This window comes from Zingiber officinale, chromosome 9B, assembly GCF_018446385.1.
Source record: "Zingiber officinale cultivar Zhangliang chromosome 9B, Zo_v1.1, whole genome shotgun sequence".
NCBI lineage: Eukaryota > Viridiplantae > Streptophyta > Magnoliopsida > Zingiberales > Zingiberaceae > Zingiber > Zingiber officinale.
In genome coordinates, this window is record NC_056003.1 from 69,449,233 (window position 1) to 69,521,321 (window position 72,089).

A 72,089-nucleotide genomic window follows, 5' to 3' on the forward strand; every position below is an offset into this window, starting at 1 on the left:
TATAGACTTGGTTTGTTTGGATACTTGGACTTTGTATGGATTTTGAGATGTTAATGGATTTTTGGTACGATTTGGATTTTATTCTATTACATGCCTGCCTGGACGGCAGAAGAGGTGAGTTCGTCGGATTTGAGCTTTACGAGTGTAGTGGAGTTGGGTGGATTTCGAGTCAGAGTATTATTTTAACCGCGTGGTTGTGACAGCTAGAGGCTGAATAAATTATAAATACTGCGTGGTGTTTGCTTTTACTTATTGTTATTATTCCAGCCGCCTGTGGCTGATGTATATGTGATATGTAGAAATTTCAGATTGTCCGCCGTACAGGGGAGATGCTGCCGAAATTTCTTCGGACATGAACTCCTCTGGGGCGTGACAACAGAAATAAATATTTCAAATAAAATAGTTTAATGAAGATATTTACAGTGTGTGATTGTATAACAAGTTGGCTAATGTGGCGGGAAAATGGCTTCTAGATTTTTCTACAGGTACTACACGACAAAGAAGGTACATCTGGGGTATAAAAAAGATTCCTTAAAAATCATTTTTTCACAAGTACATAGCTTACGTCATCTCATAACAAACTCTAACGAACCAGGGTTCACTTCATGACTACGGATGTTATATGAAGTGGTATAAAAAGGGGAATCCTCTCCGTTGGCTAGGTAAGTTCACATTACTGCTTGCACTCACGACGCTAATTTTCAACTACTGTTCATCTTCTTCTTCTTCCTTTTTTCCACACAAAGGGAGATCACTGACTTAAGCGTCGAAGGGCCTAGCCAGGGATTCCCACCCTAGTCTTAGGTCACTGACGATAGTGTTGGTTGGTCTCTTGTGCGTAGGAAACTTTGGAAGTTCTGGATCTGTGTTTTCTCCAGTTGGATTTCTTTCTCGCCATCAGAGCTTCGCACTAGAAGGGCATCTCGGGACTTCATCTTCTTAGATCCGCTTTGGGTTTCTCGGATCGGCGTTCTATAGGTATTATTCCTCACCAGCAGTAGGTTTTTTCTCCCGGCTCTCAATTTTGTCAAGCTTCTTAGACAGGATAAGTCAACATCCACAACACTTTGTGGTTCCAGTTCAACCTCCATCAAGGCCTTAGTGCTATGGTCCATATCTTGAACTTCTTCAAGATCGAACGTACTCCCAGTAGTTTTTTTTTAGAAACAAAATCTCTTTCTAGAAATACCCCAGTCTTAGCCACAAATACATCGTGTTGACTGGCAATCTAGAAATAATATCCCTTCGTTTCCTTGGGATATCCAACAAAATAGCACTTATCAGATTTGGGTCCCAATTTATCCGAGACTTGACGTCGAACGTAAGCCTCACAACCCCAAATCCTCATAAAAAATACCTGGGCATCTCTCCTAGTCCATATCCTATATGGTGTCTTTATCACAGCCTTGGATGGAACACGGTTAAGTGTGAAGGCTGCTGTATCTAGAGCATATCCCCAAAAGGATATAGGAAGATCTGTGTGACTCATCATAGACCGTACCATATCTAATAGAGTACGATTCCTTCTTTCAGATCACCATTCCACTGTGGTGTTCCAGGAGGAGTGAGTTGGGATAGAATCCCACACTCAGCTAGATAGTCACAAAACTCATGGCTAAGGTATTCACCACCTCGATCTGATCGAAATGTTTTAATACTCTTGCCTAGCTTGTTTTGTACTTCATTGTTGAATTTTTTGAACTTTTCAAAAGATTGTGATTTATGTGTCATGAGATACACATAACCATATCTACTGAAGTCATCAGTAAATGTTATGAAGTACCTATAACCACCTCTGGCAGCGACATTGAAAGGGCCACATACATCACTATGTATAAGTCCTAACAAGTCAGTCGCTCTTTCGCTGTGTCCACTAAAGGGAGTCTTGGTCATCTTGCCCAGTAGGCATGACTCGCATGTCTCATATGATTCGAAATCAAATGAGTCCAGCAAACCATCTTTATAGAGTTGGGATAAGCGATTCTCATTTATATGACCTAAGAGACAATGCCAGAGATAGGTTTGGTTCATATCATTTGACTTGAACCTTTTGGTACTTATGTTATAGATGGGGTTCTCTAAGTCTGAAATGTAGAGTCCGTTCATCAGAGGTGCACTACAGTAGAACATATCTTTTAAATAAACAGAACAACATTTGTTCTTTATTACAAAAGAAAAGCCTTTCTTGTCCAAACAAGAGACTGAAATGATGTTCTTTGTAAGAGAAGGCACATAACAACATTCATCTAATTCATGTACAAGCCCAGAGGGTAGAGATAGAAAGTAAGTTCCTACAGCAACAGCAACAACCCGTGCTCCATTACCTACTTATAGGTCCACCTCGCCCTTCGTCAATGCCCTACTATTTCTCAGTGTTTGCACATTAGTACAAATGTGAGAAGCACATCCGGTATCCAATACCCACGATGCAGAAATAGATAGATTGACCTCTATAACATATATACATGAAGTAGAAGTCTCACTTCTCTTCTTCTTAAGATCTTCCATATATACTTTGCAGTTCCTCTTCCAGTGCCCGGTCTGACCGCAGTGGAAGCAGGTAGCATCCTTGGCAACCCCTCCTTTAGGTTTCAGTATCTTGCCTTTGCCCTTGGCTTGGGACTTTCTCTTACCTTTAGGCTTGCCCTTACCTTTATGCTTTTGCACCATCAAAATGGAGTTGGGCTTTACCTTCTTAAGGTTGAGCTCAGCAGTTCTCAACATGCTTAGCAGCTTAGGCAGTGGCTTGTTAATTTCGTTCATGTTGTAATTCATGACAAATTGACTGTAGCTCTTTGGTAAGGATTGCAAGATCAAGTCTGTGGCCAGCACATATAGACCTACGGGAGTCCCATCTTGCATCTTGCACTGAAACAGTGCCTTGGAGATCTCGAATCTCTCGTGCCTCGCTTGTCCTTGATATAGTTGACGAAGATATTCAACCATATCATAGGCAGACATCAACTAGTGTTACTTCTGAAGCTCAGAGTTCATGGTTGCGAGCATGAGGCATGACACATCTAATGCGTCATCTTGATGCTTCTTATAAGCATCTCGGTCAGCTCGCGTGGCAGTGGCAGGAGGTGCCTCGGCAATGGGCTGCTCTAGGACGTACAGTTTTCTTTCTTGAGTGAGAACGATTCTCAGATTTCTGTACTAGTCCAGGAAATTAGCTCCATTGAGCTTGTCCTTGTCAAGGACAGAACGCAGGGAGAAGGTGTTCGTGTTTGTCGACATGGCAATCTATAATAGAAATAATGCAGAAAGTAAATATCATATTCCATTTTTCATATAATTAGGCCTTTAACTAAATGATGCTCCCACTGAATTATAGTGCTTTTGTAGAATCAAGTCATGTATGTGGTCAAACCACACTACAAGATTTTTACCAATAAGCTATAATTTTTGTGGGACAAGATCCACATCATACTATGACTTGAGTTAGCTTTGGCTAAATTGCCCAAGGCCTAGTATGATCGGTAGATCACGAATTATCAATTACATCTCTATGCAACTCTTGTTTATAGGATCAAAAATCTCATTTATATTAAAACTTGAGTTAGCTTTGGCTAAATCGCCCAAGATTTAGTATAAATGTGATTTTTATCCTATCGTCCAACCGTTGGAAAATGCCTATAGTTATACCTTATCTAATTGAGTTAACTAGTTATACTCAATCTAATTGAGTTTGTACTCACCCAAGCTTTGATAGGCGGGACCAAAATTGTCCCTCCGTACCCTACCAAGATAATATGCGTTGCTCTGCTTTGGAAGATTCAACAACAACTAATGATCGAGTTAGTGATGAGTATCAAAACATGGTAGGCATATCGAGTTGACATGATTAAGATATAATCTAATCATGGATTCGTATCTTATAGGCATCAAGGCACTAATTACCCTACATTATCATGCATCAGATACACAAGCAATGATAGATAATTAATTATTTTGTGATGAGGTCATGGCCCTACTACGATCTTTTCAAGCCAATGAAAAGATCGGACGGTCAACCTAGGTCAACGACTTCTTCAAGCGCCTCCCTTTGACCGCCATGTGTTGAAGTCACCCTCCTTGTAACTCCTTCTTGGGTGGACCTTCCACCGCTTCATTTTGTACATTACAAATGTGAAACTCGAGTTACATTCGAGTCTTAAATCTATTTACAACAAGAATATAAAAGAGAGGTATGACTCGTAGGTCGGATATAACATATACAGCATGAACAACAAACAAAAATGGCGTGCAGGCCATATTATGAATTACAACACATTTTAACCAATCATATTGGGGGTTTTTTGGCCATGGCTATCACAAATCACACATAATTCTAAATTATGTATTTGACATAAATTTCTATAATTTTACTACTGATTTTATCGATTTTATGAGTCGCAACTTCCCGACGGTCCCGTTTAGCGATTTTTCGGGCGCGGTCGTGGGACAATGCCCCTTGCGGGGTTAGGGGCAGCGCCCCTTCTCGCAAAATTAATGTCGCGAGTGTCCCATCTTGATCTAACATCGCCTTAAGCCACTGTCCCAAAATAATTTGGGTGAGACCTTGCTGTTTCGGAAAATTTTTCTCGGTAGTCGAAGCCTATAAGTGTCCAAGCACTTGTTGCTTCGCTTCTACGAGAAAAATACTCACAAACTTTATAAAAATAACAAACTTACAGATCTGAAATCTTTCATAAAATTAAAATACAAACTTGTACATGCTTCGCACGTGGCTCTGATACCACTGTTGGGACTTTCGAGCCGCAAAAACCACTTTTTGCGTTGCGGAAACCTCGAAGTCTTGCCATGGATCCGTGCGAAGATATATAAAAATAAATCATGTACAAGTTTCTAACCTAGATCTACCTTAGATCTACATGAACAAGAAGCATTACCCTTGTTGCGAAGCCCTTCGCTTATCCCACTCGTCCAAAAGTTTGTCGGATCTCGAGAGTGTTAAGCGTACACTCCTCTATACGTATCCACACGGACAAGAGAATGGAGAAAACACCTTAGAGTGCACTAGCACCCCAAGGAGTCATGGCAATGGAGGAAGAGAGGGAGAGAAGAACAAGAGAGGAAGAAGATGATGCCTTGAATGAAAAATCAATTCATTCCATCACAATAGTGGCTGGCCACTTCAATGAGGTTTAATACCTCCATGGAATACCAAGAGTCATGGCTCTTGGTCTCCCTCATGAGGTGGCACACACTTGATGAAGCCTTGATGATGTGGAACACCATCATTGGTCGACCCATGCCAAGTCACTCATGAGTTGCCATTTGGTCAAGTCAAACTTGACCCTTCATCTTCCCTCTCAAGTCAAGTCAAACTTGACCCATTTATCTCCCATGGTTGATCAAATCTAACTATTGATTGAAGTCAATTTGATTTAATGAATCTCTATTCTTTAAATTAAACTGATTCAATGAGTCATAATCTAAATTAGACTCATTCAATACATGAATCAAATTGAGTCCAACTCAATTAGTCTAATTTGGATTACTCTTAATCCAATTTGGTTCATCATATGAACCTAATCCTCTTGGTTCATCATATGAACCTATTCTCCATCTAATTGCACTTTGTATGTGACCCTATAAGTTCTTGTAACGTTGGCAATGCTCATAAACCCATTTAGAAGCATAAGTAATGAGCGGTATCTAGCAACATATCATTACTACGTAAGTTACAAGAATGTTGAGATCCAACATCACCTTTGTGACTACTAATTATGACTCTCACAATATGTGACAATGCCCTTCTATCCTTGACATCTAGATTGATCAAATGAGGCATAGACCGTGTCATCCTCTAATCAATTTATATCTTGAACTCCAAGTAGAATCACTCTAATCAAATGAGCTCAATATCTCACATTGACTCATTTGGGCATGACCATGCACTTAGTGGTCTCACTCTATCAAGAATGATGAAGTCACTCCCATCATATAGGAGGGATAGATCCCATCTACATCACTTACATCCCTCCGTATAATTTGTTACATACCCAGTAATCGTATTTATAGTCCACCCAGTTACGGGTGGCGTTTAACGAAGCCAAAGTATGAAACTCCTTATGTAGGGAACCATGGTGACTTCAAGTCTAAGGACTCATAGTCATACTAATAGTCACATGAGAAAGTATATGACACTCATATAACGATCCATGATACTTTCTCATGGCGGGTCATTCAGTATACATTCTCCAATGCATACCCATGTCTCAACTTGATATCTCTATATCCATGACTTGTGAGATCAAGTCGTCGAGTTGAGCTACATGCTAATCTCATCGCATTAACATTGTCCCTGAAAGTTAAAATATGACTAGGAATGATTAAGAGTAGTGTTGTCTATATCATCTCAATATCAATTCAACCAATCGATTGATATACATAAGAACCTTCTACTCAAGCACACTATTATACTTAGTTATTAGGCACCAATACAAGTAAGTATAATAACAGTAAAGAAATGCCTTTATAAATATATAGGAATATGATACATCGAGTCCATACAACAATCATCATATGTGTTGGCTTTTTTGGGCAGCAAAAACCACTTTTTGCGTTGCGAAAACCCCGAAACCCCCATGCCACGGATCCGTGTGAAGAAATAAAATTTCGTAAAACCTTCACGTACGAGTTTTCTAAGCCTAGATCTACAACATAAGATCATTACCCTTGATGCGATGGCCTTCGCTTAATCCCGCTCGTCCAAAGTTCGCCGGATCTCGAGAGTATCAAGGTAGATACTCCTCTATGTGTATCCACACATGCAAGAGATGGAGAAAAAAACTAAAAGGTGTGCTAGCACCCTTAGAAGTTTCGGCCAAGGAGGTGGAGGAGAGGGAGAAGAAGATGAGAGCTTGAGAGGAGGAAGAAGATGAGAGTTACTTCACAAATGAAAACTCACCATGCAAATTGATGTGGCCGGCCACATTAAGAGGAGTTGTAACCTCCATGGAATGCCAAGAGTCACATCTCATGGTAACTCCCATGAGGTGGCATCTCACTTAAGCAACCATGACGATGTGGAGCATCATCATTGGCCCACTCAATGTCAACTCACCAATGAGGTGGCAAATGGTCAAGTCAAACTTGACCTTTCATTTTCCTCTCAAGTCAAGTCAAACTTGACCACTTCTCTCCCATGGTTGATCTAATCTAACCATTGGTTCAAGTCAATTTTAATTTAATGAATCTATATTCATTGAATTAAATTGATTCAATGAGTCTAAGTCCAAATTAGACTCATCTAATACATGAACCAAATTGAGTCCAACTCAATTAGCTTACTTTGGATTACTCTTAATCCAATTTGGTTAATCACAAGAATCTAATCCTTTAGGTTCATCAAATTAACCTAATCTCCATCTAATTGCCCTTTGTGTGTGACCCTATAGGTTCTTATAACGTTGGCAATGCTCCTAAACCCATTTAGAAGCATAAGAAATGAGTGGTATCTAGCAACACATCATTACAACCCAAGTTATAAGAATGTTGAGATCCAACATCACCTTGTGACTACTAATTGTGACTCCTCACAATATATTACATTGTCCTTCTATCCTAGACATCTAGATTGATCAATATGAGGCATAGACCGTGTCATCCTCTAATCAATCTAAATCTTGAACTCCAAGTAGACTCACTCAATCAAATGAGCTCAACATCTCATATTGACTCATTTGGGCATGACCATGCACTTAGTGGTCTCACTCTATCAAGAATATCGATGTCACTCCCGTCATATAGGAGGGATAGATCCGATCTATATCACTGACATCCCTCTGCATAATTTGTTACATACCCAATAATCGCCTTTATAGTCCACCCAGTTACGGGTGACGTTTAACGAAGCCAAAGTATGTAACTCCTTATGTAGGGAACCATGGTGACTTCAGGTCCAAGGACTAGTAGTCATACTAATAGCCACATGAGAAAATATATGGCACTCATATAACGATCCATGATACTTTCTCATGGCGGATCATTCAGTATACATTCTCCAATGCATACCCATGTGTCAACTTGATATCTCCATATCCATGACTTGTGAGATCAAGTCATCGAGTTGACCTACATGCTAGATTCGTCGTATTAACATTGTCCCTGAATGTTAATACTGGACTAGGAATGATTAAGAGTAGTGTTCCCTATATCATCTCACTATCGGTTCAACCAATCGATTGATATAGGTAAGAACCTTCTACTCAAGGATGCTATTATACTTTGTTATTTGACACCAATACAAGTAAGTATAATAACCATAAATAAATGCCTTTATTAATATTTAAGAATATGATACAATGAGTCCATACAACAATCATCAAATGATTGGCTCTAGGGCTCTAACTAACAATCTCCCACTAGCACTAGTGTCAATCAGTGTAAGCTCTAAGCCCTAATGACCTAGTGTGACCATCATGCTTTCTTTGTGCCAAAGCCTTGGTCAAGAGATCTGCGATGTTAGCCTCTGTGTGTGGGTACTCTACAAATCTTCACATCTCCTCTATCGATAATCTCTTGAATGAGATTGAAGCGTCGTAGTATATGTTTGGTTCGCTGGTGTGAGCGAGGTTCCTTGGCCTGTGCTATTGCTCCATTGTTTTCACAATAGAGCTCTATGGGGTCAGCGATGATAGGAACCACCCCATGTTCAGTGATAAACTTACGGATCCAAACTGCCTCCTTTGCTGCCTATGATGCAGCAATATACTCGTCCTCTGTTGTAGAATCAGCGACTGTGTTCTGCTTCGAACTCTTCCAGCTCACAACACCACCATTTATGCAAAACACGAACCCTGACTACGATCGATAATCATCCTGGTCAGTCTAGAAGCTGGCATCACTGTAACCCTTTACAGCTAGCTCGTCATCGCCTCCATATATCAAGAAATATTCTTTAGTCTTTCTCAAGTACTTAAGAATATTCTTGACCGCTATCCAGTGACTTTCACCTAGATTTGACTGGTATCTGCTCGTTATGCTTAAAGCATACGAGACATCAGGACGAGTACATAGCATGACGTACATGATAGATCCTATGGCTGAGGCATAAGGGATCTGATCCATGTGGTCTCTCTCCTCTCTAGAAGAGGGACCTTGTGTCTTCGAAAGACTCACGCCATGTGACATCGGCAGAAATCCCTTCTTGGAGTTCTGCATGGCAAACCGAAGAAGTACCTTGTCAATATATGTACTCTGACTTAGGCCAAGCAACCTCTTAGATCTATCTCTATAGATCTATATGCCTAATGCGGGTGGCATCACCTAAGTCATTCATTGAGAAAAAAGTCCCTAGCCAAGTCTTTACAGACTATAGCAAAGGGATGTCATTCCCAATGAGTAGTATGTCATCCACATACAATACAAGGAAGACAACTATGTCCCCTACAACCTTCTTGTAGACACAAGGTTCATCTTCGTTCTTGATGATGTTGGTGCGGGAAGCATCCGACGATCGAACCCAAGTTTTGATAATGGAAAAGGGTTCAAAGTTAAGTATTGTTGGTTTCTAATATGTTGAACAAGTTTGCAGGAAAGTCTTAAGTGGTACTTAGGCATAATTCCTAGCTGCGGTTAGGCAAAGGAAAACCCTAGGGGTGGTAACCCTAGGTCATAGGGGGTGGTAACCCTAGGTCATAGGGGGTGGTAACCCTATGCGAAAAGTCTTGGCAGGTCGATGGCTTCAGGCAAAAGTCCTAGGGGGTGGTAACCCTTGGTGGAAAGTCCTAGTGTCGCGAACAAGGTGAAAGACTGGACTAGCTGGGAAGCGGATGTCCAGCAGAAAGTCCGGAAGCGTCGAGTGCTGAGCAAAAGTCCAGTCGATCTGGAGGATCACTCTGGCAATAGGTAAATCTCCTAAGTGGAGTAGGTGAGGACGCGTTCCACGTAGAGGGAACAGTAGGCGTCGGGTCGACCAAGGGTTTCCGGTCGGAAACCCGAAGTCAGACCCAGACAGTCCGGAGACTGTCATAACATTCTTTACTATCCATACTGTTGTTTTGTGCTAACTTTGTGTTGCAGGATATTATTTGGGACTAATATGTCTTGCAGGTACAAAATAACGAAGCTTTTCCTCGGTTGAACAGTGTCCGAGGCGCCTCCATAGAGCTTGGAGGTGCCTCGGGTACGAAAGCTGACCTGGCCGTGAAACAGGGTTGCCTCAACTGGCTCTGGAGGCGCCTTGGAAGGCGCCTTGAAGACCCTTGAAGGCGCCCTCAAAGGTGATAAGCGCAAACTGGTCAGCGCTCATCTGCATGGTGGACTCGGAGCTATGAAGGCATCTTCGGAGGCTTCCAAGGCGCCTTGGATGCCCTTTATAAGGGGACTTCGAGCAGGATTGAAGAACATCAACTTCCAAGCTTCCATTCTGCTGTGTTCTGCTCAAGTACTGCTTCCGAAGTGCTGTTGCAACATTCCGATGACCCGGAGCTCAGATTTCTTTTCTACTACTGTTGTCGGTATTATTTTAATTGCAGTTACATTTGTAATTAGTTTGTAATATTCATACGAGCTTATAGTTGTTGCCCACGGAAAGCGATCAAGGATCGCGGGCCTTCGAGTAGGAGTCGACCTAGGCTCCGAACGAAGTAAACGACCGTGTTCTTGGGTTTGTTTCCTTTATTCCGCTGCTTTAACTACTCTACGAATGTTTTACGATTCCGATAATCGAACGAAATAGCCACGAGCGCTATTCACCCCCCCTTCCAGCGCATCTCGATCCAACAATTGGTATCAGAGCGGGGTCGCTTTGAACTGGTGCAACCACCATTCAAACATTTTTTTTGTGGTTTTGTCATTTGTATAGGTTAAAAATACGCCTTTCGTTTTTCCCTCCAAAATTATTTTCGAAAAACTCATTCTCATCATTTCACCATAAGTCAGCATTAGCGAAATATCGCAATTTCAGAAATTAGAAATAATATTTTTTAAAAATATTTTATTATTTTTTTTAAATTCGTGAACTTCTATTTCTATCCTTCCATACTGCACTACTAATCCAGGATCAAGTCCTGGTACATTTTTTTCTATTTTTTGTGTGCAAGGTTCTTTTAAAATGGCATTCCAAGAAGGATTCTGCACCGTCCGACCGCCGCTCTTTTCTGGCGAGGACTTTGGATACTGGAAGAACCAGATGGAATACCACCTCAAGACGCAAGTCGAGATGTGGATCATCATCCAGACCGGACTCGAACTTCCACATGACGACACTGGAGAACTTATCTCATGCATCAACTGGGATTCTAGCACAATGAAAAAAGTTGAAGCTGATGCCAAAGCAACCTGCATGCTACAATGTGGCCTAACCAATGAAGAACTGGACCGCATCAGTCCCTTCGCAAGTGCAAAAGAGTTGTGGCAAAAGTTGATGGAACTACACGAGGGCACTTCTGACGCTCAAGTAAGTAAGCATAATTTAATAAATGATTTATTTGAATTAGATGAGCAGAATAATATTACTTCGGCCGAGGAAGGTATTACGATGGTTGCAGGTACAAGTAAGACAGAGGAAAAGATATGGTCCGAGTCTTCAGATGAATCCGGGTCCAACGAAGAAGAACCGACGAGCTTCCTCGCTCTACCAGTACTAGCAACCGTGGCGGAAACTAAGTCCGAGTATGAGTCAGAAATCGAGAGCGAATCCGAGACTGAGTCTGATCGAAGCCACGAAACCGCATTCGTTTCCGAAGGACCAAAACCCACTGTAAGTTCACTACTCGCAGAATTTCAATTAGATAACTTGCATGAATTATTACCTTACTTAGTAAAAAAGTTGGCTAAATCCAACGTCCGGGTTAAGTCGCTCCAAAAGGAGGTAACAACCCTTAAGGAAGCGACTGACTCGAGCTCTTTAACTGAGTCAGTTCAAATTGGAAGTTCAACTCAAGTCCAACAACTTGAGGAAGAAAATTTCAATTTGAAGGCTCAAATTAAAGAACTCAAGGACACGTTGGAATGGTTAACCTTTGGCTCCAAGAATCTGGATCTGATTCTTGAAAAACAGCGAGCCGTTTACAACAAAACTGGACTTGGATTTAAAACTAAAATAAAATACAAATCATATTTATCGCTAGTTAATAGAAATAATAGAAAAATTGTCCAAGCATGGGTACCAAAATCCAACTTGGTTAATCAAGTTGGAACTGGTCACTATTGGGTCCCCAAGGATCAAGTCTATTACCTTGATAGACCATATCGAGGCTATGATCCAGGGGGAGCTAATAGAAAAACAATATTAAGAACATAATTCAAAGTAATATTCAAATTAAATTTGAAATTAAATTCAAAATTCAAAATTCAATTAAAAATTAAAAATTCAAAATTCAATTAAAAATTTGAAATTAAATTCAATTCGAAATTCAATTCGAAATTAATTCAAAAGTAAAAGTAAATTTCAACTTAAGTTAAATAAAAATAGATGGAGGATCCAAACTCGTTGGCATCCTCAACTGAACTACCCGACAGGGTAACTGAACCTAATCTACCCGAAATGGGTAAAACAAGAGTAGATTACCCGGCAAGGTAATTAAGGTTAGATCAAAACGGGCGAGGTTTAACTTGACCCACAGTACTGGTGAAGTTTTTGGATGATAGTACATTAGGGAAGCTTGGGCATCGCATGTCTAGGAAATATGACTTCGACCTGGTGCATTTAGCCAAGTGGAACTGACCAAAGCTACCCTTAAATGGATCCTAACTAGTTAGACCAAGGTTTAGTATTAAGCTCAATGGGTAGGACTATTTGGGAAACCTCGAAGGCATGATTACTTTAATGAGTTTCTTGTGACTCAACATAGCCCAAAAGTTTATCCAAAGAATGCTTACTTGTTGAACCCAAAGCTAAACCTGAATCTAACACAAAGTTAAATCAAACCCTTAAATTGAACCTCAATTCATCTCACAACAATTATAGTGTTCCCTGATTGATAATTTTAGATCGGGTGAGATGACTAGGAAATTAAATTATTAAAATTGACTTAACTTAAATCAAGTTAATTAACAATTAAATTATTTTAACTTGAATTATTTTCAAATCTAAATTATTTTAAAACTCAGTTTCTAAATCATTCTAAATTGTCTAAAATTATTTTTCAAATTTAATTAACTTTAAAATTTACTTTCAAAAATTATTTTTCAAATTTAATTAACTTTAAAATTATTTTTCAAAATTATTTTAAAACTTAATTTCAAAACCGTTCAAAATTATTTAAAAAAAATAACTTAATTATTTTAAAACTTAATTTCAAAACCGTTCAAAATTAATTTTTTTTAAAAAAAACTTAATTATTTTAAAACTTAAAAAAAACTTAATTATTTTAAAACTTAATTTCAAAACCGTTCAAAATTATTTAAAAAAAAAAACATGCTTGTTAATATAGAATGAGTGAGATGGAAAGATAGGAAAATAATTTTTTTTAACCTCTCATGCTTGGACTCCTGAACTCAAAGAATTTATTAAGACATTAATTAAGGGGGAGTGATTTTGAGTTGGTTTTAAAAATTAGTTTTTCTTTAAAATAAAATTTTGACTTAACCTCAAAATTAAAAATTATTTTTACTTATCTTCAAAAATTTAGGTTATTTTTAACTTAACCTTAAAATTAAATTATTTATGACCTGGCTTTAAATTACGACTCTTTTAGAATGTTTTCAAAGCTAAACCTTTATGTAAAACCTCATTAAGCTAAGTACTTAATCAAGTCTTCCTTAACTAAGCTTAGTTAGACTATACTCTAAACTTAGCTATTTGGCAAGAAGTTCTCTCAAGGCAATCATTTTAAAGCTGAATATTTAACTAAGTATTTTCAAATTTAGCTAAGTACTCTTTAAAATTAAAAAAAAAAAACAAAAAGGGAATTCAGCTAAGTGTCTCTCAAAGCAATTGTTTTCAAATACTAAGTTTTTTCCAAAGCATTCTCAAAATTTCATCAAAACAACTTTTTTGAAAAACTAAGTCTTTTTAAGGTTAAATACTTAACAAAACTACTATCTTCGTAAGTTTAGCTAAGTCTTTGATAAAAGTATTTTAAAAAGTAAAAATCTTGGCTAAACTGAGTCTTGATCAATTTTTTTTAAACTCCCTCTTTAAGAACTAAGAATTTAAAGTGTTGTGATATCACAAAAATTTGCTTAGTTACTTGTTAAAGACAAAAATAACCTTATCTCAGTATCTCTCAAACTAAAGGAAATATTAAGATTAAGCATGCTTGTACTTTAGGGCTCTGATACCTGATCAACACCAATTAAATAATTTGATTGCTATTTAACTTGACTCATGCTTGGACTTAATGATCTACTGAATAAATAACCTAAATTAAAATTTTAGCTACTCTCTCTCTTCAACCTAAAAATTAACAAGTTCTTTTTCAAAAATAAGTATTATTTTATTCAAAATTAAGCTAAGCCCCTTTTTCACTTAAGCTATATTTTCAAAATTTAATGTTTGCAAAAGGATCAGCTAAGTGACTCATAATGCAACTTTCAAACTTAGCCATCTTTACGAATTTTTGCTGAGTTACCTATTAGAGTCATTCTATACTTAGCTAAAAGTATTAAAAGCATATTCCTTTACTTGCAAAATTTAACTCATGGCTTTCAAAATTTTTTTTGCCAAGTAAAAAGAGTCTTCAAAATAATTTACCTCCAAAATTCTTTAAAATCTAGCTAAGTTTTTCTAAACTTAGTTACATATTTTTTTCTCTTTTCCTCTAACACCAACTAAGTTTACAAAGAGTCTAAAGCCATCCTTCAAGTCATCCATAAATTAGCCTTTTTAACTTAGGAGAAAAATAACTAACAAATTTTTTACTATCTAAGTGTTTCACAAGCATTTTTCAAAAGACAAACTATTTTTTCTAAAAACTTAAAACATGCTTTCCAACTGGCTTATTTTTTGATATATGGCAAAGGGGGAGAGTAGGAAATTCAAAATCATTCAAAATCAAAAGTAAAAAGTGTTTTATTAAGGGGGAGAGTATGTAATTCAAAAGTAAAACTTTATTTAAATTCAAAAAGGAAACCCTGTATTAAGGGGGAGCTTCACAAAAGTTTAAGTGTTAGCTTAAGTTAGGCGTTCATTTGAATTTATATACTTTAGCTTGCTCACTTAAAACTTTTTAATATTCTTATTCATTTGTTTTACTTAACTTTGAATTTGGGTTGCCATAATCAAAAAGGGGGAGATTGTTGGTGCGGGAAGCATCCGACGATCGAACCCAAGTTTTGATAATGGAAAAGGGTTCAAAGTTAAGTATTGTTGGTTTCTAATATGTTGAACAAGTTTGCAGGAAAGTCCTAAGTGGTACTTAGGCATAAGTCCTAGCTGCGGTTAGGCAAAGGAAAACCCTAGGGGGTGGTAACCCTATGTCATAGGGGGTGGTAACCCTATGCGGAAAGACTTGGCAGGTCGATGACTTCAGGCAAAAGTCCTAGGGGGTGGTAACCCTAGGTGGAAAGTCCTGGTGTCGCGAACCAGGTGAAAGACTAGACTAGCCCGGAAGCGGATGTCCAGCAGAAAGTCCAGAAGCGTCGAGTGCTGAGCAAAAGTCCAGTCGATCTGGAGGATCGCACTGGCAACAGGTAAATCTCCTGAGTGGAGTAGGTGAGGACGCGTTCCCCGTACAGGGAAAAGTAGGCGTCGGGTCGACCTAGGGTTTCCGGTCGGAAACCCGAAGTCAGACCCGGATAGTCCGGAGACTGTCATAACATTCTTTACTATCCATACTATTGTTTTGTGCTAACTTTGTGTTGCAGGATATTGTTTGGGACTAATATGTCTTGCAGGTATAAAATAACGAAGCTTTTCCTCGGATGAACAGTGTCCGAGGCGCCTCCATGGAACTTGGAGGCGCCTCGGGTACGAAAGCTGACATGGCCGCGAAACAGTGTTGAAAAGGCCTCAGCTGGCTCTGGAGGCGCCTTGGAAGGCGCCTTGAAGACCCTTGAAGGCGCCCTCAAAGGTGATAAGCGCAAACTGGTCAGCGCTCATATGCACGGTGGACTCGGAGCTATGAAGGCGCCTTCGGAGGCTTCCAAGGCGCCTTGGATGCCCTTTAAAAGGGGACTTCGAGCAGCATTGAAGAACATCAACTTCCAAGCTTCCATTCTGCTGTGTTTTGTTCAAGTACTGCTTCCGAAGTGCTGTTGCAACATTCCGACGACCCGTAGCTCAGATTTCTTTTCTACTACTGTTGTCGGTATAATTTTAATTGCAGTTACATTTGTAATTAGTTTGTAATATTCATACGAGCTTATAGTTGTTGCCCACGGAAAGCGATCAAGGATCACGGGCCTTCGAATAGGAGTCGACCTAGGCTCCGAACGTGTTGGATTTTTTGGGCCGCGAAAATCACTTTTTCGCGTGGCGGAAACCCCGAATCACCCTAGCCAACGGATCTCGTGCGAAGAATATAGAACAAAATTTATGAATACGAGTTTACAACTTAGATCTACTCCTAGATCTACATGAAGAAAGAATATACCCTTGATGCGAAGCCCTTCGCAATCCCGCTTGTCCTCGGTTCGCCGGATCTCGAAAGTGTCAAAGTAGACACTTCTCTATGTGTATCCACACAAGCAAGAGATGGAGAAAAATCTCTAAGGATGTGCTAGCAACCTTAGAGATCAGTAGGGAGGAGAGGGAGAGCAAGAAGAAAAACTCAAGAGGAAGAAGAAGATGGAGTTACAACCACTTGAATGAAAAAATCAATTTTCATTCCACCTAAAAGTGGCCGGCCACTTCAAGGCATGTAACCCCCATGGAATATCAATAAGTCAAGTGCCTTGATCTCCTCCATGAGGTGGCATTTGGTCAAGTCAAACTTGACCAAATGAAGAAGCCTTGATGATGTGGCATTGGTCAAGTCAAAGTCAAGTCAAAACTTGACTCTTCATCTTCCTACTTAAGTCAAGTCAAACTTGACCACTTCTCTCCCTTGGTTGATCTAATCTAACCATTGGTTCAACTCAATTTTAATTTAATGAATCTCTATTCATTGAATTAAATTAATTAAATGAGTCTAAGTCCAAATTAGACTCACTTAACACATGAACCAAATTGAGTCCAACTCAATTAGCCTACTTTAGATTACTCTTAATCCAATTTGGTTCATCATATGAACGTAATCATTTAGGTTCATCTAATGAACCTAATCTCCATCTAATTGCCCTTAGTGTGTGACCCTATAGGTTCTTGTAACGTTGGCAATTCCCCTAAACCCATTTAGGAGCATAAGTAATGAGTGGTATCTAGCAACACTTCATTACTACCCAAGTTACAAGAATGTTGAGATCCAACATCACCTTGTGACTACTAATTGTGACTCCTCACAAAATATGACAAGTGTCCTTCAATCCTAGACATCTAGATTGATCAATGTGAGGCATAGATCGTGTCATCCTCTAATCAATCTAAATCTTGAACTCCAAGTAGACTCACTCAATCAAATGAGTTCAATAATATTGACTCATTTGGGCATGGCCATGAACTTCGTGGTCTCACTCGATCAAGAATCTCGATGTTGCTCCCGTCATATAGGAGGGATAGATCCCATCTACATCACTCACATCCCTCTGCATAATTCGTTACATACCCAGTAATCGCCTTTATAGTCCACCCAGTTACGGGTGACGTTTGACGAAACCAAAGTACATAACTCTTTATGTAGGGATCCATGGTGACTTCAGGTCTAAGGACTAGTAGTCATACTAATAGCCACATGAGAAAGTATATGACACTCATATAACAATCCATGATACTTTCTCATGGCGGGTCATTCAGTATACATTCTCCAATGCATACCCATGTGTCAAATTGATATCTCTATATCCATGACTTGTGAGATCAAGTCATCGAGTTGACCTACATGCTAGTCTTATTGCATTAACATTGTCCCTGAGTGTTAATACTCGACTAGGAATGATTAAGAGTAGTGTTCCCTATATCATCTCACTATCGGTTCAACTAACCGATTGATATAGGTGAGAACTGTCTACTTAAGGACATTATTATACTTAGTTTATTTGGCACCAATTCGAGTAAGTATAATAACCAAAAACCAAATGTCTTTATTTATATAGAATATGATACAACAAGTCCAAAATACAATCATCAAATGATTGTCTCTAGGGCTCTAGCTAACAATCTCCCACTAGCACTAGTGCCAATCAGTGTAGGCTCTAAGCCCTAATGACCTAGTGTGACCATCATGCTTCCTCTGTGCCAAAGCCTTGGTCAAGGGATCTGCGATGTTAGCCTCTGTAGGTACTCTACAAATCTTCACATCTCCTTTCTCGATGATCTCTCGAATGAGATGGATGCGCCGTAGTATGTGTTTGGTCCGCTGGTGTGAGCGAGGTTCCTTCGCCTATGCTATAGCTCGATTGTTGTCACAATAGAGCTCAATGGGGTCAGCAATGCTAGGAACCACCCCAAGTTCAGTGATGAACTTGCGGATCCAAACTGCCTCCTTTACAGAATCTGATGCAGCATTATACTCGGCTTCTGTTGTAGAATCAGCTACTGTATCCTGATTCGAACTCTTCCAGCTGACAGCACCACCATTAATGCAAAATACGAACCCCGACTGCGATCTATAGTCATCCTGGTCGGTCTGGAAGCTAGCATCACTGTAACCCTTTACAGCTAGCTCATCATCGCCTCCATATATCAAGAAATATTCCTTAGTCCTTCTTAAGTACTTAAGAATATATTCTTGACCGCTATCTAGTGACTTTCACCTGGATCTAACTGGTATCTGCTCGTCATGCTCAAACCATACGAGACATTAGGTCGAGTACATAGCATGGCGTACATGATCGATCCTATGGCTGAGGCATAAGGGATCTGATCCATGCGGTCTCTCTCCTGTCTAGAAGAGGGACCTTGAGTCTTCGAAAGACTCACGCCATGTGACATCGGCAGAAATCCCTTTTTGGAGTTCTGCATGGCAAACCGTAGGAGTACCTTGTCAATGTATGCACTCTGACTTAGGCCAAGCAATCTCTTAAATCTCTCTCTATAGATCTATATCCCTAGAATGCGAGATGCCTCACCTAAGTCCTTCATTGAGAAGCAACTCCCTAGCCAGGTCTTGACAGACTGAAGCATAGGGATGTCCTTCCCAATGAGTAGTATGTCATCCACATACAATATGAGGAAGACAACTATATCCCCTACAACCTTCTTGTAGACACAAGGCTCATCTTCATTCTTGATGAAACCAAACTGTTTGATTGCATCATCGAATCGAAGATTCCAGCTCCGAGAAGCTTGCTTTAGTCCATAAATGGACCTATGCAGCTTGCATACTCTGCTAGTATGCTGTGGATCTACAAAACCCTCAGGTTGTGTCATGTACACATCCTCGAGCAGGTTTCCATTCAGAAACGTAGTTTTGACATCCATCTGCCATATCTCATAGTCATGATAGGCTGCAATAGCAAGCATGATCCGAATGGAGTTAAACATCGCTACTAGAGAAAAGGTTTCATCATAGTCAATACCATGAATCTGCTTGAAACCTTTAGCTACCAAGTGACCCTTATAGATAAGTCCATCCATGTCAGTCTTTCTATTAAAGACCCACTTACACCCAATGGGTTTTACCCCTTCAGGTGGATCAACCAAAGTCCATACTTGGTTGGTGTACATGGATTCCATTTCGGATCTCATGGCTTCTAGCCATTTCTCGGAATCTGGTCTCATCACAGCTTCCTGATAGGTGGTAGGCTCATCCTCTATGTGCATAACATCATCATGGTAAGACAAGAGAAATGAGTATCTCTTAGGCTGACGACTTACCTTATCAGACCTGCGAAGAGGTATGTCTACTTGAACTGGTTGTTGTTCCTCAACTCCTTGTGGAAAAACATCATCCACAACACTTTGTGGTTCCAGTTCAATTTCTATCGAGGCATCAGTGCTATTGTTCGCATCTTGAACTTCTTCAAGATCGAACGCACTCCAACTAGTCTTTCTAGAAACAAAGTCCCTTTCTAGAAAGACCCCAGTCTTTGCCGCAACTACCTTGTGCAGACTGGGAATGTAGAAGTAATATCCTTTAGTTTCCTTGGGATATCCAATGAAAAAGCACTTGTCAGATTTGGGTCCTAATTTTTCTGAGACTTGACGTCGAACGTAAGCCTCACAACCCCAAATCCTCATAAACGACACCTGGGCATCTCTCCCAGTCCATATCCTATATGGTGTCTTTATCACGGCCTTGGATGGAACTCGGTTGAGTGTAAAAGCTGCCGTGTCTAAAGCATAGCTCCAAAGATATGTCGGAAGATCTGTGTGACTCATCATAGATCGTACCATATATAATAGGGTACGATTTCTCCTTTCGGATACACCATTCTGTTAGTTAGAGCCCTAGAGCCAATCATTTGATGATTGTATGGACTCATGTATATCATATTCATGTATATATATTAAGGCATTTGGTTTTTGGTTATTATTCTTATTTGTATTAGTGCCAGATAAAATAAGTATAGTAACATCCTAGAGTAGAAGGTTCATACCTATATCAATCGATTAGTTGAATCGATAGTGAGATGATATAGGGAACACAACTCGAAATCATTCATAGTCGAGTATTAACATTCAGGGATAATGTTAATGCAATAAGAGTAGCATGTAGGTCAGCTCGATGACTTGATTGTTGGGTTCATCGGGCCGTGAAAACCGCTTTTTTGCGTCGCGGAAACCCCGAGTCACCCAAAGCCATGGATCTCGTGCAAAGATTCGTAAACAAAACTTTTCGAAAAACCTTTTTCTTGTACGAGTTTGTAAAAACTTTAGATCTACACTAAAGTTAAGATCATTACCCTTGTAGCGAAGCCCTTCGCGTTCCCGCTCGTCCAAGGTGCCGGATCTCTAGACCGTCAAGTGTACGGTCCTCTAGAAGTATCCACATGAACAATCCTTGATGGAGAAGACCAAACAAAGGTGTGCTAGCACCTTGTGTTGTTCGGCCAAGAGAGGAGGAGAGGGAGAAGAGAGAGCTCTAGAGGAAGAAGATGACTTAATCACACTTGAATGAAAAATGAATATTTTCATTCCCCACTAGAGTGGCCGGCAACATCTTGGAGGTGTAACTCCCCACATTAATTCCAATTAATGTGGAGACCATTAAGAGTTGTAACCCCCATGAGGTGGCACTCTAGGATGATGTGGATCAACACTATTGGTCCACATCTTGCCACCTCACTAAATGACATGGCAACAAGTGTAACCTCCTCATTTAATCTGGGCCGGCCACATTAAATGCTATGGAGGCTTGTAACCTCCATGAGGTGGCACACATTGATGATGTGGAGCAATCCTATTGGTCCACATCTTACAAACTCACTAGTGATGTGGCAAAAAGTCAAGTCAAACATAACTTTTTCTCTTCCTCTCAAATCAAGTCAAACTTGATCAAATCTCTCTCATGGTTGATCTAATCCAACCATATGATTCAAGCCAACTTAATATAATGAATCTAATTCATTAAATTAAGTTGATTTAATGAGTCATAATCTAAATTAGACTCATTAAATACATGAATCAACTTGAGTCCAACTCAATTAGCCCAATTTGGATTACTCTTAATCCAATATGATTCATCAAATGAATCTAATTCTCTTGGTTCATCATATGAACCAAATCTCCATCTAATTGTCCTTAGTGTTTGACCCTATAGGTTCTTGTAACGTTGGCAATGCCCTAAACCCATTTAGGAGCATAAGTAATGAGCGGTATCTAGCAACACATCATTACTACCCAAGTTACAAGAATGTCGAGATCCGACATCACCTTGTGACTACCAATTATGACTCCTCACAAAATATATGACATTGTCCTTCTATCCTAGACATCTAGATTGATCAATGTGAGGCATAGACCGTGTCATCCTCTAATCAATCTAAATCTTGAACTCCAAGTAGACTCACTCGATCAAATGAGCTCAACATCAAATGTTGACTCACTTGGGCATGGCCATGTACTTAGTGGTCTCACTCTATCAAGAATAGCGATGTCGCTCCCGTCATATGAGAGGGATAGATCCCATCTACATCACTCACATCCCTCAGCATAATTTGTTACATACCCAGTAATCGCCTTTATAGTCCACCCAGTTACGGGTGACGTTTGACGAAACCAAAGTACATAACTCCTTATTGTTGGAACCCCGAGGTGTTTTGATGTGATCAAACCAAGTTAAGTTAGGTCCTGCGTTGTTTAACCCTTGTGTCTAAGTGTGCAGGAACTTAGGAACACAGGAAGTCGAGCGGAAGACGCGGCTAGCGAGAAGGACGGCACGGGAAAGAGCCGACGGGCTCGGTGCGTCCGAGGGACGAGGTGTCCGCGGAAGAGTACACCGGTGGACGAGAAGAACGTGCGCGGCGTTCGAGGGACGAGAAACCGGGAAGGAAGGCTGCTCGAGGAGAAGGCCGGAACATGGGTTCGGGTGAGCCCTATTCCGGATGGCCAAGATCACCCAAGCTAGTGGAGCCGGAACAGAAGATCCGGATCGAGACGAGCTGAACCGAAGCAGAGCGACCGGACGGAAAAAGTCAACCAGAGTTGACTTTTGGGGTCCGGGGCGCCCGGAATGTGGCTTTTGACCAGATCGAGTCAAACTCGATCTGAACGATGGGGGATAAAGTTTTATCCCCCCAGGGCGCCCGGAACCCTTCCAGGTGCCCCGACCAAGGCTATAAATATAGCCTTGGTCCAGAAGAAAATCAATTAATCAGAACGACGAACTTGTAATTAACTTCTGTGTGCTTTACTTTTCTTCTTGTACGTTCAACGCTGTAAGAGGCTACTCCGCCCAGAGGAGAATCAGATAGTGCGCTTTCTTTGCCTTGGATTAGCAATCCTCTGATTGCAAACCAAGTAATTCCTCTGTGTCTATTTTCTGTTTTAATTAGTCTCTGCTTTTTTAATTACAAGTTCTTTTAAGTTAGTTGAATATCCGAGAAGGGTTTTTGTTTTATTTTGTAGGGCAATTCACCCCTCCCCTCTTGCCGGCCTCCAAAGGGACCTACAAGTGGTATCAGAGCGAGGGCGCTTCAGGAGGACTAACCGCCGATCAAAGCAACAAAGATGGCCGGACCAAGCATCGTTCCACCAAAATTCGAGGGGAACTTCACAGACTGGAAGCGTCGTATGGAGGTATTTCTAAAAACCGAGATTGAAATTTATTTCATTATGAAATACGGTTTTGTAGCTCCAACAAATCAGAACGGTGAAGAAAAAGAAGAAAGCAATTGGACAAAAAAAGAGCAGAATGAGTTCGTAGCAAACAGCCGTGCGGAACATCACCTGCTAAGCGTATTACCGCCTCAGGAAGTAAACCGCATCGGAAGCTACTCATCAGCTAAAGAACTTTGGAATAAGTTTCTAGAACTCCACGAAGGCACATCCGAAGCGAAGCTCGCTAGAAGGGACATCCTCCGAAACAAACTAATGAACATCCGCTTGGAGAAAGGTGAGAAAGTAGCCGGTCTACATGCAAAGGTAAAAGAACTAGTTACTGGTCTCGAGAACCTCGGTGAAAAGGTAACAAATCGGGACGCCTTACGCTACGCACTCAACGCCTTTCCCAGAACTCCAGAGTGGACGTCAATAATCGACGCCTACTACATCTCAAAGGACCTGGAGGTAAGTACATTAGAGGAATGTTTTTCCACTCTTGAATTACACGAAACTAGATGTGCAGGAACGACAAAGGATACAACCCAGACTATAGCGCTGAACACAACTCAGAAGGATGAACTCGAGTCAGACTCCGAAGACGATCAAGAAGCGCACATGGTAAGAAATTTTAAAAAATTCTTTAGGTCTAATAAATTTAAAATGCAGAATAAAAAGAATCAAAAAGGAGGAAGAAAGGTGCGATGCTACCAGTGTCAGAAGGAGGGACACATAAGAGAAGACTGCCCAGAACTCAAAAAGGACAAAAGGAAGTCTCCCAAGAAACACAACCTAAAAGCAACTTGGGATGACACTTCTTCATCTGAATCAGAAGCTCAAGAATACGCCGGGATAGCACTGATGGCAAGCTACGATGGACAAAGTATATCAGAATCGAGCAACGATGAAGAGGGAGCGACCTCGGATGAAGGCAGCGAAGCAGGGGGAGATTCAGGCTTTAAGTCTGACATGGTAAGTGAGGTATGCCTCTTACCCCCTGATCAACTTTACTCTGGCATTAAGGCAATGACTAAATCCATGTATAAATTAGAAAAAGAAAATGCCAAATTAAAAAATGAAATTTTGGAAACAAAAGGAATTTTAGCAAAATCATGTCTTATAGAGGATTTTGATAGATTGAAAATTGAAAATGAAAAACTAAAAGAAGAAATAGAAAGATTGAAAAAATATAAAAGTTCAAATATTTCTACTTTTAGAAATTATAGAGGTTTAAATTGGTACTATAGATTTCATCAAAGTCAAATTAGAAATATATCAAAAATCTATGTACCTAGGAAATACTTGGTTAACCCTGTAGGTAGGAACCTCTACTGGGTTCCAAAAACCTGTTTAATTTAAAATTAGACTTAGCATTTTCAGCAAGGAAATTAAACGACTAATTTCATTATAAGGCTTTGTCTAAGGAAGTGGTTGTTGCTCCAATAACCAAGAAGGCCTAGTGCCTCGCCACGACCTGGAAGCCAAGTATCGAAATGAAAAGTTTAATTGACTAACTGAAAAAGTATTAATTTAACTTACCTAATGCTTTAAAAGAGTTATTCAATTTGTGTTAGAAAATATTTAAAATTAATTTTTAAAAAAAAAAAATAATTAAAATAATTTTTTTTAATTGACTTAGAAAATTTCTGAAAATTATTGACTTAGATATTTTTTTTAAATTAACTTATAAATTTTTCTATGAATATTGGCTTAGACATTTTTCCTTTGAAAATTGCCTTAGAAATCTTTTATGAAACTAAATAAAAGATATTCTGAATATTGACTTAGATTTTTAAACTAAATATTCTCTTGTGAAACATTGCCTTAGAAATTAATATTAATTGCCTTAGAAAGTTTTATGAAAATTCACTTAAATTTTTTTTACCTTACACTTGTTTAAAGAACCCCTATTTTTAATGTGATCAAAGGGGGAGAAGTATGTTAAGTCTAGGGGGAGGTAGATAAACTTTTTATGAAATATCTTAACTTGTTTTTATTACCCCTATTACAAATAAATTGTTTTTATTGCATCTGTTTTTCCCTAGCTTAACTTGGGTTGCTCACATCAAAAAGGGGGAGATTGTTGGAACCCCGAGGTGTTTTGATGTGATCAAACCAAGTTAAGTTAGGTCCTGCGTTGTTTAACCCTTGTGTCTAAGTGTGCAGGAACTTAGGAACACAGGAAGTCGAGCGGAAGACGCGGCTAGCGAGAAGGACGGCACGGGAAAGAGCCGACGGGCTCGGTGCGTCCGAGGGACGAGGTGTCCGCGGAAGAGTACACCGGTGGACGAGAAGAACGTGCGCGGCGTTCGAGGGACGAGAAACCGGGAAGGAAGGCTGCTCGAGGAGAAGGCCGGAACATGGGTTCGGGTGAGCCCTATTCCGGATGGCCAAGATCACCCAAGCTAGTGGAGCCGGAACAGAAGATCCGGACCGAGACGAGCTGAACCGAAGCAGAGCGACCGGACGGAAAAAGTCAACCAGAGTTGACTTTTGGGGTCCGGGGCGCCCGGAACCATCCGGGGCGCCCAGAACCATCCGGGGCGCCCGGAATGTGGCTTTTGACCAGATCGAGTCAAACTCGATCTGAACGTTGGGGGATAAAGTTTTATCCCCCCAGGGCGCCCGGAACCCTTCCAGGCGCCCCGACCAAGGCTATAAATATAGCCTTGGTCCAGAAGCAAATCAATTAATCAGAACGACGAACTTGTAATCAACTTCTGTGTGCTTTACTTTTCTTCTTGTACGTTCAACGCTGTAAGAGGCTACTCCGCCTAGAGGAGAATCAGATAGTGCGCTTTCTTTGTCTTGGATTAGCAATCCTCTGATTGCAAACCAAGTAATTCCTCTGTGTCTATTTTCTGTTTTAATTAGTCTCTGCTTTTTTAATTACAAGTTCTTTTAAGTTAGTTGAATATCCGAGAAGGGTTTTTGTTTTATTTTATAGGGCAATTCACCCCTCCCCTCTTGCCGGCCTCCAAAGGGACCTACACTTATGTAGGGATCCATGGTGACTTCAGGTCCAAGGACTAATAGTCATACTAATAGCCACATGAGAAAGTATATGACACTCATATAACGATCCATGATACTTTCTCATGGCGGGTCATTCAGTATACATTCTCTAATGTATACCCATGTGTCAGCTTGATATCTCTATATCCATGACTTGTGAGATCAAATCATCGAACTGACCTACATGCTAGTCTTATTGCATTAACATTGTCCCTGAATGTTAATACTCGAATAGGAATGATTTAGAGTAGTGTTTCCTATATCATCTCACTATCGATTCAACTAATCGATTGATATAGGTATGAACCTTCTACTCAAGGACGCTATTATACTTAGTCTATTTGGCACTAATACAAATAAGTATAATAACCAAACAAATGCCTTTATTAATATACAAGAATATAATATACATGAGTCCTTACAATCATCAAAAAATGATTGGCTCTAGGGCTCTAACTAACAATCTACCACTAGCACTAGTGCCAATCAGTATAGCCTCTAAGGCCTAAAGACCTAGTGTGACCATCATGCTTCCTCTGTGCCAAAGCCTTGGTCAAGGGATCTGCGATGTTAGCCTCTCTAGGTACTCTGCAAATCTTCACATCTCCTCTATCGATAATCTCTCGAATGAGATGGAAGCGCCGTAGTATGTGCTTGGTCCGCTGGTGTGAGCGAGGCTCCTTTGCCTGTGCTATAGCTCCATTGTTGTCACAATAGAGCTCAACTGGGTCAGCGATGCTAGGAACCACCCCAAGTTCAGTGATGAACTTACGGATCCAAACTACCTCCTTTACTGCCTCTGATGCAGCTATGTACTCGGCTTCTGTTGTAGAATCAACTACTGTGTCCTGCTTCGAACTCTTCCAGCTAACAGCACCACCATTAATGCAAAATATGAACCCCGACTGCGATCTATAGTCATCCTGGTCGGTCTGGAAGCTAGCATCACTGTAACCCTTTACAGCTAGCTCATCATCGCCTCCATATATCAAGAAATATTCTTTAGTCCTTCTTAAGTACTTAAGAATATTCTTGACCGCTATCCAGTGACTTTCACCTGGATCTGACTGGTATCTGCTCGTCATGCTCAAAGCATACGAGACATCAGGTCGAGTACATAGCATGGCGTACATGATCGATCCTATGGCTGAGGCATAAGGAATCTGATCCATGTGGTCTCTCTCCTCTCTAGAAGAGGGACCTTGAGTCTTCGAAAGACTCACGCCATGTGACATCGGCAGAAATCCCTTCTTGGAGTTCTGCATGGCAAACCGAAGGAGTACCTTGTCAATGTATGTACTCTGACTTAGGCCAAGCAATCTCTTAGATATATCTCTATAGATCTGAATCCCTAGAATGCGGGATGTCTCACCTAAGTCCTTCATTGAGAAGCAACTCCCTAGCCAGGTCTTGACAGACTGAAGTATAGGGATGTCCTTCCCAATGAGTAGTATGTCATCCACATACAATATGAGGAAGACAACTATATCCCCTACAACCTTCTTGTAGACACAAGGCTTATCTTCGTTCTTGATGAAACCAATCTATTTGATTGCATCATCGAATCGAAGATTCCAGCTCCGAGAAGCTTGCTTTAGTCCATAAATGGACCTATGCAGCTTACATACTCTTCTAGTATGCTGTGGATCTACAAAATCCTCAGGTTGTGTCATGTACATATCCTCAAGTAGGTTTCCATTCAGAAACACGGTTTTGACATCCATCTGCCATATCTCATAGTCATGGTAGGCTGCAATAGCAAGCATGATCCGAATAGACTTAAACATCGCTACTGGAGAAAATGTTTCATCATAGTCAATACCATGAATTTGTTTGAAACCTTTAGCTACCAAGCGACCCTTATAGATAAGTCCATCCATGTCAGTCTTTCTCTTAAAGACCCACTTACACTCAATGGGTTTTACCCCTTCAAGTGGATCAACCAAAGTCCATACTTGGTTGGTGTACATGGAATCCATTTCGGATCTCATGGCTTCTAGCCATTTCTCGGAATCTGGTCTCATCACAACATCCTGATAGGTGGTAGGCTCATCCTCTATGAGCACAACGTCATCATGGTCAGACAAGAGAAATGAGTATCTCTCAGGCTGACGACGTACCCTATCAGACCTGCGAAGAGGTATGTCTACTTGAACTGGTTGTTGTTCCTCAACTCTTTGTGGAACAACATCATCCACAACACTTTGTAGTTCCAGTTCAATTTCCATCGAGGCATCAGTGCTATTGTTCGCATCTTGAACTTCTTCAAGATCGAACGCGCTCCCACTAGTCTTTCTAGAAACAAAGTCCCTTTCTAGAAAGACCCCAGTCCTTGCCACAACTACCTTATGCTGACTGGGAATGTAGAAGTAATATCCCTTTGTTTCCTTGGGATATCCGATGAAATAGCACTTGTCAAATTTGGGTCCTAATTTGTCTGAGACTTGACGTCGTACGTAAGCCTCACAACCCCAAATCCTCATGAAAGACACCTGGGCATCTCTCCCAGTCCATATCCTATATGGTGTCTTTATCACGGCCTTGGATGGAACTCGGTTGAGAATGAAAGCTGCCGTGTCTAGAGCATATCCCCATAGATATGTCGGAAGATCTGTGTGACTCATCATAGATCGTACCATATCTAATAAGGTACGATTTCTCCTTTCGGATACACCATTCCACTGTGGTGTTCCTGAAGGAGTGAGTTGAGATAAAATCCCACACTCAGCTAATTAGTCACGAAACTCATGGCTTAAGTATTCTCCACCTCGATCTGATCGAAGTACCTTAATACTCTTGCCAAGCTGGTTCTGTACTTCATTCTTGAATTCTTTGAACTTTTCAAAGGATTCAGATTTATGTGTCATCAAATACACATAACCATATCTACTGAAGTCATCAGTAAATGTGATGAAGTACCTATAACCGCCTCTAGCTGCAACATTGAAAGGGCCACATACATCACTATGTATGAGTCCTAACAAATCAGTCGCTCTCTCGCTGTGCCCACTAAAGGGAGTCTTGGTCATCTTGCCTCGTAGGCATGACTCGCATATCTCATTTGATTCAAAATCAAATGAGTCCAGCAAACCATCCTTATAGAGCTGGGATAAGCGCTTGTCATTTATATGACCTAAGCGACAGTGCCAGAGATAGGTGTGGTTCATATCGTTCGATTTAAACCTCTTGGTACTAACGTTATAGATAGGGCTCTCTAGATCTAGAATATAGAGTCCGTTTATCAGAGGTGCACTACAATAGAACATGTCGTTTAAATAGACAAAACAACATTTGTTCTTTATTATAAACGAGAATCCTTTCTTGTCCAAACAAGAAACTGATATAATGTTCTTAGTCAAGGCAAGCACATAACAACAATCTTCTAATTCTAGTACAAGCACAGAGGGAAGAGATAGATGATAAGTTCCTACAACAATAGCAGCAACTCGTGCTCCATTTCCTACTCGTAGGTCTATCTCACCCTTCATCAATGCCCTGCTATTCCTCAGCGCTTGTACATTAGTACAAATGTGCGAAGCACATCCGGTATCTAATACCCACGATGAAGAAATAGAGAGGTTGACTTCTATAACATGTATACCTGAAGTAGAAATCTTATTTCTCTTCTTCTTAAGATCTTCCAGGTATTCTTTGGAGTTCCTCTTCCAGTGCCTTGCTTGTCCTTGATATAGGTGACAAAGATGCTCAACCATATCGTAAGCGCCCATCAACTCATGTTGCTTCTGAAGCTCTGAGTTTATGGTCGCGAGCATTAGACATGACACATCTAATGCGTCGTCTTGATGCTTCCTGTAAGCATCTTTGTCTGCTCGCGGGGCATTGGCAGGAGGAGCCTCCGGAATGGGCTGCTCCAGAACGTACAGTTTACGTTCCTGGGTGAGAACTATTCTCAAATTCCTGTACCAGTCCAGGAAATTCGCTCCGTTGAGCTTGTCCTTCTCAAGGACAGATCGCAGGGAGAAGGAATTCGTGTTTGACGTCATGGTTATCTACAACAGAAAATTTACAGAAATAAATATCATATTCTTTTAAAAATCATTTAATTAGGCCTTTAATTAAAAGATGCTTCCACTGAATACTCTAATTCAGGTGGGACAAGATCCACATCATCCTAACCCTTGAGTTAGCTTTGGCTAATACGCCAAAGGCTTAGTATGATCGGTAGGTAACGATTACCAATTACATCTCTATACAACTCTTGTTTATAGAATCAATATCTGCATTTATATTAAAACTCGAGTTAGCTTTGGCTAATACGCCCGAGAGTTAATATAGATGTGATTTTGACCTATCTTTTCCAACCGTTGGAATAATGCCTATAGTTGACTCGATCCAACCGAGTGACTAGGAATACTCAATCTAATTGAGTTTGTATTCACCCATGCGTTGATAGGCGGGACCAAGATTATCCCTCCGTACCCTACCAAGATAATATGTATTGCTCTGCTTTGGCAGATTCAACAATACATGTGATCGAGGTAGTGATAGGTATCACGGCACGGTTAGGCATTTAGAGTTGGTTCGATCTAGATCTAATCTAATCGAGAAGGATGCATCTTGTGTACGACTTAGATCTAATCTAATCGCAAGGGTGCATCATGTGCACGACTTAGATCTAATCTAATCGTTAAGGCACTAATTAATTAATTAATTATTAAACATGCATCAGATACATAACAATTAATTAATTAATCTATTTGTGATTTAGTCATGGCCCTACTACGATCTTCTCAAGCCAATGAGAAGATCGATTGGTCAACCTAGGGTCAACAGCTTCTCCAAGCTCCTCCCTTTGACCACCTTGTGTTGCCCGTGCCCGCCTCGGAACTCCGTCTCGTGTGGACCCTCCACCGCTCCAATTTGTACATTACAATTTGAAACTCGAGTTACATTCGAGTCTAAATCTAATTTACAACCAGAATAAGAGAAAGCACGACGCGCAGGCCGTGGGAAAAAAAAATTAAAATACAGCACACACAATCATATGACGGCACGCATGTCGTATTATGAATTACAACACAAATCCAATCTTATTGGGTATTTTGGGCCATGAATATCACAAATTAATATATAATTCAAAATTATATATTTTTATAATTTTTCTATAATTTTAAAAATAATTTTTACAATTTTTATAAGTAAAATTTCCCGGCGGTCCCGTTTAGCGGTTTCGGGTGCAATCGCGGAACGGATCCCCTTGCGGGGCCCAGGGGCAGCGCCCCTACCCGCGATCTAACCATCGCGAGGGTTCCTTTGCGATCCAACAGCGCCTAAACCCACTGTCCCAAAATGATTTGGGTCGAGACATTGCCGTTTCGGAAAAATCTTCCCGGCGGGTTCGTTTTTAGCGATTTCGGGTGCAATCGCGTAGCAAATTCCCTTGCGGGGTTAGGGGCAATGCCCCTACCCACGATCTAATCATCGTGAGTTTCTCCATTGCGATCTAATGGCACCCGACCCCGCTGTCCCAAACGGATTTGGGGCAAAATGAAGCCGTTTAAAATAACACTTTCCGGTAGCCGAAGCCTACAAGTGCCGAGACACTTGTGCTTCGCTTCTACGGAAAAATTATTCATAAAAACTCTAAAAATTCAATTTTTACAGAAAATCACAGAAGGTATATTTTTCATAATAATACAAACGAACTCGTACAAGTCTTTGCACGTGGCTCTGATACCACTGTTGGGTTCATCGGGCCGCGAAAACCGCTTTTTCGCGTCGCGGAAACCCCGAGTCACCCAAAGCCATGGATCTCGTGCAAAGATTCGTAAACAAAACTTTTCGAAAAACCTTTTTCTTGTACGAGTTTGTAAAAACTTTAGATCTACACTAAAGTTAAGATCATTACCCTTGTAGCGAAGCCCTTCTCGTCCAAGGTGCCGGATCTCTAGACCGTCAAGTGTACGGTCCTCTAGAAGTATCCACACAAACAATCCTTGATGGAGAAGACCAAACAAAGGTTTGCTAGCACCTTGTCTTGTTCGGCCAAGAGAGGAGGAGAGGGAGAAGAGAGAGCTCTAGAGGAAGAAGATGACTTAATCACACTTGAATGAAAAATGAATATTTTCATTCCCCACTAGAGTGGCCGGCCACATCTTGGAGGTGTATCTCCCCACATTAATTCCAATTAATGTGGAGACCATTAAGAGTTGTAACCCCCATGAGGTGGCACTCTAGGATGATGTGGATCAACACTATTGGTCCACAACTTGCCACCTCACTAAATGACATGGCAACAAGTGTAACCTCCTCATTTAATGTAGGCCGGCCACATTAAATGCTATGGAGGCTTGTAACCTCCATGAGGTGGCACACATTGATGATGTGGAGCAATCCTATTGGTCCACATCTTGCCAACTCACTAGTGATGTGGCAAAAAGTCAAGTCAAACATGACTTTTTCTCTTCCTCTCAAATCAAGTCAAACTTGATCAAATCTCTCTCATGGTTGACCTAATCCAACCATATGATTCAAGCCAACTTAATATAATGAATCTAGTTCATTAAATTAAGTTCATTTAATGAGTCATAATCTAAATTAGACTCATTAAATACATGAATCAACTTGAGTCCAACTCAATTAGCCCAATTTGGATTACTCTTAATCCAATATGATTCATCAAATGAATCTAATCCTCTTGGTTCATCATATGAACCAAATCTCCATCTAATTGTCCTTAGTGTGTGACCCTATAGGTTCTTGTAATGTTGGCAATGCCCTAAACCCATTTAGGAGCATAAGTAATGAGCGGTATCTAGCAACACATCATTACTACCCAAGTTACAAGAATGTCGAGATCCGACATCACCTTGTGACTACCAATTGTGACTCCTCACAAAATATATGACATTGTCCTTCTATCCTAGACATCTAGATTGATCAATGTGAGGCATAGACCGTGTCATCCTCTAATCAATCTAAATCTTGAACTCCAAGTAGACTCACTCGATCAAATGAGCTCAACATCTAATGTTGACTCACTTGGGCATGGCCATGCACTTAGTGGTCTCACTCTATCAAGAATAACGATGTCGCTCCCGTCATATGGGAGGGATAGATCCCATCTACATCACTCACATCCCTCTGCATAATTCGTTACATACCCAGTAATCGCCTTTATAGTCCACCCAGTTACGGGTGACGTTTGACGAAACCAAAGTACATAACTCCTTATGTAGGGATCCATGGTGACTTCAGGTCCAAGGACTAATAGTCATACTAATAGCCACATGAGAAAGTATATGACACTCATATAACTATCCATGATACTTTCTCATGGCGGGTCATTCAGTATACATTCTCCAATGTATACCCATGTGTCAGCTTGATATCTTTATATCCATGACTTGTGAGATCAAATCATCGAACTGACCTACATGCTAGTCTTATTGCATTAACATTGTCCCTGAATGTTAATACTCGACTAGGAATGATTTAGAGTAGTGTTCCCTATATCATATCACTATCGATTCAACTAATCGATTGATATAGGTATGAACCTTCTACTCAAGGACGCTATTATACTTAGTCTATTTGGCACTAATACAAATAAGTATAATAACCAAACAAATACCTTTATTAATATACAGGAATATGATATACATGAGTCCTTACATTCATCAAAAAATGATTGGCTCTAGGGCTTTAACTAACATTGATCTCATAAGTCATGGATATAGAGATATCATGCTTACACATGGGTATACATTGGAGAATGTATACTGAATGACCCGCCATGAGAAAGTATCATGGATCGTTATATGAGTGTCATATATTTTCTCATGTGGCTATTAGTATGACTATTAGTCCTTAGACATGAAGTCACCATGGATCCCTACATTAGGAGTTATGTACTTTGGTTTCGTCAAACGTCACCCGTAACAGGGTGGACTATAAAGGCGATTACTGGGTATGTAATAAATTATGCAGAGGGATGTGAGTGATGTAGATGAGATCTATCCCTCCCATATGACGAGAGCGACATCAATATTCTTGATAGAGTTAGACCACGAAGTGCATGGTCATGCCCAAATGAGTCAACATGAGATGTTGAGCTCATTTGATCGAGTGAGTCTACTTGGAGTTCAAGATTTAGATTGATTAGAGGATGACACGGTCTATGCCTCACATTGATCAATCTAGATGTCAAGGATAGAAGGACATTTGACATATTTTGTGAGGAGTCACAATTGGTAGTCACAAGGTGATGTCGGATCTCGACATTCTTGTAACTTGGGTAGTAATGATGTGTTGCTAGATACCGCTCATTACTTATTCTCCTAAATGGGTTTAGGGCATTGCCAACGTTACAAGAACCTATAGGGTCACACACTAAGGACAATTAGATGGAGATTTGGTTCATATGATGATCCAAGAGGATTAGATTCATTTGATGAATCATATTAGATTAAGAGTAATCCAAATTGGGCTAATTGTGTTGGACTCAAGTTGATTCATGTATTCAATGAGTCTAATTTAGATTATGACTCATTAAATCAACTTAATTTAATGAATTAGATTCATTATATTAAGTTGGCTTGAATCATATGGTTGGATTAGATCAACCATGAGAGAGATTTGATCAAGTTTGACTTGATTTGAGAGGAAGAGAAAAAGTCATGTTTGACTTGACTTTTTGCCACATCACTAGTGAGTTGGCAAGATGTGGACCAATAGGATTGCTCCACATCATCAATGTGTGCCACCTCATGGAGGTTACAAGCCTCCATAGCATTTAATGTGGCCGCCCACATTAAATGAGGAGGTTACAAGCCTCCATGGAGGTCTACTCAAGGACGTTATTATACTTAGTTTATTTGACACCAATACCTGTAAGTATAATAACCAAAAACCAAATGCCTTTATTTATATAGAATATGATACAACAAGTCCAAAATACAATAATCAAATAATTGGCTCTAGGGCTCTAGCCAAAAGAACGAAGTAAACGACCGTGTTCTTGTGTTTGTTTCCTTTATTTCGCTGCTTTAATTACTCTACGAATGTTTTACGATTCCGATAATCGAACGAAATAGCCACGAGCGCTATTCACCCCCCCTCTAGCGCGTCTCGATCCAACAGATGAAACCAAACTGTTTGATTGCATCATCGAATCGAAGATTCCATCTCCGAGAAGCTTGCTTTAGTCCATAAATGGACCTATGCAGCTTGCATACTCTGCCAGTATGCTGTGGATCTTCAAAACCCTTAGGTTGTGTCATGTACACATCCTCGAGCAGGTTTCCATTCATAAACGCGGTTTTGACATCCATCTGCCATATCTCATAGTCATGGTATGCTCTAATAGCAAGTATGATCCAAATGGACTTAAACATCGCTACTGGAGAAAAGGTTTCATTATGGTCAATACTATGAATTTGCTTGAAACCTTTAGCTACCAAGTGACCCTTATAAATAAGTCCATCCATGTCAGTCTTTCTTTTAAAGACCCACTTACACCCAATGGGTTTTACCCCTTAAGGTGGATCAACCAAAGTCCATACTTGGTTGGTGTACATGGACTCTATCTCGGATCTCATGGCCTCTAGCCATTTCTCAGAATCTGGGCTCATCACAGCTTCCTGATAGGAGGTGGGTGGGCTCATCCTCTATGAGCACAACGTCATCATGGTCAGACAAGAGAAATGAGTATCTCTCAGGTTGACGACGTATCCTATCAGACCTGCGAAGAAGTAGGTCTACTTGAACTGGTTGTTGTTCCTCAACTCCTTGTGGAGCAACATCATCCACAACACTTTGTGGTTCCAGTTCAACTTTCATCGAGGCTTCAGTGCTATTGTTCACATCTTGAGCTTCTTCAAGATCGAAGTACTCCCACTAGTCTTTCTAGAAACAAAGTCCCTTTCTAGAAATACCCCAGTTTTAGCCACAACTACCTTGTGTGACTAGGAATGTAGAATTAATATCCCTTCGTTTCCTTGGGATATCCAATGAAATAGAACTTGTCAGATTTTGGTCCCAGTTTTTCCAAGACTTGACGTCTAACGTAAGCCTCAAAACCCCAAATCCTCATAAAAGACACCTGGGCATCTCTCCCAGTCCATATCCTATATGGTGTCTTTATTACAGCCTTAGATGGAACTCGGTTGAGAATGAAGGCTGCTGTGTCTAGAGCATAGCCCGAAAGATACATAGGAAGATTTGTGTGACTCATCATAGACCGTACCATATCTAATAAGGTACGATTCCTCCTTTCAGATACACCATTCCACTGTGGTGTTCTAGGAGGAGTGAGTTGGGATAGGATCCCACACTCAGCTAGATAGTCATGAAGCTTATGGATAAGGTATTCACCACCTCGATCTGATCGAAGTATCTTAATACTTTTGCCAAGCTGGTTTTCTACTTCATTCTTGAATTTTTTGAACTTTTCAAAGGATTCTGACTTATGTATCATCATGTACTCATAACCATATCTACTGAAGTCATCAGTAAATGTAATGAAGTACCTATAACCACCTCTAGCAGTGACATTGAAAGGGCCACATACATCACTATGTATAAGACCTAACAAATCAGTCGCTCTCTCACTGTGTCCACTAAAGGTAGTCTTGGTCATCTTGCCTAGAAGGCATGACTCTCATGTCTCATATGATTCAAAATCAAATGAGTCCAGGAAACCATCTTTGTGGAGCTGGGATAGGCGTTTGTCATTTATATGACCTAAGCGACAGTGCCAGATATAGGTTTGGTTGAAGTCATTTGACTTGAACCTCTTGGTATTTATGTTATAGATAGGGCTCTTAAGGTCTAGAATATAGAGTTCGTTTATCAGAGGTGCACTACAATAGAACATGTCATTTAAATAAACTGAACAACATTTGTTCTTTATTATAAATGAAAAACCTTTCTTGTCAAACAAGAAAACTGAAATTATGTTCTTAGTCAAAGCAGGCACATAATAACAATCATCTAACTCTAGTACAAGCCCATAGGGCAGAGATAGAAAATAAGTCCCTACAGCAACAACAACAACCCGTGCTTCATTACCTACTCGTAGGTCCACCTTGCCCTTTGTTAATGCCCTGCTATTTCTCAGCGCCTGCACATTAGTACAAATGTGAGAAGCACATCTGGTATCTAATGCCCATGATGAAGAAATATATAGATTGACTTCTATAACATTTATTCCTAAAGTGGAAGTCTCACTTCTCTTCTTCTAAAGATCTTCCAGGTACACTTTGCAGTTCCTCTTCCATTGCCCTGTCTGACCGCGAAGCAGGTAGCATCCTTGGCAACCCCTCCTTTAGGCTTCAGTGCCTTGCCTTTGCCCTTGGCTTGGGACTTTCCCTTGCCTTTAGGCTTTCCCTTGCCCTTGTGTTTCTGAACCATCAGAATAGAGTTGGGCTTAACCTTTTTAAGATTTAGCTTAGCAGTTCGTAACATACTAAGCAGTTCGGGCAGTGTCTTGTCAATTTCGTTCATGTTGTAGTTCATGACAAATTGACTATAGCTATCTGGCAAAGACTGCAAGATCAGGTCAGTGGCCAGCTCTTGGCCAAGTGGGAATCCCAACCTCTGTAGAATCTCTATGTACCCAATCATCTTGAGTACATATGGACCTACGGGAGCCCCATCTGACATCTTGCACTGAAATAGTGCCCTTGAGATCTCAAATCTCTCGTGTCGCGCTTGTCCTTGATATAGTTGACGAAGATGTTCAACCATATCATAAGCACCCATTAACTCATGTTGCTTCTGAAGCTCAGAGTTCATAGTCGCGAGCATTAGACATGATACATCTAATGCATCATCTTGATGCTTCTTGTAAGCATCTTTGTCTACTCGCGTGGCATTGGCAGGAGGAGCCTCCGGAATGGGCTGCTCCAGAACGTACAGTTTACATTCTTGGGTGAGAACTATTCTCATATTCCTGTACCAGTCTAGGAAATTTGCTCCGTTGAGCTTGTCCTTGTCAAGGACAGAACGCAGAGAGAAGGTGTTCGTGTTTGACGACATGACAATCTATAACAAAAAATGCAGAAAATAAATATCATATTCTATTAATCATTTAATTAGGCCTTTAACTAAATGATGCTCCCACTAAATTCTATAATTAATGTGGGACAAGATGCACATCATACTATGCCCTGAGTTAGCTTTGGCTAAATCGCCCAAAGAATTAGTATGAACGGTAGGTAACTAATTACTAATTACATCTCTATGCAACTCTTGTTTATAGGATCAAGATCCGCATTTATATTAAAACTCGAGTTAGCTTTGGCTAATACGACCAAGAGTTAATATAAACGTGATTTTGACCTATCTACCAACAATTGGAAAATGCCTCTAGTTAAAATCGATCCAATTGAGTTAACTAGTTACTCAATCTAATTGAGTTGTACTCACCCATGCGTTGATAGGCGGGATCAAGATTGTCCCTCTGCACCCTACCAAGATAGTATGCGTTGCTCTGCTTTGGCAGATTCAACAACAACATGCGATCGAGGTAGTAATGGGTATCACGGCATGGTAGGCATTTTGAGTTGACGCGATTGAGATCTAATCTAATCGAGGAGGTGTATCATATACGCGATTTAGATCTAATCTAATCGTTAGGGCGCATCATGTACGCGATTTAGATCTAATCTAATCGTCAAGGCGCTAATTAATTACTATTCTTGCATGCATCACATATACACACACACAAGCAATTAAATAAATATTTTGTGATTAATCATGGCCCTACTATGATATTCTCAAGCCAATGAGAAGATCGGATGGTCAACCTAAGGTCAACAGCTTCTCAAGCTCCTTCCTTTGACCACCTTTGTGTTGCTCGCGCCCTCCTCGTAACTCCGTCTCGAGTGGACTTTACACCGCTCCATTTTTGTACATTACAATGGTGAAACTCGAGTTACATTCGAGTCTAAACTAATTTACAACAAGAATAAATAAATAGAAAGACACGACGCGTAGGTCGCGTATCAAATATACAACACGCACAATCACACGACGGCACGCAGGTCGTATTATGAATTACAACACAATTTCCAATATAATTGGGTCTTTTGAGCCATGACCATCACAAAATAATACATAATTATAAATTATGTAATTTCTATAAATTTATGTAATTTTTCTTATAATTTTTACAATTCTTATGAGTAAAAATTCCCGGCGGTCTCGTTTAACGATTTTCGGGCGCAATTACGGAACGAATTCCCTTGCGGGGTCAAGGGCAGCACCCCTACCTGCGATATAACCATCATGAGTGTTCCTTAGCGATCCTAGAGAGCCTTAGCCCGCTGTCCAAAAATGATTTGGGGTGAAACCTTCCCGTTTCGGAAAGATCTTCTCGGTAGTTGAAGCCTACAAGTGTCTAAACACTTGTGCTTCGCTTCTACGAGAAAAATATCCATAAAAACTATAAAATTCATAAATTCAAAGAAAGTTACAGATATGTAATTTTCATAAAAATACAAATTAAAACTCGTACGAGCTTCGCACGTGGCTCTGATACCACTGTTGGGTTTTTCGGGCCGCAAAAACCGCTTTTTGCATTGCGGAAATCCCGAAACCCCTATGCCACGGATCCGTGCGAAGAAATAAAATTTCGTAAAACCTTCACGTACGAGTTTTCTAAGACTAGATCTACAAGATAAGATCTTTACCCTTGATGTGAAGCCCTTCGTTTAATCCCGCTCGTCCAAAGTTCTCCAGATCTCGAGAGTATCAAGGTAGATACTCCTCTATGTGTATCCACACAAGCAAGAGATGGAGAAAACAACTAAAAGGTGTGCTAGCACCCTTAGAAGTTTCGGCCAAGGAGGTGGAGGAGAGGGAGAAGAAGATGAGAGCTTAAGAGGAGGAAGAAGATGAGAGTTACTTCACAAATGAAAACTCACCATGTAAATTGATGTGGCCGGCCACATTAAGAGGAGTTGTAACCTCCATGGAATGCCAAGAGTCACAACTCTTGGTAACTCCCATGTGGTGGCATCCCACTTAAGCAACCATGATGATGTTGAGCATCATCATTGGCCCACTCAATGTCAACTCACCAATGAGGTGGCAAATGGTCAGGTCAAACTTGACCTTTCATCTTCCACTCAAGTCAAGTCAAACCTGACCACTTTTCTCCCATGGTTGATCTAATCTAACCATTGGTTCAAGTCAATTTTAATTTAATGAATCTCTATTCATTGAATTAAATTGATTCAATGAGTCTAAGTCCAAATTAGACTCATCTAATACATGAACCAAATTGAGTCCAACTCAATTAGCCTACTTTGGATTACTCTTAATCCAATTTGGTTCATCACATGAACCTAATCCTTTAGGTTCATCAAATGAACCTAATCTCCTTCTAATTGTCATTTGTGTGTGACCCTATAGGTTCTTATAACGTTGGCATTGCTCCTAAACCCATTTAGAAGAATAAGTAATGACGGTATCTAGCAACACATCATTAGTACCCAAGTTAAAAGAATGTTGAGATCCAACATCACCCTGTGACTACTAATTGTGACTCCTCACAATATATGACATTGTCCTTCTATCCTAGACATCTAGATTGATCAATACGAGGCATAGACCGTGTCATCCTCTAATCAATCTAAATCTTGAACTCCAAGTAGACTCACTCAATCAAATGAGCTCAACATCTCATATTGACTCATTTGGTCATGGCCATGCACTAAGTGTGTAACGCCCGCCCTCCCTGCTACCCTAAGGGACGGGGCTACGATACTCTACGTATAAATTTTTCTTTTTAAAACAACGGAAGACTTAAAATAATGTTCATAGTTTTAATAAAAACATTTCTTTTAAATTTCTTTTGAACTATACTATCACATGGCATCAAAATCATAACATCAAATCCAGTGGAACCATAATGTCAAGCCACACATGTTTAGGTATCACAAGTCATAAAATACCAATGCATATTTCTTTAAAGAAACTTTAAGCAGGTTCTTAATTAGATGCCTAGACACCGCCACACACATCTTCGTTGCCCCTCCTGCTGCTCCTCTAGCTCATCCAGCTTTTCCCTTTATCTGTGGTGCAAGGAAAGTAAGCTGTGAGCACTCATGGCTCAGTAAGTTCCTTTCCTACTCACTAAAGCCAAAAATCAGCACATAATCAAGAATGCATCAACAAGTCATAATCTCAACTAATCATGGCATAACATAGCATTCTATTCAAGCATATCATGCATCATAATACAATCACAACTAGTCATAGCATATCAAGCATCACCATGACCGAAACATATACATAGTGCATTGCATAAAACATAGCTAGACATGGCATAACAAACAAGTATCATGGTATATCAAAGCATGGCCGAAACATGTATATCAAAGCATCATACTATGGCCGAAACATGTACATCAAGGCATCATCATATCCATGGCCGAAATCTATATATCAAGCATCAACAAATCCATAGTCGAAAACATGTCTATAAGGTATAGCATGAGCATAACATAATCATACCTTATCATGGCATATCATAATCAAGAGCATATCATGAAACATAGCATAATCATAAGGTGTATGCAATATGATTTTGGAAAACATGTATCCGAAAAACATGTGTATGTCTCATGATCTTTAAAACCATTTTCTTTTACATATATATACTTGAAAGTAATCTCAACATAAGGGGGATCCCGGCTATGTACCACTTACATATTGCGCGCAACCTTGTAGGTCCAAGGTAGCAAGTCTTGAACGCTACGAGGCAAACATACTAGGCCCTTAGTCCTAGGGGCACTTAGGAGCCCATCCCTAACGAGGTCCTTAGTCCCCGGGGCGCTTATGGAGCCCACCCTTGGTACAAGCCACTCACATATAAAGTAAAGTACATGTCATACATATCATGTATCATAAAAGCATGCATCACTTAGGCACACATCATATCGTAAAAGTATGCATCACTTAGGCATACATCATGTCATAAAAGTATGCATCACTTAGGCATACATCACATCATAAAAGTATGCATCACTTAGGCATACATCACTTCATAAAAATATGCATCACTTAGACATACATCACTTCATAAAAGTATGCATCACTTATGCATACATTACAGCATCAAATCATGCATCTTTAACCACATATCATAACATAAAGCATGCATTCTTTTAAACACTTAGCATATCATCAAAGCATGCATATATTAACCACATATCACATTCTAAAGCATGCACATTTTTAAGCACTTAACATATCATCAAAGCATGCATATATTAACCACATATCACATTTTAAAGCATGCACATTTTTAAGCACTTAACATATCATCAAGCATGCATATATTAACCACATATCACATTTTAAAGCATGCACATTTTTAAGCACTTAACATATCATCAAGCATGCATATATTAACCACATATCACATTTTAAAGCATGCACATTTTTAAGCACTTAACATATCATCAAGGCATGCATTTTTAACCACATATCATATCATAAAACATGCATGTCTCTAAGCACGTATCATATCATAAAAGCATGCATATTTCTTAAGCACATATCATATCATGAAAGCATGCATATCTCATATCATAAGTCATAAATCACAAGCATACATATTAAGCATAAAGGTGTATCTTGTGAATATCCTATCATAGGAAACATGGTATCATATTTATCTTGGTTGTAAGCTTCCTAAACCCTTGTGGCCGAAACCCTTTAGAGCTCAATTTAGGTTAAACACAACATCCAAGCATGTGGCACCTAAATTATCATCATAACATTTTCATAGGAAGCATTATAACCATGATTAACTTAATTTCTAAGTTCCTCAAGTCCCTAATTTCATATGGCCGAAACCTTAAGGTGTGAAACAAGGTTCCATATGACATAAAAGCATGGACAACTTTAAATCATATTTATAATATTTTTACCAAGGAACAAGGTAAACACATTTGACACATTTGCATTAGTTCCTAAGTTCTTTAAGCCCTTAACACATGTCATGGCTGAACTTTAACAAGTTCTCATTAGGGCTACAAACAAGCATACAAGCATGTGAACTTGGACTAACATTATGTATAAATTCATACAAGGCATCATACAATAGTTATGGCCGAAACATACCCTAGCATCATTTTAGGTCATAAAACAACATATAGAAATTGAACCTTGGCTTTCTACTTATCATATTTCATGTAGAGTGACATGAGCATATTTAATTTAAGTCCTAGGGTTTCTAGGGCATCTAAACCTTCATGACCGAAACATTCAAGGGTTCATTTAGGTCATGGAAAAATCATACAAGCATGTGAAACAATCAACACATTATCCTATTTTCATAAGAAGTACTTTTAACACATTTGGTTTCATTTCTAAGGCCTCTAGGTCTTTTTAACCCTACTTGGCCGAAACTCACAGAATATAAACTTGTTTCAAATAGCCTAAAAGCATGAGAATTTATACAAGTTTCATAGCATGTATAAGGACAAGCATAATGAGTATACATATGAATTGTGTCTTTGGCTTTCTAGGTTTCTTTTTCTCTTTTTCTTTTATTTTCTTCTCATGGCCGAAACCTACCATTCCTTAGCTAGGTTTTTAAGTGGCCTAAAGCATGAAAAACATAAGTAAGTTTCATGGCAAAAGTTACTAAGAAACATATATACAAATTGGTTCATGAATAAGCTAGGACCCCTTGTGGTCATACATGTTATATGTCATGCAACTAATTTTTCTACACCCTAATTAAGCATGAGGGCATTAAACAACTTCAATATCTAAATAGCACAGAGGTCTTGAGCATATTAAAATTTTGTTTAAGCTTTTCTAAGCTATCCATCTCATCATGGCCGAAAAACCCTAAGAAGGAGTTCATGAAATTCTAGCAATATTCAAGCATACAAATCCTTTAAGATCTTTGTATTCTATCACATGAGCATGGTTATTTAAATTTAAAGATCTTCCTAACCCTAAACCCTTTCTTGACCGAATCATATGAGTGGGTTTTCTTTTAGTTTCAAATATCTTCTAAGGAAGAAAACTAATATATGATCCTTAATATTTCATAGGGAGAACCTTGTACTAGTTGGGTAAAACAATAAATTTCCCTAGCCTCTTAAGAATATTTTTGGCCGAAATTCTAGGGTTCAATACTCCTCTGATCAAGCATCATATAGGTATAAAAGCATGAAGAAGAACCCCTTTACATAGCATAGAAAAATCTATCATGTAGTGAAGACTAGTTTAAACATCATTAGATTTTGAAAGCTCTTCTTGGCCGAATTTTCTCAAACTTGTTTCTAGGTTTTAAAATCTTCATAAAATCTGAAAAGCACATAAAAGCCTTGTACCACAGGTGAGGGGAAGCTTACATCCTTTTCGCTTGTGGATCTAAGGTGTGGTGAAGAAGAAGTAGCCTCTTTCTAGTTCCCTTCCCTTGATTCCCTTGCTAAGTCCTCCTTGTATCTTAGGTTTTCTTAGGAGAAAACCTTGGCTTGGGGCCGAAAATGGAGGAGAGGGGGAACTGAGGTTTCGGTGAGGGAGAGGAGAGAATGAGAAGAATGAGAGAAAATAGAATTTTCCCTTTACATATTCTCTTTTATGTTAAGGGGGAAGAGGTAGCAAACTTAGTTTTTGCTTTCCTTCTCCCTTAGCCTTTTTCTTCTATTTTATTTTTATTTTTATTTATTTATTTATCCTCATCATTCATGGTGAAATAAGGGGGAATGAATCCCCTTAATTAGCCTCTTTTATTTTCGGCAAGAGAAGAGAGAAAGAGGGAGAGAAAGGGAGGAAGGCAAGTTGCCTTTCTCTTGCTCTTTTCTTATTTTCTTTTGGTTAGCTTTTACTCTTACCTTTATCATAAGTTTCCCTCCTTTGCTATCAATATCTTCTCTCTATCCCAATTGGTTTCTACTAATTAATTCTATGAATTATCATATAAGAGGTTCATGGTTCAATCCTTGACTTCTTCCTATTTTTATTTCTTTTTATTTCCTTTTTGGTTCAACTCACTTCCTATTATTTTCTAAGGCAAAATCCCACATTCATATATTTATCCTACAAGCTTAGTGGGTATTACAAAGTGGTCTCATTCTATCAAGAATATCGATGTCACTCCCATCATATAGGAGGGATAGATCTCATCTACATAATTCACATCCTTCTGCATAATTTGTTACATACCCAGTAATCACCTTTATAGTCTACCCAATTACGGGTGACGTTTGATGAAACCAAAGTATGTAACTCCTTATGTAGGGAACCATGGTGACTTCAGGTCCAAGGACTAGTAGTCATACTAATAGCCACATGAGAAAGTATATAACACTCATATAACGATCCATGATACTTTCTCATGGCGGGTCATTCAGTATACATTCTCCAATGCATACCCATGTGTCAACATGATATCTCTATATCCATGACTTGTGAGATCAAGTCATCAAGTTGACCTAGATGCTACTCTCGTCGCATTAACTGTTAGCTAGAGCCCTAGAGCCAATCATTTGATGATTGTATTTTGGACTTGTTGTATCATATTCTATATAAATAAAGGCATTTAGATTTTGGTTATTATACTTACTTGTATTGGTGCCAAATAAACTAAGTATAATAACGTCCTTGAGTAGACGGTTCTAGCCTATATCAATCGGTTAGTTGAACCGATAGTGAGATGATATAGGGAACACTACTCTTAATCATTCCTAGTCGTGTATTAACATTCAGGGACAATGTTAATGCAATAAGACTAGCATGTAGGTCAACTCGATGAGTTGATCTCACAAGTCATGGATATAGAGATATCAAGTTGACACATGAGTATACATTGGAGAATGTATACTGAATGACCCGCCATGAGAAAGTATCATGGATCGTTATATGAGTGACATATACTTTCTCATGTGGCTATTAGTATGACTACTAGTCCTTAGACCTGAAGTCACCATGGATCCCTACATAAGGAGTTATGTACTTCGGTTTCGTCAAACGGCACCCGTAACTGGGTGGACTATAAAGGTGATTACTGTTGGGTTTTTCGGGCCGCGAAAATCGCTTTTTCACGTAGCGAAAACCCCGAATCACCCTAGCCATTGGATCCGTGCGAAGAAAAACTTTCGAAAAACAAGTACGAGTTTCAAACAATGATCTACAATAGATCTATAAAGGAAAAACCATTTATACCTTTGATGCGTGCCCTTTTTGTAATCCCGCAAGTCCAAGGTACGTTGGATCTCGAAGTTGTCAACGTAGACAACTCTCTAGTGATATCCACACGAACAAGGTATGTTCTCTAACACACAAGGATGGAGAAGAGAGTACCCCAAGTGCGCTAGCACTTTCTAGGGCTCTCGGATAGGATTTGGAAGAGAGAAAGAGAGAAAGCGAAAAGGAATCTTATGCACTCACTAGTAGTATCCTCCTTTGTGACCTTCACTTTCTCAATTCTCTTGGAACACAACTCACATATCTTCACCCTCCATGAAACCCCATGGCAACAGTAGTAAGGAGGAGGAAGAAGCTAAGGAAGAAGATGAAGCATTAACACACACCAATTACCACAAAACAAAACCTCCTTTTTCATTAGTGTGGCCGGCCACACCATTGTGACCTCCCCATTTAATGTGGCCGGCCACATTAAATGGAATGGGAGGTGTAACCTCCATCAGGTGGCACACCTCATGAGGTGGAGATGATGTGGCACCATGTAGGATGAGTCATCCTCCATGAAGTGGCAACACATCAAGTCAAACTTGATGTTTCAACTTCCCATTTGGTCAAGTCAAAATTGACCAATTTTTCTTCCTTGTTGAGTTGAATCCAACCTTTGACTCAAGTCAATTTCAATCTAATAAATCTATATTCATTAATATAAATTGACTCAATGAATCAAATTTAAATTAAACTCATTCAACAATTGAATCTAATTGAGTCTAACTCAATAAGTCTAATTTAAATCAATCCGAATCCAATTGGTTCATCATATGAACCTAATTTCCATCCACTTGTTCTTTGTGTGTGACCCAATAAGTTCTTGTAACGTTGGCAATGTTTCTAAACTCCTTTAGAAACATAAGCAATGAGCGGCATCTAGCAATACATCATTGCTACCCAAGTTACAAGAAATGTTGAGATCCAACATCACCTTGTGACTACTAATTGTGACTCCTCACAATATATGATGACAAGTGTCTTTCTATCCTAGACATCTAGATTGATCAATGTGAGGCATAGACCGTGTCATCCTCTGACCAATCTAAATCTTGAACACCAAGTAGACTCACTAAATCAAATGAGCTCAATATCCTATATTGACTCATTTGGGCATGGTCATGCACTTCGTGGTCTCACTCTATCAAGAATACCGATGTCTCTCCCGTCATATAGGAGGGATAGATCCCATCTACATCGCTCACATCCCTCTGCATAATTCGTTACATACCCAGTAATCACCTTTATAGTCCACCCAGTTACGAGTGACGTTTGACGAAACCAAAGTACATAACTCCTTATGTTGGGATCCATGGTGACTTCAGGTCTAAGGACTAGTAGTCATACTAATAGTCACATGAGAAAGTATATGACACTCATATAACGATCCATGATACTTTCTCATGGCGGGTCATTCAGTATACTTTCTCTAATGCATACCCATGTGTCAACTTGATATCTCTATATCCATGACTTGTGAGATCAAGTCATCGAGTTGACCTACATGCTAGTCATATTGCATTAACATTGTCCCTGAATGTTAATACTCGACTAGGAATGATTTAGAGTAGTGTTTCCTATATCATCTCACTATCGGTTCAACTAACCGATTGATATAGGTAAGAACCTTCTACTCAAGGATGTTACTATACTTAGTTTATTTGGCACCAATACAAGTAAGTATAATAACCAAATGCCAACCATCAACAAGTAGCACTAGTGCCAATACAAGTAAGTATACAACTTAGTTTATTTATATAGAATATGATACAACAAGTCCAAAATACAACCATCAAATGATTGACTCTAGGGCTCTAGTTAATAATCTCCCACTAGCACTAGTGCCAATCAGTGTAGGCATTAAGCCCCAATGACCTAGTGTGACCATCATGCTTCCTCTGTGCCAAAGCCTTAGTCAAGGGATCTGCGATGTTAGCCTCTGTAGGTACTCTGCAAATCTTCACATCTCCTCTCTCGATGATCTCTCGAATGAGATGGAAGCGCCGTAGTATGTGTTTGGTCCGCTGATGTGAGCGAGGTTCCTTCGCCTGTGCTATAGCTCCATTGTTGTCACAATAGAGCTCAATGGGGTCAGCAATGCTAGGAACCACCCCAAGTTCATTGATGAACTTACGGATCCAAACTGCCTCCTTTGCTGCCTCTAATGCAGCAATGTACTCGGCTTCTGTTGTAGAATCTGCTACTGTATCCTGCTTCGAACTCTTCCAGCTAACAGCACCACCATTAATGCAAAATACGAACCCCGACTGTGATCGGTGAAGCTAGCATCACTGTAACCCTTTACAACTAGCTCATCATCGCCTCCATATATCAAGAAATATTCTTTAGTCCTTCTTAAGTACTTAAGAATATTCTTGACCGCTATCCAGTGACTTTCACCTGGATCTGACTGGTATCTGCTCGTCATGCTCAAAGCATACGAGACATCAGGTCGAGTACATAGCATGGCGTACATGATCGATCCTATGGCTGAGGCATAAGGGATCTGATCCATGCGGTCTCTCTCCTCTCTAGAAGAGGGACCTTAAGTCTTCGAAAGACTCACGCCATGTGACATCGGCAGAAATCCCTTCTTGGAGTTCTGCATGACAAACCGAAGGAGTACCTTGTCAATGTATGTACTCTGACTTAGGCCAAGCAATCTGTTAGATCTATCTCTATAGATCTGTATCCCTAGAATGCGGGATGCCTCACCTAAGTCCTTCATTGAGAAACAACACCCTAGCGATGTCTTGACAGACTGAAGCATAGGGATGTCCTTCCCAATGAGCGATATGTCATCCACATACAATATGAGGAAGACAACTATGTCCCCTACAACCTTCTTGTAGACACAAGGTTCATCTTCATTCTTGATGAAACCAAACTGTTTGATTGCATCCTCGAATCGAAGATTCCAGCTCCGAGAAGCTTGCTTTAGTCCATAAATAGACCTATACAGCTTGCATACTCTGCTAGTATGTTGTGGATCTACAAAACCCTCAAGTTGTGTCATGTACACATCCTCAGAAACGCGATTTTGACATCCATCTGCCATATCTCATAGTCATGGTAGGTTGCAATAGCAAGCATGATCCGAATAGACTTAAACATCGCTACTGGAGAAAAGGTTTCATCATAGTCAATACCATGAATCTGCTTGAAACCTTTAGCTACCAAGCGACCCTTATAGATAAGTCCATCCATGTCAGTATTTCTCTTAAAGACCCACTTGCACCCTATTGGTTTTACCCCTTCAGGTGGATCAACCAAAGTCCAAACTTGGTTGGTGTACATGGATTCCATCTCGGATCTCATGGCCTCTAGCCATTTCTCGGAATCTGGTCTCATCACAGCTTCCTGATAGGTGGTAGGCTCATCCTCTATGAGCATAACGTCATCATGGTCAGACAATAGAAATTAGTATATCTCAGGCTGACGACGTACCCTATCAGACCTGCGAAGAGGTATGTCTGTTGGATTTTTCGGGCCGCGAAAATCGCTTGTCGCGTCGCGGAAACCCCGAATCACCCAGTGCCGTAGATCCGTGCAAGGAAAACCGAACGAAAATTATGAGTACGAGTTTCAAAACTTCTAGATCTACTCCTAAATCTATGTGTTAAGAAGTATACCTTGAAGCATGCCCTTTCACGTTTCCGCTCGTCCAAGGAATTGCCGGATCTCTAGACCGTCAAGCGTCGGTCCTCTAGAAGTATCCACACGGACACGTAGGTGGAGAAAACCTCACACAAAGGTGTGCTAGCACCTTGGTAAGATTCGCCCAAGCAAGGAGGAGAGGGAGAGGGAGAGCTTGAGAGGAAGAAGATACAATAATTAATCACTTGAATGAAAATGAATCCATATTCATTCAAATTGTGGCCGGCCACATTTCCCAAATGTAACCCCCTCATTAATGCATTAAGTTGTCATCAAAGAGGGAATGTAACCTCCATGAGGTGGCACTCACTAGTAACTCCCATGAGGTGGCAACCATGATGATGTGGTGCATCATCATTGGTCCACATCAATGCCAACTCACCAATGAGGTGGCATAAAGTCAAGTCAAACTTGACTTTTAATCTACCTCTCAAGTCATGTCAAACTTGACTAAATTTCTTCCATGGTTGATCTAATCTAACCATTTGATTCAAGCCAACTTAATATAATGATTCTAATTCATTAAATTAAGTTGATTTAATGAGTCATAACCTAAATTAGACTCATTGAATACATGAATCAACTTGAGTCCAACTCAAGTTAGCCCAATTAGGATTACTCTTAATCCAATTTGATTCATCAAATGAATCTAATCCTCTTAGTTCATCATATGAACCAAATCTCCATCTAATTGTCCTTTGTGTGTGACCCTATAGGTTCTTGTAACGTTGGCAATGCCCTAAACCCATTTAGGAGCATAAGTAATGAGCGGTATTTAGCAACATATCATTACTACCCAAGTTACAAGAATGTCGAGATACGACATCACCTTGTGACTACTAATTGTGACTCCTCACAAAATATGACGAGTGTCCTTCTATCCTAGACATCTAGATTGATCAATGTGAGGCATAGACCGTGTCATCCTCTGACCAATCTAAATCTTGAACTCCAAGTAGACTCACTAAATCAAATGAGCTCAATATCCCATATTGACTCATTTGGGCATGGCCATGCACTTCGTGGTCTCACTCTATCAAGAATACCGATGTATCTCCCGTCATATAGGAGGGATAGATCTCATCTACATCACTCACATCCCTCTGCATAATTTGTTATATACCCAGTAATCGCCTTTATAGTCCACCCAGTTACGGGTGACGTTTGACGAAACCAAAGTACATAACTCCTTATGTAGGGATCTATGGTGACTTCAGGTCTAAGGACTAGTAGTCATACTAATAGCCACATGAGAAAGTATATGACACTCATATAACGATCCATGATACTTTCTCATGGCGGGTCATTCAGTATGCATTCTCTAATGTATACCCATGTGTCAACTTGATATCTCTATATCCAAGACTTGTGAGATCAAGTCATCGAGTTGACCTACATGCAAGTCTTATTGCATTAACATTGTCCCTGAATGTTAATACTCGACTAGGAATGATTAAGAGTAGTGTTCCCTATATCATCTCACTATCGGTTCAACTAACCGATTTATATAGGTGAGAACCATCTACTCAAGGACATTATTATACTTAGTTTATTTGACACCAATACAAGTAAGTATAATAACCAAAATCCAAATGCCTTTATTAGTATACAAGAATATGATACAATGAGTCCATGCAATCATCAAATGATTGACTCTAGAGCTCTAACTAACAATCTCCCACTAGCACTAGTGCCAATCAGTATAGGCTCTAAGCCTAAATGACCTAGTGTGACCATCAAGCTTTCTCTGTACGAAAGCCTTGGTCAAGGGATCTGCGATGTTAGCCTCTGTAGGTACTCTGTAAATCTTCACATCTCCTCTCTCGATGATCTCTCGAATGAGATGGAAGCACCGTAGTATGTGTTTGGTCCGCTGGTGTGAGCGAGGTTCCTTCGCATGTGCTATAGCTCCATTTTTGTCACAATAGAGCTCAACTGGGTCAGCGATGCAAGGAACCACCCCAAGTTCAGTGATGAACTTGTGGATCCAAACTGCCTCCTCTTGCCTCGATGCGAATATACTCATTGTAAAATCATCTCACGTATCTGCTTGAACTCTTCCACACCACCATTAATGCAAAATATGAACCCTGATCTACGGTCTGGAAGCTAGCATCACTGTAACCCTTTACAGCTAGCTCATCATTGCCTCCATATATTAAGAAATATTCTTTAGTCCTTCTTAAGTATTTAAGAATATTCTTGACCGCTATCCAGTGACTTTCACCTGGATCTGATTGGTATCTGCTCGTCATGCTCAAAGCATACGAGACATCAGGTCGAGTACATAGCATGGCGTACATGATCGATCCTATGGCTGAGGCATAAGGGATCTGATCCATGCGGTCTCTCTCCTCTCTAGAAGAGGGGCCTTGAGTCTTCGAAAGACTCACCCTTCTTGGAGTTGTACATGGCAAACTGAAGGAGTACCTTGTCAATATATGTACTCTGACTTAGGCCAAGCAATCTGTTAGATCTATCTCTATAGATCTGTATCCCTAGAATGTGGGATGCCTCACCTAAGTCCTTCATTGAGAAGCAACTCCCTAGCCAGGTCTTGACAAACAGAAGCACAGGGATGTCCTTCCCAATGAGTAGTATGTCATCCACATACAATATGAGGAAGATAACTATATCCCCTACTACCTTCTTGTACACACAAGGCTCAACTTCGTTCTTGATGAAACCAAACTATTTGATTGCATCATTAAATCGAAGATTCCAGCTCCGAGAAGCTTGCTTTAATCAATAAATGGACCTATGCAGCTTGCATACTCTGCTAGTATGCTGTGGATCTACAAAACCCTCAGGTTGTGTCATGTACACATCCTCGAGCAGGTTTCCATTCAGAAACGTGGTTTTGACATCCATCTGCCATATCTCATAGTCATGGTAGGCTGCAATAGCAAGCATGATCCGAATGGACTTAAACATCGCTACTAGAGAAAAGGTTTCATCATAGTCAATACCATGAATCTGCTTGAAACCTTTAGCTACCAAGCGACCCTTATAGATAAGTCCATCCATGTTGGTCTTTCTCTTAAAGACCCACTTACACCCAATAGGTTTTACCCCTTCAGGTGGATCAACCAAAGTCCATACTTGGTTGGTGTACATGGGTTCCATTTCGGATCTCATGGCCTCTAGTCATTTCTCGGAATCTGGTCTCATCACAGCTTCCTGATAGGTGGTAGGCTCATCCTCTATGAGCATAACGTCATCATGGTCAGACAAGAGAAATGAGTATCTCTCAGGCTGACGACGTACCCTATCAGACCTGTGAAGAGGTATGTCTACTTGAACCGGTTGTTGTTCCTCAACTCCTTGTGGAACATCATCATCCACAACACTTTGTGGTTCCAGTTCAATTTCCATCGAGGCATTAGTGCTATTGTTCGCATCTTGAACTTCTTCAAGATCGAACGCGCTCCCACTAGTCTTTCTAGAAACAAAGTCCCTTTCTATAAAGACCCCAGTCTTTGCCACAACTACCTCGTGCTGACTGGGAATGTAGAAGTAATATCCCTTAGTTTCCTTGGGATATCCGATGAAATAGCACTTGTCGGATTTGGGTCCTAATTTGTCTGAGACTTGACGTCGTACGTAAGCCTCACAACCCCAAATCCTCTTGAAAGACACCTGGGCATCTCTCCCAGTCCATATCCTATATGGTGTCTTTATCACAGCCTTGGATGGAATTCGGTTGAGAATGAAAGCTGCCGTGTCTAGAGCATATCCCCATAGATATGTCGGAAGATCTGTGTGACTAATCATAGATCGTACCATATCTAATAAGGTATAATTCCTCCTTTCGGATACACCATTCCACTGTGGTGTTCTAGGAGGAGTGAGTTGAGATAAAATCCCACACTCAGCTAAGTAGTCACGAAACTCATGGCTTAAGTATTCACCACCTCTATCTGATCGAAGTACCTTAATACTCTTGCCAAGCTGGTTCTGTACTTCATTCTTGAATTCTTTGAACTTTTCAAAGGATTCAGATTTATGTGTCATCAAATACACATAACCATATCTACTGAAGTCTTCAGTAAATGTGATGAAGTACCTATAACCGCATCTAGCAGCGACATTGAAAGGGCCACATACATCACTATGTATGAGTCCTAACAAATCAGTCGCTCTCTCTCTGTGCCCACTAAAGGGAGTCTTGGTCATCTTGCCTCGTAGGCATGACTCGCATATCTCATTTGATTCAAAATCAAATGAGTCCAGCAAACCATCCTTATGGAGCTGGGATAAGCGCTTGTCATTTATATGACCTAAGCGACAGTGCCAGAGATAAGTTTGGTTCAGGTCATTTGACTTGAACTTCTTGGTATTTATGTTATAAATAGGGCTCTCAAGATCTAGAATGTAGAGTCCATTTATCAGAGGTGCACTACAATAGAACATATCGTTTAAATAGACAGAACAACATTTGTTCTTTATTATAAACGAGAATCCTTTCTTGTCCAGACAAGAAACTGATATAATGTTCTTAGTTAATGTAGGCACATAACAACAATCGTCTAACTCTAGTATAAGTCCAGAGGGCAGAGATAGAAAATAAGTCCCTACAGCAACAGCAGCAACCCGTGCTCCATTACCTACTCGTAGGTCTATTTTGGCCTTTTTCAATGCTCTGCTATTTCTCAGTGCTTGTACATTAGTACAAATGTGCGAAGCACATCCGTTATCTAATACCCACGACGAAGAAATAGAGAGGTTGACTTCTATAACATTTATACCTGATGTAGAAATCTTATTTCTCTTCTTGTTAAGATCTTCCAGGTATCCTGTGAAGTTCCTCTTCCAGTGCCCTACTTGTCCTTGATATAGTTGACGAAGATGTTCAACCATATCGTAAGCACTCATCAACTCATGTTGCTTCTGAAGCACAGAGTTCATGGTTGCAAGCATTAGACATGACACATCTAATGCGTCATCTTGATGCTTCTTGTAAGCATCTTTGTCAGCTCGCGAGGCATTGGCAAGAGGAGCCTCCAGAATGGGCTACTCCAGAACGTACAGTTTACGTTCCTGAGTGAGAACTATTCTCAGGTTCCTGTACCTGTCCAGGAAGTTTGCTCCGTTCAGCTTGTCCTTCTCAAGGACAGATCGTAGGGAGAAGGTGTTCGTATTTGACGTCATGGTTATCTACAACAAAATAAAAGCAAAAATAAATATCATATTCTTTTAAAATCATTTAATTAGGCCTTTAATTAAATGATGCTCCCACTGAATTCTATAATTCTTGTGGGACAAGATCCACATCATACTAACCCTTGAGTTAGCTTTGGCTAATACGCCCAAGGCTTAGTATGATCGGTAGGTAACGATTACCAATTACATCTCTATGCAACTCTTGTTTATAAAATCAATATCCGTATTTATATTAAAACTCGAGTTAGCTTTGGCTAATACGCCCGAGAGTTAATATAGATGTGATTTTGACCTATCTTTTCCAACCGTTGGAAGAATGCCTATAGTTGACTTGATCTAACCGAGCAACTAGGAATACTCAATCTAATTGAGTTTGTATTCACCCATGCATTGATAGGCGGGACCAAGATTGTCCCTCCGTACCTTACCAAGATAATATGTATTGCTCTGCTTTGGCAGATTCAACAATACATGTGATCGAGGTAGTGATAGGTATCACGGCACGGTTAGGCATTTAGAGTTGGTTCGATCGAGATCTAATATAATCGAAAAGGATGCATCTTGTGCACAACTTAGATCTAATCTAATCGCAAGGGTGCATCATGTGCACGACTTAGATCTAATCTAATCGTAAGGCACTAATTAATTAATTACTTATTAAACATGCATCATATACAATACAATTAACTAATTAATCTATTTTTGATTTAGTCATGGCCCCACTATGAACTTCTCAAGCCAATGAGAAGATCGAATGGTCAACCTAGGATCAACAGCTTCTCCAAGCTCCTCCCTTTGACCACCTTGTGTTGCTCGTGCCCGCCTCGGAACTCCGTCTCGTGTGGACCCTCCACCGCTCCAATTTGTACATTACAATTTGAAACTCAAGTTACATTCGAGTCTAAATCTAATTTACAACCAGAATATATGAGAAAGGCACGACGCGCAGGTCGCGGAAAAATAAAAACATACAATACGTGCAAACAATAACGGCACGCAGGCCGTATTATGAATTACAACACAATCCAATCATATTGGGTTTTTGGGCCATGACTATCACAAAATTAATATATAATTCAAAATTATATATTTTCATAATTTTCTATAATTTTAAAAATAATTTTTTACAATTTTTACGAGTAAAATTTCCCGGCGGTCCCGTTTAGCGGTTTCGGGCGCAATCGCGGAACGGATCCCCTTGCGGGGCCAGGGGCAGCGCCCCTCGCGAGGGTTCCTTTGTGATCCAACAGCGCCTAAACTCGCTATCCCAAAACGATTTGGGTCGAGGCATTGCCGTTTCGGAAAAAAATCTTCCCGGCAAGTTCGTTTTTAGCGATTTCGGGTGCAATCGCGGAGCAAATCCCCTTGCGGGGTTAGGGGCAGTACCCCTACCCATGATCTAACCATCATGAGTTGCTCCTTTGCGATCTAATGGCACCCAAGCCCGCTGTCCCAAATGGATTTGGGGAAAAATGAAGCCGTTTAAGGAAAAACTTCCCGGTAGCCGAAGCCTACAAGTGCCGAGATACTTGTGCTTCGCTTCTACGGAAAAATTACCCATAAAAACATAAAAAACTAAATTTTTGCAGAAAATCACAGAAGGTTTAGTTTTCATAAAACCAAAAATTAAATTTGTACAAGCCTTGCACGTGGCTCTGATACCACTGTTGGGTTTTTCGGGCCGCGAAAACCGCTTTTCGCATCGCGGAAACCCCGAATCACCCAAATCCGTAGATCCGTGCAAGGAAAACCGAACGAAAATTACGAGTATGAGTTTCAAAACTTCTAGATCTACTCCTAGATCTATGTGTTAAGAAGTATACCTTGAAGCGTGCCCTTTCGCGTTCCCGCTCGTCCAAGGAATTGCCGGATCTCTAGACCATCAAGCTTCGGTCCTCTAGAAGTATCCACACGGACACGTAGGTGGAGAAAATCTCACACAAAGGTGTGCTAGCACCTTGGTAAGATTCGGCCAAGTAAGGAGGAGAGGGAGAGGGAGAGCTTGAGTGGAAGAAGATACAATAATTAATCACTTGAATGAAAATGAATCCATATTCATTCAAATTGTGGCCGGCCACATTTCCCAAATGTAACCCCCTCATTAATGCATTAAGTTGTCATCAAAGAGGGAATGTAACCTCCATGAGGTGGCACTCACTAGAAACTCCCATGAGGTGGCAACCATGATGATGTGGTGCATCATCATTGGTCCACATCAATGCCAACTCACCAATGAGGTGGCATAAAGTCAAGTCAAACTTGAATTTTAATCTTCCTCTCAAGTCAAGTCAAACTTGACCAAATCTCTTCCATGGTTGATCTAATCTAACCATTTGATTCAAGACAACTTAATATAATGAATCTAATTCACTAAATTAAGTTGATTTAATGAGTCATAATCTAAATTAGACTCATTGAATACATGAATCAACTTGAGTCCAACTCAAGTTAGCCCAATTAGGATTACTCTTAATCCAATTTGATTCATCAAATGAATCTAATCCTCTTGGTTCATCATATAAACCAAATCTCTATCTAATTGTCCTTAGTGTGTGACCCTATAGGTTCTTGTAACGTTGGCAAAGCCCTAAACCCATTTAGGAGCATAAGTAATGAGCGGTATCTAGCAACACATCATTACTACCCAAGTTACAAGAATGTCGAGATCCGACATCACCTTGTGACTACTAATTGTGACTCCTCACAAAATATGACGAGTGTCCTTCTATCCTAGACATCTAGATTGATTAATGTGAGGCATAGACCGTGTCATCCTCAGACCAATCTAAATCTTGAACTCCAAGTAGACTCACTAAATCAAATGAGCTCAATATCCCATATTGACTCATTTGGGCATGGCCATGCACTTCGTGGTCTCACTCTATCAAAAATACCGATGTCTCTCCCGTCATATAGGAGGGATAGATCCCATCTATATCACTCACATCCCTCTACATAATTTGTTATATACCCAGTAATCGCCTTTATAGTCCACCCAGTTACGGGTGACGTTTGACGAAAATAAAGTACATAACTCCTTATGTAGGGATCTATGGTGACTTCAGGTCTAAGGACTAGTAGTCATACTAATAGCCACATGAGAAAGTATATGACACTCATATAACTATCCATGATACTTTCTCATGGTGGGTCATTCAGTATACATTCTCCAATGTATACCCATGTGTCAGCTTGATATCTTTATATCCATGACTTGTGAGATCAAATCATCGAACTGACCTACATGCTTGTCTTATTGCATTAACATTGTCCCTGAATGTTAATACTCGACTATGAATGATTAAGAGTAGTGTTCCCTATATCATCTCACTATCGGTTCAACTAACCGATTGATATAGGTAAGAACCATCTACTCAAGGATATTATTATACTTAGTTTATTTGGTACCAATACAAGTAAGTATAATAACCAAAATCCAAATGCCTTTATTAATATACAAGAATATGATACAATGAGTCCATACAATCATCAAATGATTAGCTCTAGGGCTCTAACTAACAATGTCTACATGAACTGGTTGTTGTTCCTCAACTCCTTGTGGAACAACAACATCCACAACACTTTGTGGTTCCAGTTCAATTTCGATTGAGGCTTCAGTGCTATTGTTCGCATCTTGATCTTCTTCAAGATAGAACGCACTCCCACTAGTCTTTCTAGAAACAAAGTCCCTTTCTAGAAAGACCCCAGTCTTTGCCATAACTACCTTGTGCTGACTGGGAATGTAGAAGTAATATCCCTTAGTTTCCTTGGGATATCCAATGAAATAGCACTTGTCAGATTTGGGTCCTAATTTGTCTGAGACTTGACGTCGTACTTAAGCCTCACAACCCTAAATCCTCATGAAAGACACCTGGGCATCTCTCCAAGTCCATATCCTTTATGGTGTCTTTATCACTGCCTTTGATGGAACTCGGTTGAGTATAAAAGCTGCCGTCTAGAGCATAGCCCCAAAGGTATGTCGGAAGATCTGTGTGACTCATCATGGATCGTACCATATCTAATAGGGTACGATTCCTCCTTTCGGATACACCATTCCACTGTGGTGTTCCAGGAGGAGTGAGTTGGGATAAAATCCCACACTTAGCTAGGTAGTCACGAAACTCATGGCTATGGTATTCTCCACCTCGATCTGATCAAAGTATCTTAATACTCTTGCCAAGCTGGTTCTGTACTTCATTCTTGAATTCTTTGAACTTTTCAAAGGATTCTGACTTATGTGTCATCAAGTACACATAACCATATCTACTGAAGTCATCAGTAAATGTGATGAAGTACCTATAACCTCCTCTAGCAGCAACATTGAAAGGGCCACATACATCACTATGAATGAGTCCTAACAAATTAGTCGCTCTCTCGCTGTGCCCACTAAAAGGAGTCTTGGTCATCTTGCCTCGTAGGCATAACTAGAATATCTCATATGATTCTAAATCAAATGAGTCCAGCAAACCATCCTTATGGAGCTGGGATAAGCGCTTGTCATTTATATGACCTAAGCGACAGTGCCAGAGGTAGGTTTGGTTCATGTCGTTTGACTTGAACCTCTTGGTATTTATGTTATAGATAGGGCTCTCAAGATCTAGAATATAGAGTCTGTTTATCAGAGGTGCACTACAATAGAACATATCGTTTAAATAGACGGAACAACATTTGTTCTTTATTATAAACGAAAATCCTTTTTTGTCCAAACAAGAAACTAAAATTATGTTCTTAGTCAAGGCAGGCACATAACAACAATCATCTAATTCTAGTACAAGCCCAGAGGGAAGAGATAGATGGCAAGTTCCTACAGCAATAGCAGCAACCCGTGCTCCATTACCTACTCGTAGGTCTATCTCACCCTTCGTCAATGCCCTGCTATTTCTCAGCGCTTGTACATTAGTACAAATGTGCGAAGCACATCCGGTATCTAATACCCATGATGAAGAAATATATAGGTTGACTTCTATAACATGTATACCTGAAGTAGAAATCTTATTTCTCTTCTTCTTAAGATCTTCCAGGTATTCTTTGGAGTTCCTCTTCCAGTGCCTTGCTTGTCCTTGATATAGGTGACAAAGATGTTCAACCATATCGTAAGCGCTCATCAACTCATGTTGCTTCTGAAGCTCTGAGTTCATGGTTGCGAGCATAAGACAGGACACATCTAATGCGTCATCTTGATGCTTCTTGTAAGCATCTCGGTCTGCTCGCGTGGCAGTGGCAGGAGGAGCCTCCGGAATGGGCTGCTCCAGAACGTACAGTTTACGTTCCTGAGTGAGAACTATTCTCAGATTCCTGTACTAGTCCAGGAAATTTGCTCCGTTGAGCTTGTCCTTCTTAAGGACAGAACGCAGAGAGAAGATGTTCGTGTTCGACGTCATGACAATTCTACAACAGAAATAAATGCAGAAATAAGTATCATATTCTTAATCATTTAATTAGGCCTTTAACTAAATGATGCTCCCACTGAATTCTATAATTCATGTGGGACAAGATCCACATCATACTAACCCTTGAGTTAGCTTTGGCTAATACGCCCAAAACTTAGTATGATCGGTAGGTAACGATTACCAATTACATCTCTATGCACCTCTTGTTTATAGGATCAAAATCTGTATTTATATTAAAACTCGAGTTAGCTTTGGCTAATACGCCCGAGAATTAATATAAACGTGATTTTGTCCTACCTTTCCAACCATTGGAAGAATGCCTATAGTTGTACTCGATCCAACCGAGTAAACTAAGAATACTCAATCTAATTGAGTTTGTACTCGTCCATGCGTTTATAGGCGGGACCAAGATTGTCCCTCCGTACCCTACCAAGATAGTATGTGTTGCTCTGCTTTGGCATATTCAACAACATCATGCGATCGAGGTAGTGGTAGGTATCACGGCATGGTAGGCATTTTGAGTTGTCGTGATTTAGATCTAATCTAAATGATGTTGTATCATATACACGAAATAGATTTAATCTAATCGATAGAGTGCATCTTGTACACGATGTAGATCTAATATAATCGTAAGGGTGCATCTTGTGCACGATTTAGATCTAATCTTAATCGCTAGGCACTAATTAATTACTTAATTAAACATGCATCATATACACAAGTAATTAACTAAGTTTTGTGATTCGTCATGGCCCTACTACGATCTTCTCAAGCCAATGAGAAGATCGGATGGTCAACCTAAGGTCAACTTCTCAAGCGCCTTCCTTTTGACCACCTTGTGTTGCTCGCGCCTTCCTCGTAACTCTGTCTCGTGTGGACCTTCCACAGCTCCAATTTTGTACATTACAATTTTGAAACTCGAGTTACATTTGAGTCTAAATCTAATTTACAACAAGAATATATAAAAGAGATGCACGACGCGCAGGTCGCGAATGATATACAGCACACGCAAACATAAATGACGGCGCGCAGGCCGTATTATAAATTACAACACAAATTTCCAATCCAATTGGGTCTATTGGGCCATGACTATCACAAAATTAATATATAATTCAAAATTATATATTTCTGTAATTTTTCTATAATTTTTCATAATTTTACAGATTTTATGAATAAATTTTTCCCGGCGGTCCCGATTAGCGATTTTGGGCGCAATCGCGGAGCAAATCCCCTTGCGGGGGTAGGGGCAGTACCCCTACCCGCGATCTAACCATCGCGAGTTGCTCCTAAGCGATCCAAGAGTACCTTATCCTGCTGTCCCAAAAAGATTTGGGTCGAAACGATGCCGTTTCGGAAAAAACTTCTCGGTAGTCGAAGCCTACAAGTGTATAAACACTTGTGCTTCGCTTCTACGAGAAAAATTACTCTTAAAACTATAAAAACCATAAATTTACAGAAATGTACAGAAGCTTTAATTTTTCATAAAAATCAAATTAAACTCGTACAAACTCGTACCACTGTTGGATTTTTCGGGATCCATGAGATCCGAGATGGAATCCATGTACACCAACCAAGTTTGGACTTTGGTTGATCCACCTGAAGGGGTAAAACCAATAGGGTGCAAGTGGGTCTTTAAGAGAAATACTGACATGGATGGACTTATCTATAAGGGTCGCTTGGTAGCTAAAGGTTTCAAGCAGATTCATGGTATTGACTATGATGAAACCTTTTCTCCAGTAGCGATGTTTAAGTCTATTCGGATCATGCTTGCTATTGCAACCTACCATGACTATGAGATATGGCAGATGGATGTCAAAATCGCGTTTCTGAGGATGTGTACATGACACAACCTGAGGGTTTTGTAGATCCACAGCATACTAGCAGAGTATGCAAGCTGCATAGGTCCATTTATGGACTAAAGCAAGCTTCTCGGAGCTAGAATCTTCGATTCGATGATGCAATCAAACAGTTTGGTTTATTAAGAACGAAGATGAACCTTGTGTCTACAAGAAGGTTGTAGGGGATATAGTTGTCTTCCTCATATTGTATGTGGATGACATACTACTCATTGGGAAGGACATCCCTATGCTTCAGTCTGTCAAGACCTGGCTAGGGAGTTGCTTCTCAATGAAGGACTTAGGTGAGGCATCCCGCATTCTAGGGATACAGATCTATAGAGATAGATCTAAGAGATTGCTTGGCCTAAGTCAGAGTACATACATTGACAAGGTACTCCTACGATTTGCCATGCAGAACTCCAAAAAGGGATTTCTGTCGATGTCACATGGTGTGAGTCTTTCGAAGACTCAAGGTCGCTCTTCTAGAGAGGAGAGAGACCGCATGGATCAGATCCCTTATGCCTCATCCATAGGATCGATCATGTACGCCATGCTATGTACTCGACCTGATGTCTCGTATGCTTTGAGCATACGAGCAGATACTAGTCAGATCCAGGTGAACATGACTGGATAGCGGTCAACAATATTCTTAAGTACTTAAGAAGGACTAAAGAATATTTCTTGATATATGGAGGCGATATGAGCTAGCTGTAAAGGGTTACAGTGATGCTAGCTTCTAGACCGACCAGGATGTCTATAGATCGCAGTCGGGGTTCGTATTTTACATTAATGGTGGTGATGTCAGCTAGAAGAGTTCGAAGCAGGATACAGTAGCTGATTCTACAACAGAAGCCGAGTACATTGCTGCATCAGAGGCAGCAAAGGAGGCAGTTTGGATCCGTAAGTTCATCACTAAACTTGGGGTGGTTCCTAGCATTGCTGACCCCATTGAGCTCTATTATGACAACAATGGAGCTATAGCACAGGCGAAGGAACCTCGCTCACACCAGCGTACCAAACACATACTACGGCGCTTCCATCTCATTCGAGAGATCATCAAGAGAGGAGATGTGAAGATTTGCAGAGTACCTAGAGAGGCTAACATCGCAGATCCCTTGACCAAGGTTTTGGCACAGAGGAAGCATAATGGTCACACTAGGTCATTGGGGCTTAGAGCCTAGACTGATTGGCACTAGTGCTAGTGGGAGATTGTTAGCTAGAGCCCTAGAGCCAATCATTTGATGATTGTATTTTGGACTTGTTGTATCATATTCTATAAAAATAAAGGCATTTGGTTTTTGGTTATTATACTTACTTGTATTGGTGCCAAATAAACTAAGTATAATAACGACCTTGAGTAGACGGTTCTCGCCTATATCAATCGGTTAGTTGAACCGATAGTGAGATGATATAGGGAACACTACTCTTAATTATTCCTAGTCATGCATTAACATTCAGGGACAATGTTAATGCAATAAGACTAGCATGTAGGTCAACTCGATAACTTGATCTCACAAGTCATGGACATAGAGATATCAAGTTGACACATGGGTATGCATTGGAGAATGTATACTGAATGACCCGCCATGAGAAAGTATCATGGATCGTTATATGAGTGTCATATACTTTCTCATGTGGCTATTAGTATGACTACTAGTTCTTAGACCTGAAGTCACCATGGATCCCTACATAAGGAGTTATGTACTTTGGTTTCGTCAAACGTCACCCGTAACTGGGTGGACTATAAAGGTGATTACTGGGTATGTAACGAATTATGCAGAGGGATGTGAGTGATGTAGATGAGATCAATCCCTCCTATATGACGGGTGCGACATCGATATTCTTGATAGAGTGAGACCACGAAGTGCATGGCCATGCCCAAATGAGTCAATATAGGATATTGAGCTCATTTGATTGAGTGAGTCTACTTGGAGTTCAAGATTTAGATTGATTAGAGGATGACATGGTCTATGCCTCACATTGATCAATCTAGATGTCTAGGATAGAAGGACACTTGTCATATTTTGTGAGGAGTCACAATTAGTAGTCACATGGTGATGTTGGATCTCAATATTCTTGTAACTTGGGTAGTAATGATGTGTTGCTAGATACTGCTCATTACTTATGCTCCTAAATGGGTTTAGGGGCATTGCCAACGTTACAAGAACCTATAGGGTCACACACTAAGGGAAATTAGATGGAGATTAGGTTCATTAGATGAACCTAAATGATTACGTTCATATGATGAACCAAATCGGATTAAGAGTAATCCAAAGTAGGCTAATTGAGTTGGACTCAATTTGGTTCATGTGTTAAGTGAGTCTAATTTGGACTTAGACTCATTTAATTAATTTAATTCAATGAATAAAGATTCATTAAATTAAAATTGACTTGAACCAATGGTTAGATTAGATCAACCAAGGGAGAGAAGTATCAAAGTTTGACTAGACTTAAGTAGGAAGATGAAGAGTCAAGTTTTGACTTGACTTTGACTTGACCAATGCCACATCATCAAGGCTTCTTCATTTGGTCAAGTTTGACTTGACCAAATGCCACCTCATGGAGGAGATCAAGAGACTTGACTCTTGATATTCCATGGGGGTTACATGCCTTGATGTGGCCGGCCACTTTTAGGTGGAATGAAAATTGATTTTTTCATTCAAGTGGTTGTAACTCCATCTTCTTCTTTCTCTTGAGTTTTTCTTCTTGCTCTCCCTCTCCTCCCTACTGATCTCTAAGGTTGCTAGCACATCCTTAGAGATTTTTCTCCATCTCTTGCTTGTGTGGATACACATAGAGAAGTGTCTACTTTGACACTTTCGAGATCCGGCGAACCGAGGACAAGCGGGATTGCGAAGGTCTTCGCATCAAGGGTATATTCTTTCTTCATGTAGATCTAGGAGTAGATCTAATTTGTAAACTCGTATTCATAAATTTTGTTCTATATTCTTCGCACGAGATCCGTTGGCTAGGGTGATTCGGGGTTTTCGCGACGCGAAAAAGCGATTTTCGCGGCCCGAAAAACCAACATTAACAATGTCCCTGAATGTTAATACTCGACTAGGAATGATTAAGAGTAGTGTTCCCTATATCATCTCACTATCGATTCAACCAATCGATTGATATAGGTAAGAACCTTCTACTCAAGGACGCTATTATACTTAATTATTTGGCACCAATACAAGTAAGTATAATAACCATAAACAAATGCCTTTATTAATATATAAGAATATGATACAATGAGTCCATACAACAGTCATCAAATGATTGGCTCTATGGCTCTAACTAAAAATATGATTGGCTTTAGGGCTCTAACTAACATCCAAGAGGTCAAAAAGAGCTAGGTCGTGTGAGCCACACGGCTGTGTAGCCCATCCAGAACTAAAGCAGAACATGGTGGTGTGAGCCACATGGCCATGTCACTAGTCCAGAGAATAAACAAGACATGGTCATGTGGGTCACCCGGTTGTGTGGATGGGCCATGTCATGACCTATGTCTAAGCCTATAAAAGGGGGGTTTTGTTGGGTTCGGAGCGCAGCGGAAGACATATATTGAATCATGGATCTTTCGTGGTACATATAGTTTTGCATAAAATTATATAAAACATACCTCGAGTCCTCGATAGGTGTGAATAATATCACGGACAAATAAGACAGATAAGAGCCCCACGTGTGACTCCTCTAGCGGTATCCACACGCACTAGATTACGAACTTGACACGATCCGTTAGGTGCTAGCCACTTGGATCGACAAAGTCTTGGAAGCACTACCGATCTCTTCTGATGGAAGACGAAGTTGACGAAGGAGAAACGGAGAGAATGAAATCCTTACATTGATTCTTTTCGAGGATGGTTATTTATAGCTTCCAAGGAATACGAAGAGTTAAGCTTTCAATTAATTCATCATTTATGATCTTCATTAATAAGGAAGATGAAGAGTTATAGGCTCCATAAATTCTTCATTTATAACCTTCATTATGATAACTCTTCAAATTCTTCATTAATTATCATTATGATGACTCTTCGAATTCTCCATTAATCATCATGATTATGGCTATTCGAATTCTCTCTTCTTTGTATCAAATAAATCCATATTTGATCTTGATCTCGACTAGCTTCCGATACTCTTGTTCATGTCTACGTGCTATGCGTGCGACCCTCTAGGTTTTATACACGAAGGCAGTGTAAATCCATACACAGACTAAGGTAACCGTCTAGCAATAGTTTTTAGTCACCCAACGCCATAAAATTAATATCAGTCATAAATTGTAAACCACTAAAAACCGATTACTGTGTAATTCAATCTCTTCATCTAAATCCTACATCCCAATTAATTCGATACATTATGCATCATTACCAAATTAATTGTTTTACTTGATTTCCAATATATAATAGACTCCTCTTGAATGATAAATCATTCCTCCCATGGCCATTGATTTTGAGTCACTAATATCTCTATCAAGCGGCTAGGATGTTAACTCCTAATCCAAGAGAGCGATGAATCCTCTATTGACTCAACACTATTCTCTCTACGTTTTGTCATACAGCCAACTACCGTATTAATCACAATCTGATTAAAGACTGCTTTTAACGGCGTCAAAGTACATAACTCCACGCATAGAATAAATGAAGGTCTCAAGTCAAAAGATTAGTTACACTCGTTCATAAGAGGAATAACCAATGATGCTTAATATGTGGTCTCCTCTTGAGCGGATTGTGTCAAGTGTACCTCTAAACTCAAGGCACCCCCAAGTACAACTTGGATATCCATCCCTCCGGTCTATCTCGACCTAGTCATACTCAGCGTTGATCTAGATATCCATGTCCCCTCTAGATATCTATCCGATCAAGGACTGTTTTCAGATTAATATACCCATTAATCTGTGGGACTTTATCATTAATCATATACGTACAGAAAAGTAAATAATTAATGATAAATTCTTGCCTTTATTAAATAATTATTATTTATCCACAAAATACATAAGTAGTGTCTTGGCACATAAGTGCATACACTAACAATCTCCCACTTGCACTATTGCCAAACACTACGGACTCTCAGTCCTAGGCTCCTCACATGGGTCTCATGTTTCTGTAGAGGTAAGGCCTTTGTGAGTGGGTCTGCGATATTCTCGCTGGTATCTACTCTGCTAACCAACACATCACCTCTCTGAACAATCTCTCTAAGGAGGTGATACTTCCTTAGTACATGCTTGGATCGTTGGTGAGACCTTGGCTCCTTTGCCTGTGCTATGGCCGCATTATTGTCACAGTATAGCACAACTGGATCAACAATGCTAGGAACCACTTCAAGCTCCGCTATGAAGTTCTTGATCCACACAGCTTCCTTTGCTGCCTCTGAAGCTGCTATGTACTCGGACTCAGCTGTTGAATCTGCAATTGTCTCTTGCTTGGAACTCCTCCAGCAAACAGCTGCACCATTCAGACAAGACACATATCCTTGTTGCGACTTCAGATCATCCCGATCTGTCTGAAAACTTGCGTCAGTATATCCTCTGACGACTAATTCCTCGTCTCCTCCAAAAACTAAGAACATGTTCTTTGTTCTTCTAAGATACTTGAGGATAGTCTTTACCGCAGTCCAATGACCCTCTCTAGGATCTGACTGATATCTACTCGTCATGCTTAATGCATACGAGACATCTGGTCGAGTGCATATCATAGCATACATTATGGACCCTATAGCCGAAGCATAAGGTATCTTGTCCATTCTACTTCTTTCCTCTTGTGTTCCTGGACACATAGCTTTGGAAAGATGCACACCATGTGACACTGGTAAATATCCTCTTTTGGAGTCCTGCATACCAAATCTATTCAGCATTTTATCAATGTATACACCTTGACTCAACCCTAGTAACCTGCTTTGTCTATCTCGGTATATTCTAATACCTAAGACATAGGTTGCATCTCCAAGATCTTTCATTGAGAAACACTCTCCCAACCAAGTCTTGGTAGATTCTAGGCTAGGGATGTCATTGCCTATAAGAAGTATATCATCAACATACAACACTAGGAACGTAATCTTGCTCCCACTAAACTTCTTGTAAACGCAAGGTTCTTCTGGATTCTTGACGAAAGAAAAATCTTTAATGGCTTTGTCAAATCGCAGATTCCAACTCCGAGATGCTTGCTTTAGTCCATAAATGGACTTCTTGAGCTTACATACTTTATTGGCGTTCTCGGATTTTATAAAACCGGGAGGTTGTACCATATATACTTCCTCCTGTAACCTTCCATTCAGGAAAGCAGTTTTAATATCCATTTGCCAAATCTTGTAGTCCTTGTAAGCTGCTATAGCTAGCAAAATTCTAATGGACTTAAGCATTGCAACGGGCTAAAATGTTTCATCATAGTCAATTCCATGACGTTGATTGAAACTCTTTGCCACAAGCCTAGCTTTATAGGTACTTATGTTCCCATCCATGTCAATCTTTTTCTTGAAAATCCATTTGCACCCTATGGGTTTTTCCCCAACTGGCACATCAACCAACTCCCAAACTTGGTTGGTGTACATGGAGTCCATTTCAGATTTCATGGATTCCAGCCATTTCTCAGAATCATTTGAAGCAACTGCTTCCTTGTAAGTCGACGGTTCATCATCTTCGATGAGTAGCACTTCCTCATCTTGGGTTACCAGCCAACCATATCTGTTTGGCTCTCGATGTATTCTTGTAGACTTACGTTGATCTCGCGTTTCTTGAGCAGTCCCGGATGAAGGAGACACTTGTGCTTGTGGTACTGTCTCATTGTCCAACTGTCCATCTTCCAACCTATTTGTAGAGTTTATAATTTCTTCAAGACTTACTTTACTCCCACTATTTTCTTTAGAAATAAATTCTTTTTCCAAGAAAGTATCATACCGAGCAACAATAACTTTGTGCTCACTTGGGAGATAAAAATAATATCCCATTGTAGCTTTGGGATAACCTACAAACATACATTTTATGGATCTTGCTGCAAGCTTATTAGAATTTTCATTCTTCACATAAGCATCACAACCCCATATCTTTAGATAAGACAAATTTAGTTTCTTTCCAAACCATAACTCATAAGGAGTCTTATCTACTGTCTTGGTAGGAACTCGGTTAAGTGTGTATGCTGCTGTTTCTAAGGCATAGCCCCAAAATGACATTGGAAGACTTGCATGACTCATCATTGATCTAACCATATCCATGAGTGTGCGATTTCTCCTTTCCGAAACACCATTCCACTCAGGCGTCCTAGGAGGTGTAAGTTGGGAAATTATCCCACACTCTTTTAGGTAATCAATGAACTCTTGGCTTAGATACTCGCCACCTCGATCACTCTGAAGGGCCTTAATCTTCTTACCAAGTTGATTTTCTACCTCATTCTTGAACTCCTTAAACTTGTCTAGAGTTTCAGACTTATGTCTCATTAAGTAGACATATCCATATCTACTTAAATCATCAGTAAAAGTCACGAAGTAGGTATACGCTCCTCTAGCCTGAACTTGCAATGGTCTACAAACATCACTATGTATGAGTTCTAGTGGTTCCTTTGCCCGTTCACCTATCTTGGTGAATGGCTTCTTGGTCATTTTTCCTTGTAAACACGCTTCACATGTATATATGGGCTCTAATTCAAAAGAGTCCAAATACCCATTATTGAGTAGTCTAGCGATGCGTTTTTGGGTTATATGACCAAGTCAACAGTGCCAGAGGTATGTTAAGTTTGAGTCATGTAATTTATGTTTCTTACTTTCAATACAATAGATCGGTTCATCTAAGTTAAGAACATAAAGACCATTATTCAATGAACCATTCCCATAGAATATATTATTCAAATAAAAGGAACATAACTTGTCCTTGAATTGAAATACAAATCCCTTGGTGTCTAAACTTGACACCGAAATGATATTCTTTGAGAAACTAGGAACAAAATAACAATTTTCTAAGTTCAAAACAAGTCCGCTAGGCAAATTTATTGAATATGTTCCTACAGCTAACGCAGCAAATCTCGCTCCATTAGCTACTCGTAGGTCCATTTCGCCCTTGGACAACTTTCTGCAGTCACTTAGACCCTGCATGTTCGTACAAATGTGAGAACTACTTCCATAATCTATGACCCATGATGAAGAAACAGAAAGATTGCACTCTATCTTAAAGATACCTGAAGCATCCGCTCCACTGACATTCTTCTTCATGAAAATATAGCAGTTTTTCTTCCAGTGACCTTTCTTGCCACAATGGAAGCATATTGCCTCCTTCTCATCAGATTGGGGTACCTGCATCCCTTTCTTAAGCTTCTTCTGAGCTTGATATTTAGGATTCTTCACTGTATTAGCCTTGGGATTGAACTTCCCAGTGCTTGGACGCTTGTTGGTCTTTCTGACCATCATTGCATGCAGTGAAGGATTTACCTTCATATCCTTCTCAGCAGTTTTCAACATTACCATCAAATCAGTCAAACTCTTGTCCATGCTGTTCATGTTGAAGTTCAACACAAACTGAGAAAATGATGGAGGTAGTGACGATAAGACTAGGTCAACAGCCAAGTCCTGGTCTAACTTGGAACCTAAGCTCTCGAGCCTCTCTATGTACCCGATCATCTTGAGTACATTAGGCCCAACTTAGTTTCCTTCCTCCAGCATGGTACGAAACAGTGCTCGAGAGGTTTCATACCTCTCTACTCTCGCACTCTCTTGGAAAAGCTCACGCAAGTGCTGATCAATCTCCCTAGCACTCATGTTCTCATGCTGTCTCTGTAACTCGGGAGACATAGAAGACAGCATGATGCATTGCACATCCAGTGCATCTTCCATATACTGAGAATAATATGACTGATCTTCCTCTGAAGCATCGGGTGTAGGCTCTTTCAGTGGTTCGTCTTCAAGCACATAAATTTTTCTCTCATGTCTTAAGACGATTTTCAGTTTCCTATACCAATCTAGGTAGTTGGAACCGAGGAGGATATTCTCTTTCTCGAGAATGCTTCGTAGAGATAAGGTACTTGTGTTTGCCATCTAAAATTTAAAGCAGAGTTTTAGTATTTGTGGAATTATTTAATAAAGGTCTTTTATAACTCCTATTATTTTATTCAAGTCCAACAGCCCTCACTGTCAGAATCGGGAATTAGTTGGTAACAATTCCTAATAGGACCAAAACCCTGAATCATATAGAATGCACACAGCTGAGCTGTACCTATATGCTATATTCATCAAGTAGGCCTTAACTTGCCAATCACAAATCTATGTGATTTTCGGTATATTCTTATCGAGCCTTATATTCTCAACACTTGCCCCTCAAATCAGTTAACCTTAGCTGAGCTAAACAAGTCAATGAATTTGAGTTAAGTCGACCCACTAATAATTATAATAAATTATAGATGTTTTGGCATAAGCCCACAGCTGAGCTGTACCAACTTTATGTAAAAACTCTAACTATCATCATAGTTATTAGTGGAGGGCATTTAACAAATCTTGACTTTAATATATTTAAGGGATTTTATAATTATTAAAATGTCTCACCATGATTAACTTCTTGTGTGTTTGCACAATCTCATTACGAGATTTATCTCCATTAATCCTTATAGTCTTTTAAGACAATAGGTCTCGGAGATTTTAACATATTAATCTACTTATGCCACAAGGAATTTATATCTAAATTACAACATG